The sequence below is a fragment of the Bidens hawaiensis genome, unplaced genomic scaffold (assembly GCF_021521415.1).
Source record: "Bidens hawaiensis isolate Kalapana, Puna unplaced genomic scaffold, B.hawaiensis_p1.1 tig00005003_1, whole genome shotgun sequence".
NCBI lineage: Eukaryota > Viridiplantae > Streptophyta > Magnoliopsida > Asterales > Asteraceae > Bidens > Bidens hawaiensis.
In genome coordinates this window covers 1,592,048-1,664,136 of record NW_027491315.1, presented here as the reverse complement: position 1 = coordinate 1,664,136, position 72,089 = coordinate 1,592,048, and the positions used below count along the sequence as shown (strand labels likewise).

Sequence of the window (72,089 nt, the reverse complement as noted above, 5' to 3'; positions counted from 1 at the left end):
CACTCAGCTCAGGCTGACTTTGTGTGTATGTTAGTGTGAGTTGTAGGTTAGGAGGAGGATGCTTACCGCTTGGACGTGCTCGAGACTACTTGGACGGTTGAAGGCATATCTAGTCGGGAATTTCAATAATAAACACTGTTTCTTTTTAATTATTACTAGGCACGTTTAAATTTGGTTTTGGGAAAAATTCCCGGGTTTTGGGAACTTGATTTAGTACTTATGATTTTCCGCTGATTTTATACTCTGAACTAGTTTTTGAAATGAAATGAACTGTCTTGGGTTTAATAATTTGTTAAGTTTTCGGTATGAATACCAACTATAGGATTCCCGGGATTCGGAGCCTTACATCATGATAAAATCAATCTAACAGCCTATGACCGGTGACCTCAAACGTAATTGTTAGTGGAGACAGGGAACTTGTGCATGGCTATGTACCTGGTTATCTATTAAGGATCGTAATCTGGGCTGCCTATGACCGGTCACTTTTGAACCGGGGCTGTGCACTTGGTTAAGGCATAGCTATCTAATAGGAGCCCCGTGCATCCATTTTATTTTATTGAATTATATTCTCATTTACGATTTATCATTATCTCAATATGAGCGTTACAAACTTACACCCTCCCCATAACGGCAAAAACTTCATCAGGAATATCACGACTAACAACCTTGCGTCATTGTTTCTCTAATTTTGTTAGTTACTTATGGTTATCATATGTTTACACAAATTTTTTAGCCTCTCATAACCCCCAATGTTTCATATATTCAACTTAACTATTGTGATGATTATTCTATTATAATAAGAGTTTTTATCTTTGGTTTTAATACCCGACAACTGGTTACGTCTTTCAAACGTTTTACCTCGATATTCATTAACTCTAAGAATTTTGATATTTATGCTTGTTCAATTGTTTTGGTGTTGCACTAGTCATCTTGATATTTGACTCAAGGGTTTTCTATATTTTTCAATGGTCGTGAACTTTTGTTTTGCCTTTATTCTAAATTTTATCGAGAATTTAAAAAAAAAACTTAAATGTGTATGTATGATTTTTAACCCACCCAACGGAACGAAACATGCGGACCATGCGATGAAATAAGTAATTATGAGTGCACGCATAATTACCGAAACCCTCGCATAGAAGTCATGGTTGGTACGTTGGTGTGTGAACAACTTAGAACCGAGGGACTATAGGACAACGGTACAAATTACATATAATATGACAAGGTCATGGTGGATACGCTGCTAGTACGTCCTATATATAAGTGGACTTGTCAGATTACCCATTTGTAGCGTTTTTCGGGGTCACTCGAAAATCTGTGTTGTTTCGTTTTACTACAAAAATGATTTAGTAATTTGGGTTTATTCTTATTTTATTTTATTTTATTTTATTTTCCTTGTATTCTAATTTCGGGACGAAATTTTCAAAATGTTGTGAATACTGTAACATTCGTCAATTTTTGGACCCGAAAACCCGACCCATTTAAAACTTTTATTATTATCCAGACTAATATTATATAATAAATTAATAATTTATTAATCCTTTCTATCATTGATTATTTATTTTTACTTCCCGACACTCAGTATCGGTATCGTTTATCTTATAAAAGCATATAACTATTTAAGAATACAAAACACCCCCTTAACTAACCTTAATCCCATTGTGCGCCCACCACCAAAGCTCAAGGATCCTATTGCAAATAATATCCAACTTTCCTTCCTCCTTCTCACCTATGCTCGGCCGACACCTTAAACTTGGAAAACGAGTAACAATTGACAGCTAATTTACCAAAAAATAAACCCGCGGCCATAGGAACTCTAAAACACTATAAATACATGATCATTTTACAATTGGACTTGCACCCACATTCCTCATAACATTGCGAAACTAAGCCCTAACACAATTTTAATCTACAAAGCTGTTCGGACCTGTTTTGATCTCCACTTGAGCTGCAAGCCCTACTTCACCAATCCATACCCATTCGTCACGTGATTTGGTAATTAATACATGTTGGTAGTTCGTTTTTGTCTATTAATCAGTAGCCCCAAATCAGTTTCATCAAACGATTAGTATTTAACCCGATTTAGGATCTAGGGTTTATGAATATGAAAATTGAACAACGAACCTGTTATTTATTTAATTAAGTTTGATGTTTTAAATGAGTTAGACACTTGCCCTGATGGCAGGTGCTTAGCTACGAACCAGCCTGGAGGCGCGGGTTCGAGTCCCTCCAGGCCCGGTTTTGCTAAATTTTAATTTCTTTTTTATTTTAAACCTTTTTTATAATCAATATAATATATATATATACACACACACACATGTTTTATATAATCAATAATAAATATATATTGTTTATAAATAATTAATATTTTTTATTTATTGATAATGACTATTTATTTATAAATACATATATAGATAGATAAATATTATACCCAATGTTCTTCATCATATATATATATATATATATATATATATATATATATATATATATAATACAATTTGTACTTATTCTATAATAATCATAGTAAAACCTTAAGAAGAAGAAGAAGAAGATCAACAACGATGGTAATAATAATATTAAATAATAAATATAATAATGAATTTAAACCCGAAAAAAAAACTTCAATTCATTTAAACCGATTAATAACCTTAATTCGTTAATCTCAACTTTGCTCAATACCCTATCAAACCTTAATTTACCTTATAAGTCTTGTTTTTATTGATTTATACTATATGTAACAAACTATGAACCTTTGTCGGCAAATCTCGAGGACCTCGACCGTTTCACTTTAATTGTTTATTGTCGTTTCATCTTCACTAATCCACTCGTTAAAGGTAAGTAATTCACATAACCCTTTTTACCATTTTATATTTTGGGGGCTTTATGCGTTCACATTTCAAACACTTTATTTCACACTACAATTCCATTATTTGCGTTATATGATCTTGCTCAATTAGTTATACGTGCAAATGTGATTATGTGTTTATTTTATGTTTTGGTGGTTGGTATCTCATCTTCATCCTCATTAGTATGATCATACGTCGTCGAAGTAGCTCGTTATCTATATGATTCAAGTGAAAAGACAATTTTTATATTTATTTTTATGCTAGTTGTAGTAGTTCATATTTATCGTAAGGAATGGTCATTTTCATTATTATATGTATTCAAAAACCGTGATTACTTGCTCAACTTTATGTTGATAAACTATCTATTTTCACGCATGATGAAGGTAGCTTTCTGGGATGAAGAACCAAGCTAAGGAATAGTTGCCCTTAGATTGCATGATGAATTAAAGACTTATTTATTTCTTTTTATTTAATTGTAATGTATATTTCCATGAGACAATGTTTGTGGTTTTGCGTACTTAAATAATATGAAATGAATAATTTAGATTTTGACACGTGTATTTACTTTAGTGTCTTTTGAGCTATGATACAATTATGTCGCGCCCCGGCATATTCCGCCGTAGGTTGGGGTGTGACACACAACACCTATCAAGTGGCCATACATGTGATCCATGTTTTGTCTTCCCTTTCTTTAGCAACTCGTTTATTTCATAGACAATTTTATCAAATTCTTATAACATTTTAACCATTTCTTGTAACACCCGTAAATTTCGTTAATCGGCTTGATCGTTTATAAATGCTTGTTTAAAAGCCGGGGTTTTATATTTCTAATTTAGAGGCTTGTAATACATTTTAAAAGTCCATTTATCCATCCCTTTGCTCAAAACATAGTCTCATATAACTTAAGTGTTAGATTAGTATGTAGCACCCGACATTTTAGTTTAACGGCATGCACGTTATAGAGTTTGCATATTTATCGGGTTTGATCCGGCATTCTTCGGGGATCTCCTTGTCATTCTTGTATATCGTGTTATTCAAATTTTGGCACAAGACATCTCATTTTACAAGTTTGAGGGCCTAAGTGTAACATCTTATAATAATTAACCCTAACCTTGCCTCTCTTCTCTCTTCTCCGATCGATGTAGTGTACCAGCCCCACACCTGTGTTTTTTTTCTTCTTCCAGCCATTCCCTAGGTGCCAAACTCCATTTCAAGGTTAGTATTATACCAATCCAAGTCTTTTTCACCATTAAACCCTTTTTTGAACATGTTAGGGTTGAGTTTGATTAAAACAGTTTCTGACAGATTCGTACTCGTTTATTTTTCAGTCTGTAACTTGATGAAAATTTATTTTTTTTTGATCGATTCTTATTTCCATGATTTTCTAATTTGAGTCTAGTTTCCAGAAAGTATAATATGTAATTTTTGGACGAGATTTGAATGGTTTTATGATTTTATAAGATCATGTGTCAAAGCTGATGCGAGGTTACAGATTCTGGTCTATCTTCCCGACATCATAAATCTTTTTTGACAAGTCAAAATTGGTTGATTCCACTTCTGAAAGTTCATATTTTAAGTTAATATTACAACCCGATTGGAATCGTTTAATTTGGTTTGGTAATGATTTTAAACAAATAAAACATTTTTGCCGCGCACTGAAATAGCTGCACGTACCTTTCTATGTTGGAGAAATTTTTTTGATTTTTGTGTGAGTTAGAAAAATATAATAAAAATATTTTAAGATATAAAAGGAATTTATAAAACTTTGGTAAAAAGTTCATAATTTATTCCTATGATTTTTCAATGTAATAAAATACATCTTCGCATGCTAAAATCTGCCTGTTATACTCGTTATTGATCGATACGTTCGTTTTAGGCTTAACCGGTGGATGTCCTTTCGTGCATCTTTAGGGGCTCTTTTGGTTAGGGTTCTTGCTCCGTCACCTTCTTAGGTATGTCTAGTGTAACATACTTTAATATCGTGAGCTATGGTTTTCGTTTGATTGGTCAATTAGTGATAGATTGAAAACTAGTATTTGGTTGTCTAGATTGTTAAATTGTTGCGTTTAGCGTTAGGTTTGAAGGAATTAACAAACAATTCAGTTGCGTTTAGTGTTAGGTTTGAAGGAATTAACAAACAATTCAGTTTGTGTAGCTTCGGTTTGATATATGGGCTGTGGAAAAAATTATTTTTTTAAGTATTGGGGCTGAATTGGTTTTTGGTTACTCAAACGGGTCGGTACAACGCAAATTCGCGTTTATTGGTAGTTTGTGCATTGTGCTTGCGAATTATTGACCCATCCAACTCGTGTAGTGTCGTGTGGACTTGTTGTCTGTGATTTTATTTAATTTGGTCCACACGGGGCTGATTTGGTAGCTCGGTGCGTAAACAACTCATAAACGCGCATAACTGATTCAACTAGCAACTTCCGAGGGTAAATTGGGAATCCTTTGTCCCCAGGATTATCTAAGGGTGGTTACGGTAAATACAAGGCCCCCGGGGCTGTGGTAATTAAAATTGATAAGGTTGAGGCATTAGGCCAATCAAACTATGTTAGAACGTCTCGTATGATAAGCGAGTTGGTACGGCCCGTTAGTAATTATTGTTTGTAATCCGACAGGCGTTTGAGTGGTGGGGATACTTAGGGATCTATAGCTCGTTGTGATTGTGTGCCTCGTAATAGGTGAGTTCATGATGCCTTTTTTACTCTTTTTATGTTTTGGGCTGGCATACACACCCTATTACGATTTCACCCCGATTTTACTCGTTTAAACTATTTGGATGGAAATGCATAGTCTTACTCGTGTTTGTATATTTATGAAAACATGTGCATTTTATATTCTATAACTTAGAATATTTTAGACCCATTTATGGGCATTCATATTCCCTAGGGTTATATGTATATTACTTAGGGTCTAGGCTCGAGAATGTTATTAGGCCTAGTATTATTCGAATACGAGTAGACTTACTTATGTTGGTTTTCTGGAATGACTTATACATATTACCTTATGAACTATACCTGTTGAATCATATTGTTTCATAGTGGTTAGCCTATATGTATGTGTGTGTGTGTATATATATATATATATGCCTATTGATGTGTGTACCTGATGAACTTACGTGGAAGCGTGCCTTTGATGTGTGTGTGCATGGTGATTATGGCCGGGTCCAATATATTACTAGGGTTTTTATAGCCCATGGTGAGAGGCCCGTGGGGTGTGATCATCATTTAAGCGGGTCCAATATATTACTCGGATCATTGACTTCGTGACTTCCGATTCGTGGTGAGAGGCTCGTCTTTTGCTAAACCCGCAATCGGGTCTACTCGAGTTATGAATCATGGTGAGAGGCCCGTATTGTGTGGATTTTCTGTATTAGGGTCCAATATATTACTCAAGTTACGACTCATGGTGAGAGGCCCGTATTGTGTGGATTTTCTGTATTAGGGTCCAATATATGACTCGATTTACAACTCGTGGGGAAAGGCCTGTATTACATACTGTTTTCTGCTACCGGGTCCAATATATTACTCGAGTTACGACTCGTGGTGCGAGGCCCGTGTTAGCATAAAATATTTTAAAGGAATAACATTTATTTATTTAATTATGATTTTCAAGTTTTTGTATTTTTGAAATTTAAACTGAATCATAAACATTGATTATATAAAATTTGAACTCACTCAGCTTAAGCTGACTTTCTGTGTTTGTTAGTGAACAAAGAAGTTATGTTATTTGGATAATTTTTATAGTTTACCCCATATAGTTAGAGGGTCGTTTAACTTGAAACTTTAAATCCTGAAGTTGTATTAATTGAATGAAAATAATAGAAGACGAATGAACGGACATTTAAATTATCGAGAATCTTTTATAAATGATAGATAATAAGTAAAACACATCAAAATGACCCAACGGGTCGGGTTAACGAATACAAATACGAACAAAAATATCGACGAATAAATACATGCAACGGAAATTAATTATAATATATATATATATATATATATAAACAAAACCGAAAATTCGAAATGGGTCGTGATTTCGGGTTTGAAAAGTAAAGAATGTTAGTGTTGAGCATCAATTTTTCAGTATATTAACGGAGCAATATGTTCAGGATACTTATAGGATATGGTATCCTCCGAGGTAACAAGTATCCTTAATATATTATATAATTAACAGATTATTTGTTGTTCTCTCTTGTTTACCAGGTCGTGAGACATTCCCACGATTCCCTAAAGACTCGAACTTCAACTGGACCATTTCATTTACCATGTGCTCAAGGAAGTCATGGAGAATCAAACGGCTAGTTGGAAGCGGTCCATTATCTCCGGAATTTTAGGAAGATTAATTAGCTTCTTTTATGTATAAATAGAGCTCACTTGGATCATTTAACACACTTTTTTTTACACTTTAGCACTCGATACTTAGCAGTAATCGCATATTGTATTCACGATCCACTGAGCTCCACCATTTGTAACCACTTTTTTTTATTAATAAACTGGTGGTGATAGTTTTCACCACCCAGGTTTTTTTCTTGTTATCCTCAGGATAACGGGTTTTTTCCTCGTAACAAATATCCGTGTTCTAGCATTTTTACGTTCATTTCAAGCAAGCACCAAGTCCCATTTACTAATTTGGTTACGAAATCACCTTTATTAATTTTTGACCAAAACAATATGGTGCCCACCGTGGGGCCATAGGGGCTTCAATCCTTTAAAACTATTTTCATTCTCAATCATTTTCATCCCTTCATCATGGCCCCACTGTTGGGTTTTAACAAGATTATCAAAGTCATAAAATCCCAATTTTATGAAAAACGCAGCAGAAATTAGTTTTAAATCTTGTTAATTTGATATGTATAAAACCAATTTTACACATGCAAAACCCAAGCCTGGATCCATATACGAAATACATATTATCAAACACATGCATGTCAAAGCTACCTTTCAAATACAAGGAAGAGGAAGGAGATGATGATGATGAAGAAGGCAAGAACTTGAATATGAAGCTCCTCAAGCTATCATACCCCAAACTTTCCAACAAACACCACTTGTAGCTAGGATTTGGTGACACTTGACAACTCCTCGTTGTTCTTGTTCTTGGCCGTCCAAGAGAGAAAAGAGAGGGAGAGTGTGCAAATGATTTTTCCTCTAGTCTTGTGTTCTTACTCTTGGCCCTCCAAGAGAGAAAGAAGAATAAAGAATAATAATCCTTTTGTGTTGTTATGTTACTTGTGTGTAATGTTATGATAGAATGAAAGAAAGAAACATAATAAATCTTTCAAAATTGGCACCTCACTTTGCACCAATGGGAACCATTGCATGTCTCCACTAAGGGAGAAATAATAGTATAATAATAGAAGAGAAAGAGAGTGATAGGGGGGGTGTGGCCGGCCACTTTCCTTTTCTCATTCTATTTATATTAATTTTTATACTTCTTTCTAAATATATATATCCTATATATATATATATATATATTTATGTATTATAACTTATGTTATGTTGTAACACATTATAAGTAACATTCTAGGTAATTAGGTTTACATATTGTTATTTAACCAACTTAAATAACACTATGTAATGTTCTCTCAAAATATAAATCATCCATATGATTTAATCATTTCACAAGTACAACGTATTTGGAAACCCTTTTCCAAATAACATAAGTGTCAAAATTTATTTACTTATGATCATATCATATATAAACAAATATTATTGGTGTTTGTCTAGCTTGTTATTGGGTATGACCCGACTTGGATCATGATATACTAGTCACATCAATTATAATATGTGTATTGGGCATACCGAGTCCAACAATCTCCCACTTGCACAAGATACATAGAAGATTGATGCAAGTAGCAAATACCGCCTAACTACGGTTTACTACCCCTAATACGCATGACGAAGTGCCATTCAATAGCATCATCCCCTTCAAGTCCCTTACTTGAAATGATTTCGGTACATCTATCATTTTTCCTTTTGCCACAGATGTCATGTCAAATCCAGAGACACAGGGTGATCATTCTCTGTAGATTTAACTTTCAGGCCTTAGACATCTCACTCTCAACGAATAAGAGGGAAAAATCCCCTCTTGACTACATACGTCTCTCACAATCACCTTATACCATACCTGATCTTAGCCTTATGTACTGTCATATTTCAGAGCAGCGAAGAACTAAGTCAAAGCACAATATTCGGTGAATATCAAGACCCAATATGTATCTCAGGTCGGAGGATACTATGATATTCGTCTTTACTCAAATTTACTTACGATCAATCACAAGGATTCCATGTAGTAACATTTGAGAGCGGGTCAGTCCAATATTTATAACCCATAAATTTCTATGAACCTTGGCAGCAACCCTAGCTCTATATTCATATCCCATGACTATCCACCAATCCAAGTTCATAATAATCTTATCTTCATATTTGTTCCAACAAATATGAGCGACTACGGACATTTAGAATAAGTAACTTATTCACGGATTTAAACATGCTAAAATGGAACATAACTCAAAATGTCATAATCATAAACCATAATCATATGAATGAGCCAAAATAACAATTGTTCCGATATCCAAATACAAAATTTGATCATATCCAATCACTAGAATATCAAAGTCCTAAGGCACAAGTATGACCCTCATGCTTTGGCCTTTCAAGGAGCTTCATGAGTGGATCCGCAATGTTTTGATCGGTGTGAACTTTGCGAATACATATCTTTCCATATTCAACTTCATCCCTTATGTAGTTGAACCTCCGCTCAATGTGCCTCGTCTTTTGATGTGCACGAGGTTCCTTGATTTGAGCAATCGCACCCTCGTTGTCAAAAAAGATCTCTAGAGGGTCCTGAATGGTACGGACTACCCCTAGGTCGGCAATGAATTTTCTAATCCACTCAGCTTCTTGAGCTGCCAAGGCGGCGATGTATTCCGATTCCGTGGTGGACAAAGCTACCACGTCTTGTTTTGAGCTCTTCCAAGAAACTGCCCCACCATTCATAACGAAAACATATCCTGATTCTGATCTAGAGTCATCTCGATCGATTTGGAAACTCGCATCCGTGTATCCCTTTACAACGAGTTCCTCCTCACCCGAACCGTATATTACAAACATATCCTTAGTCCTTCTAAGGTATTTCAATATACTCTTGACTGCCATCCAATGGCTACTTCCCTGATTATGTTAGAATCTACTTATCATGCTTAAAGCGCATGACACATCAGGTCTAGTGCATACCATTGCATACATGATGGATCCAATAGCCGATGCGTATGGGATTCCATTAATTTTCTCTTGCTCATCCTTTGAGGTTGGACATTGAGACCTACTCAATATCTTTCCTCTTTGAATAGGTACCAAACCTTTCTTAGAGTTCTCCATCTTGAACCTCTTCAAGATTTTGTCAATGTATACACTTTGATTTAAACCTATCAACCGCCTTGATCTATCCCTATAAATCTTTATTCCAAAAATATAGGAGGCTTCACCAAGATCCTTGATTGAAAAACAACTTCCAAGCCATGCTTTTACCCCTTCCATGGTTGGAATGTCATTCCCAAATAGTAGTATGTCATCAATATACAATACTAAGAAGGTAATGATGCTCCCACTAGCTTTCTTATACACACAAGCTTCATCACCATTCTTGATGAACCCAAATTTCTTAACTTCTTCATCAAATCGGTGATTCCAACTTCTAGATGCTTGTTTCAATCCATATATTGATTTCTTTAACTTGCATACCTTGTTAGGATGTTGTGGATCGACAAAACCTTTGGGTTGAACCATATAGACATCTTCCTCAAGATGCCCATTTAGGAAAGCAGTTTTGACATCCATTTGCCATATCTCATAGTCATAATATGCGGCTATGGCAAACAATATCCTAATAGACTTTAGCATTGCTACGGGAGAAAAAGTTTCATCATAGTTAACCCCTTGAGTTTGAGTGAAACCTTTTGCTACAAGTATTGCTTTATAAGTATCCAAGTTTCCATGCATATCGGTTTTCTTCTTGAAAACCCACTTACTTCCAACCGGTTTGGAACTAAGAGGTGGTACAACCAAATCCCATACTTGGTTGTCATGCATGGATTGCATCTCAACGTTCATGGCTTCAAGACATTTGTCACAATCGGATTGTGACATTGCATCACGGTATGTGGTGGGTTCATCCGAATCTACCACATAGCATCCATCCATGAAAAATCCATATCTTTTGGGTGGATGACTAATTCTACCGGATTTGCGAACGTTTTGGGTGTTTTGATCAACCACTTCATCATTTTCAACAACCTCTTGTTGATTGATAGTATCAACCAAACGTGTATCGGCTTGTGGTTCTCGATCCTCCTCGAGTTCCACCGTTCTACTAGTACCTTCCATAAGGAACTTAGTTTCCATGAACTCGGCCTTTCGAGCAACAAATACCTTTTGCTCGGTTGGGTTGTAGAAATAATATCCCATAGAGTCCTTGGGATATCCTACAAAGATGCACTTAGTGGATCGACTTTCAAGTTTGTTTTGGGTGTTGTTCTTGACAAAAGCCTCACAACCCCACACCTTTAAATATGATAACGATGGAGCCCTTCCATGCCATATTTCAAAAGGTGTTTTGTCCACTTTCTTGGTTGGGGCCATATTTAAAATACGGGCCGCGGAGAGCAAAGCGAAACCCCAAAATGATAGAGGTAAAGTGCTTCTAGCCATCATAGATCGAACCATATCCAATAGAGTTCGATTCCTCCTTTCGGACACAATCTTGGAAAGCATCACTTAGGTATTCACCTCCTCTATCCGAACGAAGTACTTTGATGGTTTTATCGAGTTGATTTGGTACTTCATTTTGGAAGACTTTGAACATTTCAAAGGCTTCATATTTGTGTCTTAACAAGTACACATACCCATAACGACTATAATCATCGATAAAAGTAATGAAGTATCTTTCACCATTCCTTATCATTGCCTTAAAGGGACCACATACATCCGAATGTATGATACCCAATAAGTCTTTTGCCCCTTCATTTGTTCCACTAAAGGGGTCCTCAGTCATTTTCCCTAGTAAACAAGACTCACACATATCAAATGAATCATCTTCACTTGATTCCAAAAGACCATTCTTTCGAAGTTTATGTATGCAATCTTTGTTTATATGACCAAGGCGACAATGCCAAAGATAAGTCTTACTCAAATCCATTTTGAGTCTCTTGGTGCTTGATTGGTACAACATGTTATCAAAGGATGTGTTATCATGAACTAATTCATAAATTCCATTAGATGACATTGCTTTAAAATAAAAGACATTATTCACGAAAACATAAATTCCATTGTCCACAAACATTAAATCAAAACCACATTGTCTTAACAAAGAAATGGAGATAATATTCCTAGTCAAACTAGGAGCATATAAAATGTCTTTCAAAATAACTTCTAAACCATTTGGAAGGTTCAATGTGTAGTCTCCTCGGGCTTCGACAACAACCTTTGCTCCGTTGCCTATGAAGAGACTTGTATCTCCTTTCTTAAATCGTTCACTTCCTTTGAACCCCTGCAACAAATTGCAAATATGGGTTCCACATCTGGTATCCAATACCCATGTGTTGGAAGAAACAATATTAAGATCAATGTGAATCATGAAAGTTGTACCCGAGGTTTGCCCCGCATCCCTCTTAGCTTTCAACTCTTTGAGATGGGTTGGAAAATTCCTCATCCAATGCCCAATCTCCCCACATCCAAAGCACGAATCCTCTGAGCTAACCTTTAGCTTCTTTGGTTTAGGTGGTTCTACTTTTCCTTTTCCCTTGAACTTTCCCATGTGTTGTCCTTTGCCTTTGGCAACCTTTTCCTTGGGTTTCGGGTGATGCCTTTTCTTATTGCCTCCCTCATTGATTGTGAGAACGGGTAAAACCTGTTTACCCATTCCCGTCTCGGCCGTTTTGAGCATTGCGTGAAGCTCACCAATGCTCTTGTCCCACCCATTCATGTTATAATTCATAAAAAAAATGTCACAAACCTCTTTGTTAGCCTATTTAGGATCAAATCTGTGGCTAACTCCTTTGAGACGGGACAATTAAGGCGCTCAAAATGATCAATGTGGCTTTTCATCTTAAGTGCATAAGATGAGACGGATTGGGTTTCTTCCATACGACATGCATGAAGTACTCGAACCGTTTCAAAGCGTTCCACCCTAGCTTGTGTAAGGAACATTTCCTTAAGTTGGGTGATCATGTCGTACGCCCCCATGAAGTTCAAAATCCTTTTGGATCTCGGGAATCATAGTTCCCAACATGAGGCAAGAAACTTGCACCGAATCCTCATTGTGCTTAACCCAATCGTTATGGTCTTGGACATCGTCAACACTAGGTTCATCGGGAATAGGATCCTCTAATACGTAGTATTTCTTTTCTTTCTTGAGAACGATTCTCAAGTTTTGATACCAATCCATAAAGTTGGTATAGTTTAGACGATCCTTATCGAGAATAGATCTTAGTGATAGGTTATTAACGGGTGGAATAAAACGTTAGGTGGATTGTTGATTGCGGCCATCTACAAACATAACAAAGCTCAATTTTAGTATTTTCGATATCAATTATTTTAATCTTTAATACCCTTTACGTCTCCAAGACAATTAATGATTAAAATCTAGAACCTAACATTACATTCAAATAGTAGTTAGGTGACCTTTATCCTACTATTTAAATTAACAAGGTAGTCAACGTTTTACGATTGCAACCCTTTGCAACTTCTAGTTTTATGAGATCGGTTAAACATCTTATGTTTAGTCGGCATGTTTAATCCCATCAACACCATTGTACGCCGTGCTTCGATGACCCTATTCACATGGTTTCCAATTTAAGTCATCCTACTTACACACACATGTGAGTTTACACATACAAGTGGTTAGGTGACCTTTATCCCACAAATATGGCAAACCCACCTCAAACTCACAAGTTTCCTCGAATGCGGTAAGGTGACCTTTATCCCACATCGAGTTCCCAAGTGATTCGAGTGTCGTATAAAAGGATGGTGTTCAACTTATTTTATAAAAGGGATTTTAGTTTTCAAAATTCTAGATTGGAAAACCTTTTATGTACCTTTCATTTGCATGCATTCAAATGTATGGTACTAAGTTGAAAAACCCATTTTCAAAGTTCCTATTAATAAAACCCATTTTATTATGAAATCATTAACCATTAATAAAACCAATTTTTATTACCTAATGATTTCTAAGGAACCAATTTTATGCTAGTTGTTGATTTTAAGTTGTTAGCAAACCACATTGCAATAACACAAACAAAAGTAAATCAACCACACAAGCATAAAACATACACAACCACAAGTTCATAACCATAGCCTCCTAATGTTGACCACACTTGTTGACCGAAGACAAGTGTGTCAAAAGGTCTCTCCTAAGGGACTCAAAAGGACATGTGCTTGTGTCGGTGAACTCCCACTTGATCCCGCATCAAAATGCTCCTAATCAGTGCATACCCCCGTGTTGTGGTCTCCATGATTTTGTTTGGGCCCTCATTTACAAAACATATCCTAATACATTTTTCTAGTAAAAGAAATGCTCCTAATCTACTTATTATTACAAACCAATTGAAAGAATAAATAGATTACAAACCCAAATAAATATTACAACCATATTGATGAACAAACAACCACTTTGAATGAACAAACAATCAACAGAAACATTCAACCAAACACAAGGCCATGGCTAGGTTATGAACATCTATTACATATCCATATATGCAATAATACAAGACCCAAAATGGTTCCCCTTTACCCCTTGAAACTTTTGGCCAAACTTGACAAAACCGAAGTTCTGGGTTTTGTCCAAACAACACAATTAATCATCCAAATGACTTAGTTTTTCAATATTATCACATGCATGTGAAGTATAACCTTGAAAAACCATGGGGTAACCAAAACCCCTAAAATTTCCGGCCATATGGTAAACCCCACCATAAACCCAAAAATTTTTGGGTCTAATGAAGCATGCATCCGTATAACCGGCTCTTGATGCCATTATTGGGTTTTAACAAGATTATCAAAGTCATAAAATCCCAATTTTATGAAAAACGCAGTGGAAATTAGTTTTAAATCTTGTTAATTTGATATGTACAAAACCAATTTTACACATGCAAAACCCAAGCCCGGATCCATATACGAAATACATACTATCAAACACATGCATGTCAAAGCTACCTTTCAAATCCAAGGAAGAGGAAGGAGATGATGATGAAGAAGGCAAGAACTTGAATATGAAGCTCCTCAAGCTAGCATACCCCAAGCTTTCCAACAAACACCACTTGTAGCTAGGATTTGGTGACACTTGACAACTCCTCCTTGTTCTTGTTCTTAGCCGTCCAAGAGAGAAAAGAGAGGGAGAGTGTGCAGAGGATTTTTCCTCTAGTCTTGTGTTCTTACTCTTGGCCCTCCAAGAGAGAAAGAAGAAGAGAGAATAATAATCCTTTTGTGTTGTTATGTTACTTGTGTGTAATGTTATGATAGAATAAAAGAAAGAAACATAATAAATCTTTCAAAATTGGCACCTCACTTTGCACCAATGGGAACCATTGCATGTCTCCACTAAGGGAGAAATAATAATATAATAATAGAAGAGAAAGAGAGTGAGAGGAGGGGTGTGGCCGGCCCCTTTCCTTTTCTCATTCTAATTATATTAATTTTTATACTTCTTTCTAAATATATATATCCATATATATATATATATTTATGTATTATAACTTATGTTATGTTATAACACATTATAAGTAACATGCTAGGTAATTAGGTTTACATATTGTTATTTAACCAACTTAAATAACACTATGTAATGTTCTCTCAAAATATAAATCATCCATATGATTTAATCATTTCACAAGTACAACGTATTTGGAAACCCTTTTCCAAATAACATAAGTGTCAATATTTATTTACTTATGATCATATCATATATAAATAAATATTATTGGTGTTTGTATAGCTTGTTATTAGGTATGACCTGACTTGGATCATGACATACTTTTTGACATCAATTATAATATGTGTCTTGGGCATACCAAGTCCAACACTCACAACCAAAAACCAGTTCTATGTTTGCTCCAGTGGTCACCACTACTTCATGTGTCAACCCTGGACCTCCACCAGTCCTGAAGAAGAACACTCAGCCCAAAAGAGAACTTCCGCCATACGCGGGATCCTCTACATGGGTAGATCCAGTAATCTCTAACAATGACATTTTTGCTTTGATGAAACAGGTCAGAACTCACTTGGAGTAGCAAGAAAAGACCAACTCGAGGCTGTTTAAGGAGATTGAAGGGATCAAGAAGAAACCATGGCAGGAGGCTACTCCAATCATACCCAGGGTCCTTGATTTTAATTCTCCAGGATCATCTATCCTTCCGAATCCCGGAACCTTGGGGACACAACCAACAAGGACTCCGTCTCAGCAGCAGTCAGGATACTGGGGAACATATCCTCCGGTATCCTCGGAGTTACCCAGACCAACGAGGCAAGACTCCATCAACATGCAACCTCACTCAACCATGCCAGCTAGCATATTCTCGTCAGGATTTCCCATGGTGTCCTCTGAAGTGCATGTCGGGGACGATATCCCTATGCAGATGTCACCTTATCCTGAAGATAGCCTCAATGGGGATGCCAGTCGTCAAGGCTCAGGATACCAGAGGCCTAATCACAATCTCGGTAATAATCTACTTAATGCTAATTTATACACTAACCGTGGATCTGTGCAGGATAAGGGGATATCCCCCGAGATAACCAGGAACTGCAAAAAATGAGGGATATGATTTCCAATATCCCGGGGATAATACGTCCCATAGCGGAAGTTCCAGCAGGCAGCCATAGGTATCCAAGTTCACTTGGCCTATATACGACGTGGAGATCCCCAAGAAGTTCCAGACGCCCAGCATGAAGCTATATGATGGAACTACGGATCCTGAGGAACACATAGCTCAGTATAGGGAAAGGATGGATATCAACCCCATCCCCATTGACGTCAAAGAAGCTTGCCTATGCAAGGGATTCGGTTCAACACTGACGGGACCGGCCCTCAAATAGTTATTAAGTATTCCTTCCAATAATATTACTTCATTTGCTCATTTGATTAACTTATTCAATAATCAATTTTCTTGTAGTAGATCTTTTGAAAAAATGACAGGTGATTTATATAGAATTGTTCAGCATAATAATGAATCCCTAAGGGATTACATAACTAGATTTAGCAGGGAAGCTTTGGATATCCCCAACCTTGACATGGCAGCTGATGTTGAAGCTTTCAAGATGGGATTAAAGAAAGATTCTCCTTTCTATGACAACCTTGTCATGACTCCATGCAGAAATCTTGATGAAGTCAATAACAGGGCATTAAGATACATTCGGCTAGAGGATGACAAGAAGGCTCTTGGAAACCTGGTTACCCCAAAGTATGAGTCTACCAACAGGAAGTCGGACTCTCCACAAAAGTTCTCTAAGCCGAAGCCTTATTCCAAACAAGATAATTCTAGGATAAGCGCCGTGGAAGAAGACGTAGATGATGAGGAGTATCCTAAAATCTCCGAATATTGTTTTAACATTGACATTGGTGGTGTAATATGTGCCATGCAGGATTTAGGTGACAAGGTTAGGTGGCCCAAGAAAAATGAAAAGTTCGGATCCAACAAAGACAAGTCTAAATGGTGTGCATTCCATGAAGACTTTGGCCATCTCACTGACGATTGTATAGCACTTCGGAAGGAAATAGGATACCTTCTCAGCAAAGGATATCTGAAGAAACAAGAACAAGAGTCAGGATCCTGTCAAAATACCTGAAAGAGCACCTTCTCCATCACCTGGGGCTAAGGTTGCGTCCTTTATCTCGGGAGGATCGGACATTTGTGGAACCTCATACTCAGCGGCCAAGAAGCGTTCCAAGGTATCAAAAATGAATAACGGAGAAAGACTTCTTTGCACATCCACTTTGACCACCCAAAGGATTATCTCCTTCGAAGAGGAGGATCGATGTGATCTTGTGGATCCTCATCATGACGGTTTGGTAATCACTTTATGTATAGCTATCTGTTTTGTGCGCAAGATACTCGTCGATGAGGGCAGCTCCGTGAACATCATCCAACTGGATGCCTTGAAGAAAATGGATATTTCTGATACTGAGATTATCCCGAGATCCTCGGTCCTCGTGGGTTTCAGTGGGGAAACCAGTAATACCCTGGGAGATATCAAACTTCCAGTATACATAAAGGGAGTAAACTCTTTACAAAAATTTTGTGTTATTGACTCATTGTCTTGTTGTAATATGATCTTAGGCAGGCCATGGATTCATGACATAAAGGCAGTACCCTCAACATACCATCAGTGTGTAAAACTTCCAAGTCTTTGGGGAGTTATCAAGATAGAAAGTGACCAACAAGACGCCAAAGATTGCTATGCATCGTCAATGAAGTCGGCTGCGAAGCCGACTCAAACATAGCAATTACAGAAGCAACCAAGGGAGGTCCTGCAAGCTAGAGAGCAGGATGTGAAGGAAGTATCTTTGGATCCTCAGGATACTTTGATCAAAGTATTGTTAGGATCAAGTATTCCTGAGGATATTGAGATGGAATTGATATCCTTCCTAAAGAAAAGAGCTTCTACCTACACCTGTAAACATGAGGATATGACAGGTATCTCTAAATCTATAATTACTCATAAACTTGGTGTAGATAAATCTTTCTGGCCGGTACATCAAAAGCGAAGGAAGTTTGCTCCTGAGAGAAACATTATCATACAAGAAGAAGTGCAGAAGCTACTCAAGACCAAAATGATAAGATAGGTTCACTATCCTAGATGGTTAGCCAATCTAGTTGTAGTCCAGAAGAAGAATGGAAAGTGGAGAGTGTGTATGAACTTCACAGACCCGAATAAGGCCTGTCCAAAAGACCCATTTCCACTCCCACACATTGATTCAATAATGGATGCAACTGTCGGCCACGAACTACTAACCTTCATGGACGCATCCTCGGGATTTCAACAAATTCAAATGGAGCCTTCATGACTCCTACAGGTATATACTGTTATATTGCAATGCCCTTTGGACTAAAAAATGCAAGTGCATCATACCAAAGGCTAGTCAACATGATGTTCAAAGACCAACTGGGGGACACGATGGAAGTCTACATAGACGACATGGTGGTAAAGTCAATAAGAGCTGAGGATCATCTCAAAGACTTAGCAACAGCGTTTGATATCCCGGATGAGTACAACATGAAGTTGAATCCAGCCAAGTGTCATTTCGGGGCCAAAGCAGGAAAATTCCTTGGATACTTGGTCACCAAAAGAGGAATTGAAGCAAGCCCTGAGCAGATCAAGGCTATCCTGGATATCAAATCGTTAAGAAACGTCAAATATTTCCAAAGGTTGACAGGAAGAATAGCAGCTCTCAACATATTCATCTCAAGATCTTCAGAGAAGTGTAAAGACTTCTATGATATCCTGGGGAAGAATCAAAAATTCGAATGGGGAGAGAAGCAAGAAAGAGCGTTAGTATCCCTGAAGGAATACTTATCCTCAGCACCACTCCTGATGAAGCTAGTTGATGGTGAACCCTTGTCTTTGTACTTAGCCATTTCGGGAAGTGCAATAAGTGCTGTCCTAGTCAAAGATCACGAAGGTCAACAACATCCAATATATTTTGTAAGTAAAAGCCTACTAGATGCTGAATCCAGCTATTCTTATCTTGAAAAATTAATTTTAGCACTTATAATGGCTTCTACTAAATTAAGACATTACTTTAAAACTCATGCTATTCATGTAAGAACTAACTATCCTATTCAAGCTGTTCTGAGAAAACCAGAAATGTCAGGTAGGATGGCAAAGTGGGCTGTGAAACTTAGTGCATACGATATTGAGTATGAACCAAGAACAGCCATCAAGTCTCAAGCACTTGTCGATTTTGTTTCTGATTTTAGCCAGGATATACTTGAAGAAGTAGACAAAGAAGTTCAACAATTGGACATCAAGGAGAGTTGGAACTTGCATACTAATGGTGCCTCTAACATAAGAGAGCAGGTCTAGGTATCCTGCTAAAATCGCCAAAGGGGGACATTATACCTCCATCTACATCTTGTGAATTTCAGGCTACTAATAATGAGGCAGAGTATGAAGCCTTGATAGCAGGATTACAATTAGCTATGGACATGAAGGTCAGATATCTTCAGGTTTATGTCGATTCATTATTATTAGCTAACCATTTTAATGGCTCTTATGCAGTAAACGCAGAAAACTTAGCAAAATATTTAGAAATAGTTAAGCAATTAGCTATGTATTTCAAAACATTTGATATAGTACAGGTACCAAGAGAAGAGAACGCTGAAGCAGATGCCTTGGCGAATTTAGCATCAGCTCTCAAGATACCTAATGACATCAAGATACCCATCATACATATCTTGACTCCAGCAACAAAGGAAAACCACGAAGTCATGGAAACTTCAAAACCCGAAGATGATTCAGTATCCTGGACCCGTCCCATAATACGGTATCTTCAGGATAACAAGATGCCAGATGGAGAAAATCCCAGAGCTTTCCGAATGAAGGTAGCCCAGTATACTATCCTAAATGATATTTTGTATAGAAAATCACTTGCAGGTCCATACTTGAGGTGCTTGCAACATCACGAAGCACAAGAAGTCCTCAAGGACATACATGAAGATGATTGTGGAAACCACACTGGGGACAGAGCCTTAGTATCCAAGATACTGAGGACAGGTTACTTCTGGCCAATAATGAAGAAAAATGCAATGAATTCTCCAGGAAATGCGATGCTTGTCAAAGACATAGCAACATCTTGCATCAACCAATTGAACCATTGTATCCTATCATATCCCCGTGGCCATTTATGAAATGGGGAATGGATATTGTGGGAAAGCTGCCCAAGGCTCTTGGTGGAAGAGTCTTTATGCTAGCCATGACGGATTACTTCTCCAAGTGGATCGAGGCCGAAGCATTTGTACAAGTTAAAGAGAAGGATGTGATCTCGTTTATCAAGTGCAATATCCTGACGAGATTCGGTATCTCGGCAGAGATCATTAGTGATAACGTTTCATAGTTCATTGGCAGCAGGACAACCAACTTTTGTGAAAGTTGGGGAATCAAGATGATGACTTCAAGACCAGTACACCCTCAAGCCAATGGTCAAGCGGAGTCAAGTAATAAAATCATCATCAACAATTTGAAGAAAAAGTTGGGGTCCAAGAAAGGAAAATGGGCTGAAGAGTTTCCATTTGTACTTTGGGCTGATAGAACCACTTCAAAAAATGCAATGAGTCAAACACCTTTCTCTTTGGTGTTTGGGGCCGAAGCTGTTATCCCTACAGAAATGGTGATCCCCACAGCAAGAACCAGCATCCAAGATACTGAGTCCAACAACCAAAGCCTTATTAAAGACCTTGACACTATTGATGAACTCAGAGACCTTGCCAAAATTAGAATGGCAGCCTATCAACAAAGAATAGCCAAGTCCTGCAACAAAAACATCCAAATTCAAATATTCCAAGTAGGAGATATGCTGTTAAGAAAGGCATTCTAAAATACCACTAACCTAGCAGATGGAAAGCTAGCTCCAAAGTGGGAAGTCCCTTACTTGATCGACGCAGAAGTAGGTAAAGGGGCCTACAAGTTGGTTACTATTGAGGGTGTTACTTTACCAAGAGCTTGGAAAGCAATTCATCTCAAGGCATATTTCTGTTAGTATCCTCAACCGGTATGCTCATATCCTTAACATTTTAGGATAGAGGTATGTTCCCTAACCTATCTTAAAAATTTTACATATTTGTACTTTATTATCTCTTTATCAAGTTTACTGACTTAAGAATCAGAGGGGTGTTAGCCCACCCCTCATCGAGAGTTTAGTGTTTTGCAGGTATCCTAGGGATACGTTATCTTGGCAACAGTTAGAGGCTGATCACCTCCCACACGAATAAGATATCCCTAATATCTTCTGAGGTTTAAAGGTCTTCACCTTTCTCACGAATTGGGTAACACCTCGCCTGGAGCGCACGATGTTCGACTATAGTTCGAGGAAGCCGGACCAGGCCAGCTGATAATCCGGTTGTTTTTGGCAATAGATCGGATCCTCAAGATAAGTGGCAGACATGTCACACATACGTACTAAGGTTTATAACATTTTCATGTTAACTAAGGTTTCGGCATTTTCATGTCGCTCACATTTGGGAATTTCCCCAGTTTTATCTAAGGTTCGGACATTTTCATGTCTCTAAAGTAGGCCTTGTCGCTAGAAAGTAGGCTTTATCGCCAGTAAACGAGCTCTATCGCCAGTTAATGGTCTTTATCGCCAGAACTGTCTGACTTTGTTTTGACAGATCGGCCAGATCGCTAAGTGTAGAAGTGTTACTAAGTAGTTCTTAACTTAGCAAATTCCAAAAGCATGATACAAAGAAATATCAACAGTTGGGGACATCATGTGTAAGCTTATTAAGTTTATAAGTGTTCTCTACAAAGGTACTTTTTACACTTAGTCTCATTTTACATTTTGTCTTTTAAGACATAATCTTTTGGTTTAACTGTGACAATTCACGTATACACAAGACTTAGGGAGATATTATCCTTAAAGATGTTTTATCTAACAGGATTTCAAAACATATTTTCTAGAGATATAATCCTCAAAATATTTTATCCTAAAGTAGGATGACTTTAAGAAATATATTTAGGATACATTATACTCAAGATGATTTATTTCAAAAAAAACTTAAGAATATTTCATAAACATGCTCTAATCAAACTATACCCCTACAAGTTATCTAAAAAGACATACAAATAAAACACAATGTTAAACCCAAAAGGTTATATCATTACTAACATTAAGAGCAGGAAAATAAAAAGGCAACAATCGGGTTTCGTCTTGTAAATCAAGATCCCTCCACCCAAGTATTGCTAGATGTTCAAAATCAAGGATAACACGGGTTTCGTCTTGTAAACCAAAATCCCTCCACCCGTGTATCCTATTATCCTAGCGATAATTGTTTAAAGATAGAAAAGTAAATTTTTCACAAGCCAACATCAAACCATCAACACCAACACAAATAAACAAGCCATAAAAACTGCGCTCAGACCTTGTCTTTTTCGCCCTCATCACCCAATTGTTCGCCACCTCCAGCCTCCTTCGCAGCATCACCAATCGCCACCTCGCCAACAACCACCTTCACAGCCTCGTCTTCTACCTTTTCCACTCCACTCGAACCCGGTTCCTCTAAGCTTTCCCCGGTCAATTCCGCCAGCACCTTCTTCCAAGCAGTTACATCCCAAAAGGGAGTATCAAGGCCAGCAACTTGGGCCTCCTTTGCCATACAAAGGCGAGATTGGAAAATGGAAAAGGCAGCTGACCTCTTTGCCCCCTCTGTAACCTCTTGGATCTCCAACAAACAATCCGCTTCTTGATGAACAAGTTCCTTCTTGGTCAGTGCGAGCTCCTGCTATAACATTCATTAATTTTCAAACCCGAAACCCGACCCGTTTAAAATGTTTGATGTAATTCAGATCTTCAGTTATTATTAAAGATGGTAAATATATTGAATATGATCATTATGTTGTTTATGATTTTCATGATGTTTATAAATATTATTATCTCAAGCATTAAATTTAAGTCAAGATCAATTCAATTCATTTATGTTTTGATTACATTTCAACTATTATTCTTTCATTAATTATGATTAATTGCATACTTTGAATACTCAACTATATTTATTTATTTTGTCCAATTCCATGACTTTTGCCCATAAGACTTGTCTTTTGACTAGGTTTAGAAGATCTTTAATTCACCTAAACTATATAATGTATGACATCTTTACCTTCATCAATTCTTGGTCAAACCATTTAATTTCATCATTAACTTTTGCTTAAGACTTGGCTAAAGACTAGCATAACCAATTAATATGGTCAAGTATTATTATTAATGACTCTTGCATTATAAATTCTTTTCCTACCTTTGCAAATCCTTCACCACAACCCAATTAACTCTCACTCATGCTCTAGCTCTCTTTTGGTGTTAAAGTCCAAGTTTGACCAAGAAAGTCAAACCGTTCAAGTTCTTCTTTTTCTTTGTTATTCCATCCTCGGGTAATTTATTATTTTATGTAAAACATATCATGTTGCCATCACCACGTTGTCATCTTATGTCGACAATCACGGTTGTGTTTCACTACCGCTTGTCGGCTCGTTTAATGTTCAGTCAAAAAAAAAATTTATGTTAAAAAAAACTAACCTTTGCAAAACTAATAAAACCAAACTAAACATTTTCAACATGTCATTTCATCTTATCATTTCAAATATGTTAGACATAAACCCGACTCAAAACCGAGCTCATGTTTGACCAAAAAATGAACCACTTGATTAACTTGTTTGCTTAAATAATAATCGGTTCAGCAACAAACCGAACTCATTAGAATTAACTAATAAATATTATAGCATATATTTTCCCAAAAAAAACTAAAATAAATTGACTAAAAGTTAAGTAACTAACTTGTTTTTCTCTTAACTTACAAAAATCGAATAAAACTTTATTTTTAACAAACTTTTTATTCATGAGTTTATAAACCGAACATGTCGGCCATCGTTTTTTCTTATATTTCCTCAAACTCATTTTGACCCTAGTTATTTTCTTATCTAAGGCCGCTCATTGAACCGAACTTTGTCGGTTCACTCGCTTAAGACATCTTCGCTTATTTTCTCGTTTCCCGCTAAGTAACACCTCGCTTAAGACATATTCGTTTTCATAACCCCTTTTTACTTTTACACGTTTTGGGGTACGGCACGTCCAAACTTGGTTTTCTTGTGTCAAACTAAAATTCACATGCGTGTCTTGTATGTAATTGTTTTGTATCATATTGCTTGTAAACTATGTGATTAGGTGCTAGTTGTTTACTGTTTTTGTTTGTGGAGAATCATACTCCTAGTGGGAGGGTCCGACAGGACGTACCTGCGCCATCCATTTGTTAATGGCGGTATCATACACATACTCATAGTGGGAGGGTCCGACGGGACGTACCTGCGCTGTCCATTATTAAATGGCGATATCATTATCATTATTCTATACTCCAAATAGCTCGGCGAACGGGGGTTCCCTGGTAGAGTTGACTTATGTCAAGCGAACGGGAATATCAAGTATTAAATTTTTTTTTTGCTTTATGATTGAGACGAAACATATTGACTTGTTAATTTTTACACTTTTCTTATTATATTTATACAAAACTTTATGAATTCTCACTAACATCATTTTTGACAAAATTTATTATTTTAAACGTGTTGCAGGTTGAAGTTTAAGGATTGAAAACTAGAGTAGTTGGACCATTAGGTAACCAGAAATTCAAAGTTTATTGTATTATTATTTGATTGTGTATTTGTGATGTATTGAAATGAAATAAATATAATTGGTGTCGCTTTAATAGCGTTTCGAGCTTATAAGTGATCTGTACGTCACACCCGGGTGTATTCCGCTTTTGCCGGAGTGTTACAGAGACTTGTCAGACTTTTAGGTCTATTTGATTTCGTATTTCGGGTTATGTGTTTTAACTAAAAGTCTGACAAGTGGTGGTGATACACGAATAACCAGCTTTTGGTTCGATTTGATTACATATTTTTACAAGATATGATAATTCATACTCAATTGTTTATATTGCAGTTTCGAAAAGTCATTGGGTTATGTGAATAGTCGAGTTTTAATTCGTTTTTCTGTGTTTATATATTCAAAGAAATTTCTAAAATTTGTGCTATTATTCGAATTGTTAAGTTTCAACATGTTTTCTTTATTTATAAATTCTATTATTATAATTTAAAAATTCGAAAGGTCATTGTGATACATGAATTTTCGAGTTTCAATTCGTTTTATTTATTTATATATTCAATTACTCTTTTGGGTTTTGAATTGAAAATACGAAAAGTCATGGTGATACATGAATAGTCGATTTTCAAATTGTTTTCGTTATATAATTCGTTTATTATCACGGTTTTAATTGAAAATTCGAAAACTTATGAACACTCGATTTTCAATTCGATTTCACTACATATATTAAGTTTACGTTAAATTCATATTTTATTTCAAAAGTTGACATATCTTTCATATGTTATTTTAAAAAAAAAAATTTACGAGATTATTATTGAAACGTGCAAACTCATGCTGGCTCATGAGCATTTCAATTTCGATTATGAATTTTGTTTCTTGTGACTATTTCTTTATTTATAATTTATACAGATGGATTTCGAATTTAGGAATCTTTCATGAAATATTTCTTTTGGTTATTAAACAAATTTCATATTTATGATTCATGTCATATGAAACCTTCAGGCTTCGCAACATGTCTTCTCGTTCTCTCGAAACTCAACCCACAAAACAACAACCCAAATCATCAAGAAAATGACCATCGCAATCCCGACCATGATTTCCACTAACCACAACAACAAGAGCAAACACCTAATCTATGCTCTAACCAATCCAGAACCCAACACAAACCCAAGATACCCAAGCACACCCGCTATGCTAAGGAAGGGCTAACTTGTTTCCCCCATGCATACCTTAAGCCACATTCTATAACCACTTGAAGCTTACACATAGCCTTGCACCAATACATAGTCCCATCATACTCGTCAAACATATCTATTTAAAAAAAACAATGCATAATTTTTCGCATTTATATATTTCTTATTATTATTATTATTATTATTATTATTATGAACACCTTATTCTGTAATTTCAAATCCTTGATTATTTTAGAATAGTTATAATCAAGTTGATTTTCTTCAAAAGAACTTTAAGTCAAACCAAATGGTTTATTATTATTATTATTATTATTATTATTATTATTATTAAGTATACATATATATTTTCAAGGTTAAATAAATCTTTAAAAAAATCCTTTTGTTTCAAATAAGTCCTAAGCCTTAGTTGGTTTTATACTACCACTATTATATTTCTACCTTCAAAAAAAATCATTTTATCTAGCGATCATCTTTAAAGTTTTCCTAGGATGCCACTCTAAAGAAAACCTTTTACATTAAAAGTTTTATAAATTTTCGCAAGCGTTAGTGCTAATTCAGGACTTTCATTCATCATAAAAAATTGAGTTATCAAAGCATCAGGTTTTTGCAACTGATTTTCACAAACAAAAACGAATACCAAAAATCATTTTTCTCCCACGTTTTTTCCAACGCCAATGACTTTCGGTTAAGAAATCATGTCACCACCCACCCTAGCCTTCATACCACAGACCCACCTACCTTCGAGAAGACAAGCATCGCAAACTCCGCTTTGTTTTCCTTCCTTTCATGAATTTTTATTTTTTTTATATATAATTCTATTTGGAGATAATCGAAATAATTCTATTCATCTAATTTCTTCAAAGATTGTTTTGAAATTTATATTTGAGTTTGGTTATTAATGATTGTTGACCTATTTTCATTCCTATTACTCTCAAGCACGAAACACACAAAATATTGCATCATCTATAATACATAATCGCATTGCTGAATTTGTTTATTTTTTTGTTATCTCAATTTCGCGGTCTATGACCGATTTCCCATAAACATAATCGTTTAGTGGAAATTAGGACTATGAACATGGTTGTGTACATAGTTATCTAATAGAAACCGTATTCTTACATTGACTATCTATGACCGGATACCTCTAAATGGATTCGTTTTCTTAAAACCGTGGCTATGATTATAGCTATCTAATAGAAGTCACGTGTATATGTTGAGTTAATTTTTTTTACATAAATTGCTTTGGTTATTTGTTTAGTTCTTTTCCTGCTCAATGTTTCATCGAATCATCTTGTTATTCTAGATCTCAAAGTATCATCAATTTAAGTCCAATGCTTTAATTTGTTATACTCATCTCAAAGTTTCAACTGTCTACTTTGTTATTTCGTCACCAAAGTATCGTTAATTTAACTTGTTGTTTTTAAACCCAAAACTTTATCAACTTACTTGGTTATTTTTGTTAGCTCAACTCACCCTGTTATTCTCGATCCCAATACTTCATTTATTTATTGCGATGTTCATGACCTTAACGTTTTCACGCATCATTCTCATTATTTTGTGTTACTTTGGAATTTCGTTTATATCATTTTAACCTAAATAACATCGTTTATTTCGTTTTTTGCTTCAATATTTTCGCTTATATCGTTTTACCAATAACATCGTTTATGTCGATTTAACTTCAAACGTTTTGTTTACTTCGTTTTTAACCTAAATAACATCTTTTATGTTGTTTAAACTTCAAAAGTTCATTTATTTATTTTTACCTAATATTTTCGTGTTATCCTTGACCTCAAGGGTTCACTTATATATTTTTTGTTTGTTTTGATCTTTATAGTTCATTGTTCTTGATTTCCAAACTTTCATATAAGATTTTAATTTACTTATTAAAACCCACACAATGGGACGGGTTATGTGGACCATCCAACGATAAAGGTAATTATGGGTCAACACGTAATTATCCAAGTCCTCGCATGGAAGACATAATAAGGTCATTGTGTGCAATAACTCAAAATCTAGAATGATATTGGAAAGACGGGACTAATGCAGTATGATAAAGGCATGGTGAATACGCCACTAGTACATCCTATATATAAGTGTCCTTGCCATATTCCCATTTGTGGCATCTTTCGGGTCATTCAAAGAACGACGTTATTATTTTTATATAATTATGTTTATAGAATCGTTAAACCTTTTAACAACACCATGTATTAGTTGTTTCCTTTTAAAATTTTATTTTAAATTTAATTTCGGGACAAAATTTCTAAAATTTGTGAATCCTGTAACATTCGTTAATTTTCAAACCCGAAAAATGTTTGATGTAATTCGGACCTTTAGTTATTATTAAAGATGGTAAATATATTGAATATGATCATTATGTTGTTTATGATTTTCATGATGTTTTATTAATATTATTATCTCAAGCATTAAATTTAAGTCAAAATCAATTCAATTCATTTATGTTTTGATTACATTTCAACTATTATTCTTTCATTAATTATGATTAATTGCATATTTTGAATATTCAACTATATTCATTTATTTTGACCAATTCCATGACTTTTATACACAAGACTTGTCTTTTGACTAGGTTTACAAGATCTTTAATTCACCTAAACTATATAATGTATGACATCTTTACCTTCACCAATTCTTGGTCAAACCATTTAATTTCATCATTAACTTTTGCTTAAGACTTGGCTAAAGACTAGCTTGACCAATTAATATGGTCAAGCATTGTTATTAACGACTCTTGCACTATAAATTCATGTCCTACCTTTGCAAATCCTTCACCACAACCCAATTAACTTTCACTCATGCTCTAGCTCTTTTGGTGTTAAAGTCCAAGTTTGACCAAGAAAATCAAACCGTTCAAGTTCTTCTTTTTCTTTGTTATTCCATCCTCGGGTAATTTATTATTTTATGTAAAACATATCATGTTGCCATCACCACGTTGTCATCTTATGTCTACAGTCATGGTTGTGTTTCACTACCGCTTGTCGGCTCGTATAATGTTCGGTCAAAAAAAAATTTTATGTTAAAAAAAACTAACCTTTGCAAAACTAATAAAACCAAACTAAACATTTTCAACATGTCACGTCATCTAATCATTTCAAATATGTTAGACATAAACCCGACTCAAAACCGAGTTCATGTTTGACCAAAAATGAACCACTCGATTAACTTGTTTGCTTAAATAATAATCGGTTCGGCAACAAACCGAACTCATTAGAATTAACTAATAAATATTATAACATATATTTTCCCAAAAAAAAACTAAAATAAATTGACTATAAGTTAAGTAACAAACTTGTTTTTCTCTTAACTTACAAAAATCGAATAAAACTTTATTTTTAACAAACTTTTTATTCATGAATTTATAAACCGAACATGTCGGCCATCTTTTTTTTCTTATCTTTCCCCAAACTCATTTTGACCCTAGTTATTTTCTTATCCAAGGCCGCTCATTGAACCGAACTTTGTCGGTTCACTCGCTTAAGACATCTTCGCTTATTTTCTCGTTTCCCGCTAAGTAACATCTCGCTTAAGACATCTTCGTTTTCATAACCCCTTTTTACTTTTACACGTTTTGGGGTGCAGCACGTCTAAAATTGGTTTTCTTGTGTCAAACTAAAATTCACATGCGTGTCTTGCATGTATTTGTTTTGTATCATTTTTCTTGTAAACTATGTGATTATGTGCTAGTTGTTTACTGTTTTTGTTGATGGAGAATCATACTCATAGTGGGAGGGTCCGACAGGACGTACCTGCGCCGTCCATTTGTTAATGGCAGTATCATACACATACTCATAGTGGGAGGGTCCGACGGGACGTACCTGCGCCGTCCATTTTTAAATTCCGGTCTCATTATCATTATTCTATACTCCAAATAGCTCGGCGAACGGGGTTCCCTAGTGGAGTTGACTTATGTCAAGCGAACGGGAATATCATGTATTTACTTTTTCTTTTGTTTTATGATTGAGACGATACATCTTGACTTGTGAATTTTTACACTTTTCGTATTATATATACAAAAATTTATGAATTCTCACCAACATTATTGTTGACAAAATATATTATTTTAAACGTGCTACATGTTGAAGTTTAAGGATTGAAAACTAGAGTAGTTGGACCATTAGGTTACTAGAAATTCAAAGTTTATTGTATTATTATTTGATTGTGTATTTGTGATGTATTGAAATGAAATAAATATAATTATTTTCGCTTTAGTAGTGTTACGAGCTTATGAGTGATCTGTACGTCACACTTGGGCGTATGCCGCTTTAGCCGTGGTGTTACACCTACTTCAGGTCATCATTCTCCTTGGTCTTCTTGTCAAGGAGATTGGTCTTAGTGGTCCCAATCTTCAGCATTTCGGCAATACAGGTATTGGCATCAAGGAGTTCATGTTGAAGATCGTTGAACTTAGCAGATAGCAGCCCTCGACCCTGCTCGAAATAAATTATCCTCAGCCTACATTATCTTCAAGATATGAGCATACGATAAGAAGACATACCTGATTGAACTCGAGGTCGCACATCGGAAAGGAGTCAGAGGTGTCCCGGGTCTTTCTCTTTTTGGATCCCTTGGCTCGAGTGCTATCGGGATTTGGCTTGGTAATGGAAATAGCTTACTTCTTATTGGTGCTGCGTGTGGAGACCATACTGTCAATGTCGTCAAGAACGAAAGCGGGAGCAGATTTGCCTACAAATAAAACACGGGTTAGTATCCCTAATCCTTAAACTTTTTAACAAATGTATCAATATTTCTTACCAGACATAGCAGAGCCCGCCAACTGGGATGGTTCTTGAATGACTGACTGGAAGTGAAAGGTCCTCCCTTCTTGGTTTATGAAATAGAAAGAGTTCAGCTTGCTCTCGGTCTCTCTGCTAGGGGGAGCAATTTCAAAGAACTTCAAGGCTGCAATAAAACAAGACAAACTGTATCAGTTACAAACATATCAGCATACGGCTTCAAGATAATGTATCCTACTTTTGGTAACCCAAAGATATGGAAGATTTTCAGGATGAGGAAGGGAATCTCTCCTGACAAAGAAGAATTGTTTCTTCCGTTGATCGTTATTTGGGGTATTTCTCAAAACGAGTGTGGTTTGATCAGACTTGGTCTTGAGGAGGTACCTTGAGGAACCGTGGCTGCGGAGGTCATAAATGAAAGCAAGCTCTGAAAGGGTGAGATATAAGGCATGGTCAGTAATTAGCCTCTCTAGCACAAATAGGGTTCTCCAAACCATGGGCATGGTTTGGGCAAAGCTAAGACCAATTCTATTGAAGAACTCGGTGGTGAAGGCCGGAATTGGGTAAGAAAAACCAATTTTGAATGGCAAATACGAGAAACAAATCCAGGTTTTTGAGACAAGGTCGGATAGAACGGCAGGATCGAAAGGTTTGAAGACAGTCCCTAGAGGGAAACAACCTCGAGACTGTAGATTCATGATGTCGTTGTTATTAAAAGTGCATATCTCACTTGCGGGGCTTACAAGAAGATTTTGTGACATGAAATTCTCAATGCCTGAAGCACGAAGTTTTGAACTCATGATCTCATAAAGATGAAAAAGAGGGGAAAGAGAGAATTACCTAGATAGATGAACCGGTGAAAGAAAGGTTTATTTATCCAAGTAGTTATAAGGATAATCTAGGGTTTAGTTGGTTACCTGGATTGGCGACATGTGCGGAAGATCTATCACATGCAGGGTTCGAATTTTAAAAATTTCACAGCTGTAAAGCACATTCACAGCAGTCAAATTTGGGGAAAATTGTTGAGCATCAATTTTTCAGTATATTAACCGAGCAATATGTTCAGGCTAATTCTAGGATATGGTATCCTCCGAGGTAATAGGTATCCTTAATATATTGTTTAATTAATGAATTATTTGTTGTTCTCTCTTGTTTACCAGGTCGTGAGGCATTCCCATGATTCCCGAAAGACCCGGACTTCAGCTAGACCATTTCATTTACCACGTGATCAAGTAAGTCGTGGAGAATCAAACGGCTAGTTCGAAGCAGTCCATTATCTCCGGAATTTTAGGAAGATTAGTTAGCTTCTTTTATGTATAAATAGAGCTCACTTGGATCATTTAACACACACTTTTTTTTACACTTTAGCACTCGATACTTAGCAGTAATCGCATATTGTATTCACGATCCACTGAGCTCCACCATTTGTAACCAATTTTTGTTATTAATAAACTGGTGGTGATAGTTTTCACCACCCGGGGTTTTTTTTCTTGTTATCCTCAGGATATCGGGTTTTTTCCTCGTAACAAATCTCCGTGTTCTAGCATTTTTACGGTCATTTCAAGCAAGCACCAAGTCCCATTTACTAATTTAGTTATGAAATCACCGTTGTTAATGTTTGACCAAAACCTTAGCAATTATCAACGGCTACGGTTTTTGCATCGGTGTTTGAGATTAGCGAATCGCTGTAGCAGCAAGACCCAAGTCTCCAAGCTTCTGTAATCAAAATACAACAAATTAATATGAATAATTTGTTCCTTACTTTTTTTTTACGATAGTTTCTTGGTTCAAAACTAATCTACTCCACACCATATTTTTCTTACCGGTTTAAAACTATAGTTGCAAACAAGCCGAGCCACTCATTATCTACTGCAAATTGGCTCATTGTAAACTTAAATCTAAACGACCTGTTTGTAAAATCAGTGTGCCAAGCCCATAATTGTATCTGTAATTTAGGAAATTCTTGGATCGGTCGAACCGGAAATTTTTTACCTGACTTAAAACCAGATAAAATGAAAAACTAATGTAAAATATATTAAATATGTTAGCTCTAAATTAGTTCACCTTAAACTAAGAGGGTGAACCAGCCCATTCGTCTATAAAAAAAATACGTTTGATTTGTAACGGGTTAAGTATGAAATGATTTTCAGGCACCGTTTGGGTCAGTATGTCCATTAGACCGACATGGCTGCAAAAGATGTTGCAAGTGGAGGGCATCGCTCTTGCCATCCTTCAATTTAGCCACACCAATTCGTACAATTACCTGACTTAACCTGTATACTTAGTTCATTGCATATCTTGTCATTGATTAAAGAAAACTCATTTTAGTCAACATAATTTGTATTTCGAAGAAGTTTTGAACATGACAATATAGAATACTGAATGGATACTCTAGTAATCTACCAAAATAATTTTCAGGTAGACTATAATTTGTCATTTGTTCATAACGTCACACACCGACTTAGGGCCTAGGTGTGTGACGCCCAGTTGGTATATGTTTTTTAAATATATCAGAGTTACGGGTTTGCTTTAGTGGAAGTCTTTAAAATAAAATATTCTTCTATAAAATGTCGGGTTATAATACCCGTTGGATATTGTATGATAAAATATAAGCGGAAGTCTTTTTGGATAACATATTATTATATTGAAAACTCGGGATTTGAATACTCGTTTAATATTTCAAGTACTTGTCTTTTTGAAAATATGATTCTTTATAATATTCTGAACAAAATATCTAATCCATTAGATAATGTCTAATGACTATATCTCCAATCTTCTAATCTGTCTTGCTTGTCTATTCTAACCCTTTTCTGTTTCCCTAAATTGTGGTGGAAAAATACGTCAGCACACAGCCGGTGAATGATGCTGACTATATTGTAAAATCTTTTCAATACCATTGTGAAAACAACAATAATACCTTTGTGACAACTCATTAGACACCCAACTCAGTTGGGATAAAATTACCCTAAGTACATGCACAATTAAAACATATACACAATATCATTTCTCTGAACAGCCCAACGAACTTCAAGAGGCTTATAGATGACATGCATGGTCCCAGGTAAATCCAAGACACCATGTATGAATGGATCCAGACACATGTATACTTTTAACCAGAGTATGTCCGTTTCTTATTATTGTAACACAAGGTTTTAAGGATTCGTAGATCCTATGCAAACAGTCTGACTCTAAAAGAGTTTGTAAAAGTTTAGGGCGTATTCACCTTTTATGATTTCAATCAGTTTCTGATACTGATTCCTGTTTCTGATCAGTTTTGGTTACTGACCCCTGTCAGTAATCAGTTTCTGTTACTGATTCCTGTTTCTGAATTCTGATACTATTTTCTAATTCTGATTGCTGGTTGATTGATTGTTATCTCGGACCTATAGTACGAGAATAGCCTTTGTATAAATATCTAGATCAATGATCTAGCTTCAAACCCGCAGACTGTTTTGTATAGCTTTAACCTTGACAAATCATTTGTTTGTATAAAACATTTGAAGATTTAATACTTTTGTTTGTTTATCAATTATGTGTTACGTTTCTTCTTCAGGAAGAAATATCTATACTAAGTTTCTTCAAAAAGAAACATTACTATAACCTTTGTATATGAATATTATATTTCTTAATAATAAAAAAATATTATTTTAACTATACACTTTGTGTGTGAATGCTTAAGTTTCTTGATCATTAAGAAACAATATTTTGAAAAGAGCCTTCACTTATGAAAATTTATATTATGCATATCTGTAATCAAGGTTTGGGCTATACCCCCGACTATGATCTAATCCATAATAATAATAATAAATTACTTAAGCAGAACCCCTACCTCACACGAGTATTTGTAGTTAAATGCCTATGACTGATTGAGCAGCTCTTCTATTCTCTATCGTGTTCTAGAGTTTAGACTGCCAGAGCTTCGGAGCTTGGTACATACTAAGATGCTTGGCATGCTTCCGGAGACAAAATGTGTGAAAATGGTGTGTGTCGGTGTGAGTTGGGAAGCATCGTGCACCCTCTTATTTATAGCTGATTTTATGTTCCTTCGCGTAGCGTGAAGGACAAAAGGTTCAGCCATTCGCGTGGCATGAACCGTCATAATATTTGCTGAGTCATCAGACGGCTTGCCACTTGACACCACCTGTCTGCACGTGTCATTCATGCAGAGGAGTTACTTCGCATAGCGCGAAGAAATCTTAACTTAGTATTTCGTGTAGCGCGAACCAACTCGATGTCGGTTTATGTATTTTGTCTTTTGCGTAGCATGAAGACTTGAAACCTAATCCGTTCGTGTAGCGCGAAGGAAGGAAATTCATATTTTTACTTTTAGTCCTTGTACTTTTCAAAAATACTAAAGCGGCCCTTATGCGGCGATGCGAGCGTGCGAAGTGCAAAGTACGCCATCAAAATGCCACATTACGCCCATTACCGGAGCCCGTGCCCATGAGTGTGTGCTTTGGGTGCTTCGCACCCTCCGCTAGGACTATGGAGAGTGGCTATCCACATAAGAATATTACTATGAAAACTCTCTTCCTTATAAAGAACTTCCATTTTCTTCCCTTCTTCCATGTGGGATGAAAGTATTCTTTCTTATTTATACCCATGTGGAATGCTGTAACATCTCAGATTTTTCGAACCCGTATTTGTTTACGTTTAACCCGACGAGGAATATTTTAGATCTTTATCATTAATCAAAATCAAGTGTTTATAATTAACTAAGAATTTTATTTTCATTTTGTACCCTTTAAAATTTGCAAATTGTTTGCAAATTGCTAATTCTTTGATTTAACTTTAACAATAAACAAGAAATAGCACTTTTAGGAAGTATAGGGACTTAAATTGTCAAGAAACCAAACTTTCACTCCTAAAACTCGGATCGCCGCGCAATGAGGCCCCCTTGAGGTGGTCGCGCAGCGTGGTGGGACATCTGATCAATTCGTTTCATCCTAGATCGTTTCCTAGTTTGTTTTTTGCCCGAAATCGCTTATTTTAGGACATAATCGAGTGTTTTAAGCCCCAATAAAACTAATACAACTTAGATACATGTCCATGTTCATTAATTGTTGCCCAAGAAGAATTTTACTGCTTGATATATCGATTTGATCATTAAAAACATATTTGGTTTCCTTAAACGAGTAAATTAGCTAAATATAGTTTGTTTTAGTGTTTCCTATATAAACAACACTTATAATATCTGCCACCATCTTCCCTAAACCCTAAATAATCATTCCCAAGCCGTCATATGACTCTGCTCATCATAAACTTCTTCATTTTTGCTTATTTGTTGAAGATTCACTCATAAAAGGTTAACTTTGCTTGCTTGTGGACCTTTGACTCATCTTCTTGATTGGTCCTTTCATCTTCTTGATTGGCCCTTTCGTTTTCTCAAACTTCTGGTCGGATTCAATATTTGGTACAGAAGACTTTTATTCTCATAATGAAATTTTAAGGCTACTGACCAAAACCTGGCTTTCGACTTGCTGTTCGGATTCTGGTCAGTACCGACTCGTTTAAATCTTAAATTTAACATAACCGGAGTTCTAAACATCCGTTTGAATCAATTCTAGCGGCATTAAGTTCTTTTTTACTTATATTATCATATCTCAAAGTTTTAGGTTCTGATTGTTATCTCGTTCGACACGTTAGTGGACGAATCGTTTCAATCGTAGTTCATTTATCATATTTATTAAATTATTTGCCTTCCATCTAAGGTGAGTTTTATCATTCTCCTATTTTACTAAGTTTTCTAAACGTTTTGGGGGCATACGCGATTATTCGTATTTCATAATATATCTATATCTCAAAAATAGTAAACGTGTAATTGTGTGTGATTGATCAAATATACTTGTTATGTGCTTACTTATTTATGTGCGCATTCATATTCGAAGAGGTCAAACATATTCCCTTGTATAGGGTTCTCACTAATATTTACCTGCGACCGATTCGCTTGGCAACGATCTTATTATTACTTACTCATGGTCGATTACCAATGCCCGATTCCCTTGGCAATGGTTAATTGACACTTTACTTGTTCATGGTTTGATTTCATTACCGCATTTATTATATTTTGCTTATTTCTTATATCATCATTAATATTATATCATTGCACAAAAACTGGTGATAAACTCACTCAATATGTGTTGTTGACAAACTCTATTTTCTACGTATACGCAGGTTGCCATTGAATTGAAGTATGAAGTATGGACACTTAGAAAGACCTTAGGGTTTTAATGAAGACAATTATTATTTAATCATGATTGGATTACTTGTATTACATTTTTTTATATTGTGTTTGAAATATTTGTGCACTGTATTTGGAAATAATTAACTTAATAGATATTGTCACATTTTATTTATGATAGTATCTTCGAGCTGTGAACAATCATGCTCACACCCCAGCATTTCCGCCTTAGGTTGGGGTGTGACAGATTGGTATCAGAGCTGAAGGTTATAAGATAGGTCGTTAGAAATTGTTCTAGTCATATGTTAGGACCCTATACGTGCTTATCTGAACTGCCTTATGTACTATTTATTTATTTACAGCTTATATAAGTTAATTATTTCATTTATATTTTATTATTATCAATTGTGCACACACACACGAATTCCGAGGCTATGCCTCACTTTCTAAATGTTTTTAAATCCTCTTATTTTAGTAGATTGCCTTTTATTTTGGGAAATTACTTAAGAATTCTCGTGTTTTGTTTTTGCTCCCTCTCCTTAGGGCATGGGAGTATGACAAATGTCATATGACCGTAACTCTAAGTGGTAAGCGTAACTGGCTAAACGGTTTCACTTCTTTTATAAAAACCGAATTCACTGTGGTTCGTGGCTAAATTCGGGAAAATTTCCAAAAAATGCATTTCTAATTATTTTAAAATACTTAGTTGGGTGAAAAATCCATATAAATCCATGGGCACTCCAACTATCCATTTCTCAACCCGTTTTCAATTTGGTTTTCTGTTGGAACGTATCATCCGGGGTGGTTCCCGAGATACACCAACTACTTATGTTTGATTCATTGATTCGATATTTAGTGGGTCGGTTAAATGCCATGTAACGCTCATGGTCCGACCAACTCCATTGATTTGATAAATCGTTAACTAGGTGGGTCAGTTAAATGCCATGTAACCGCTCATGGGCTTACCAACTCAATTGTTTGTTATTCGTTATTTTAATTGGGCCAATAAATTGCCATGGAACGCTCATGGGAGGCCCAATTCACAAGAATTTATGTTACTTTATTTAGTTGGGCCATTCAAATTGCCATAGAAAGCTTATGGGAGGCCAACTCATTGAATATGTTTTGTTATTTAAATTGGGTTCTTGAGCTACCATGGGAAGCTCATGGAAAGCCCAACCCAATAACATTTTACTTTTAAAATTTTTTTAAACATTATTTATTAAATGAAATATCTCAAAAAGTATTCACATTATTTTAAATCTTGACTCATCCTTGAGTCATCACTGGCGTGATTTTATCACATTTCCCCATCATCTCATATTGACTCATTTGCACTACTTACCCATCATCTCGTAAGGTTTCATCTTTGATATTCATAGAATGTCTTCACTAAGAATTCATCATCGTGATCAACGTTCATCTGCTTCTCACAATCGCCATCTGACTACTAGAATCGCCATGGAGTTTGCTGCTGCTATGCCATTGACTAAACAACCGCTAACCTCAAGGAAACCAAAATGTCCCGAACAAGAAATCTTATACTAACTCTTACCTGTTATAATTATCTTCTCTCATTTATTTTAATCCTTACCCTCAACTTTAAACTATAAATATTTTATTACCTCTTGTTTTTCCTAAATCTCATGTTACTTTTCACAACTTATCTTCCATCTTATAAGTCTTTAATGTTAAAACTTAAATATTGTAATTAACTAAAATTTTCATCCTCCAAATTTAATTTCCATGATTAAATTAAATCTTCCATTAATTAATTTAACTTTTATCATTAAATTGACCTTTTGATTTAATCTCCATGGAAATCAATGTATAACTCGATCACTCATTTTATTTATTGATTAAGTTTTGTTATTTAGTTGGAACTAAACGATGGTTTGTAAATATTTCAACTCCCTACTTTGATTTTTGATATATCTTGTAAATTTTGAACGTTTTAATGATAACTTCGTGGTTGATAGAATAGTTATGGTGGTTCATACATTTCTAACCCCGCGTTTATCTTATTTTATTATTTCACATCTTATTTTTTGTATCACAATTAATTTAATATTCGTTATTTACTTGAATTTCTATTATAAATCCTCGATAATTCAATTTACTTATTTCATAATATTTATAACGATTTTGAGAAAATAGGAAGAATCCACGAATTCCCAATTTAATCTAATTTAATATCTTCAATTGCCCACCTTATATTTTATCTAATTTTAAAAATTTAATTGAAATAGGACTATCTCGGTGATTCGGGAATATCCGCTTCCCAACTAAATCTATTAACAATTGGTCGAATAAGTATATTTTCGCCTTTTCATTTATATTTCAATTATTCTTTACTGATTATTATAATACTTTAGTTTTGTAAATCGAATTTATCTCATCTCAAATTCACAACTTGAAAAGTGATAATTTCATAATAATTTCTCTTTAACCTCATAAGATCTCAAACTAACCAAACTCGACTCATAAAATTTTCGTTAACTATGTTTAAACGTATACTCTCGGTCTTAAGAATTTTATTCCTAATAATTACGATATTTAAAAGATTTCACATGTCATTAGTCATTTTGAGATTTGTTGTTAAGTAAACTTTTGCGCATTTCATGAATCAAGTTCCTTTATCTGTTGAGGTTAACTTCTCATGATAACCTAATCTTAACTTATTCTTGTTCATCATATATCATTTCAAATGTCTGCTTCAAGAAATCCACTTCAATCTCTAAAATTCGTATCTTTGCTATAAGAGATGTTTTAGAAATTACATGGTTTTATTTATACAAATCGAACATTTATTAATTATCTTTTGAAATTATATATAAAATTATCAAAACGTTTGTTTCTTTCAAAATGATGGTTTTCAATATTTTATAACCCACATGATGAGGCGGATTATGCGGACCATCCGAAGACAAGAGTAATTATGGATACATACATAATTATCTGAGTCCTCGCATGAAATTCATAATACGTACAATTATGTGTCATAAACTAAAACCGAAAGTAGTTTGAGTGACGGTACGAATGTTGAAATGATAGGGACATGGTGGATACGCCGCCGGTACATCCTATATATAAGTGCCTTTATCGGATTGTCATTTGAAGTGTTACTTCGGTTATTAGAAGATCCATGTTATGATATTTTCCTTAAAAGTTTAATTATTTTCAAAAACGATTATGTTTTAGTTTTCCTTAATTTCGGGACGAAATTCCCTAAAGTGGAGGAGACTGTAACATCTCGGATTTTTCGAACCCGTATTTGTTTACGTTTAACCCGGCCAGGAATATTTTAGATCTTTATCATTAATCAAAATCAAGTGTTTATAAGTAACTAAGAATTTTATTTTCGTTTTGAAAGAGGATGAGTAGACTGATGTAGACACTGATTAGGATCGAAAATGGTTACTGCTTATGTCTCAAAGTTCAGAAAACAACAAGAGTGAACATCACAAGTAACATTAAGCTCATATTTCATTGATAATAACAAATAATTACAAGATATGACAGTTTGGACACTTTCTCTCTCTAGCTTCTCTCTCTACCAAATGACATAAATGATCAAAAAGATACTAATAACACATAAATCCACCTATTTATAGGTTTCACATTAAATCACATAGGGCATACATCTTATACGGCGCATATGTTATGCACCGCATAACATATGCGGTCCTATGGTGACTTATGCGCTAATTCATGCATACAAACAACATATGACATTTAAATCCTATACAAACAAAACTAAGACCCAAGCAATAGACATTAAGCTCTTACAAACTCCCCCCTTGGATGTTGCTAGATCTTGATCTTCAGTATTCACTCTTTCATACCAAATACTTTTTTCCCTGTACTCCCTCCTCATATCTTCCCATGAGTGTTTTGTCGAGGGCTTCTGGTTGGTGGGAATCGATACACCAACATCCTTGTATTTATACTTCTTCAGAGAAGCTATCCTGAAATTTTCTTTGATCTCGCATTCACGCTCTTTCTCTTTTAACACTTCAACCTCACCCATCTTAAACCACTTGCTCTTCCATACCTGACAAGAATGAATCTTGTATTTATGACAAATTTTCACAACTTTGTGATACCGCATAGCAGACGCATGATGCTTCTCACGTGAAACTTGTATCTTGCATTTGTATAATGTCTCTATATCCTTCTCTGAGCAATTAACCAACCACATTGGGTCCATAACATCAATCACGTCCCAAACTCCATCTCTGTTAAGCACAATCTGAGCCTCTCCTCGATTCTCATCATAGTACCACCATCTGAAGTAAACGTGAAAATCTTGTTCCATTGGGTACATAGGAATTATCTTCAGGGTTTGTGGCTGCTTATATCTCCATGTTTTGACAAAATCATCCGTCTTAGGATCATTTTTCACGCGAGACACATGAAGAAATGGTGTCTGTGGAGTCCAACTCTTGAATCTGCATTTGGCCTGCCTTTTTATAAAATCCCAGATTTCTTTTACCGGCCCTCGCTTCGGACAATTCAATAGTTCTTTCTCCACAATATCCACAACGTCCATCCACGGTAATGATTTCAACTCACATAGACTTTCAAAGTACTGAACTCCATAAGCTCTTCTAACTCAATCTTCCTTATCTTTGAAAGATAAGCAATGCTCACCACCTTCCCGAGCTTAACTTCTTTCTCCTTTTTATAATACTTGACAGGATTCAAGTATATACGTTTAGGCTCTCTCTTTCTCCTTTTTATAATACTTGACAGGATTCAGTAATACTTGACAGGATTCAGTAACCAAACTCTCAATCTTTCTACTCTGTTCTGTAACAATCCCTCTTAGTGCATCGTGCTCTCGAAAAGTGGGAAAATCACCAAAACAGCTAGCATCCAATGAAGGCAGACTGAAATCAGGAGCCTTTTCAATTATTTTTGGTGCAACATGTTCCTCTTGGACTTGTGGAGATGGTTCTACAACAGGTATTTTCAATACATTGTCGTATCTCCCCAAATCTACAACCGGTTCCTCTACCACAAACTCAGGATTTATTGGGGTAACAATAACCTCAGGTTGTTCAACATCTGGCTCATCTATAAGCTTCAACTTTGGAGATGTAGCCTCTTTGACTTTTTCTTGATACGCACATCCTTCTGCTTAACAGGTTTCTCAGCTACTACCTTAGGAACATATGATTCATCCTGTTCATCTGTAGTTTTCCTTTTCTTAGAACTCCCAGCCTTTTTCTCGAAATGGGCACGCGGGTTTACTAACGCCATGCGTCTACCCTTAGAATCAGAATCTGTCTCTTCAGGATCTTTATCTGATGTAGCAGAATAGACCTCTTCCTAAGTAACTGGTGTTACAACTTCCTTCTTGATAACTTCTCTCTTCTTTTTCTTTGGAGCCACAGATTCTCCTTCTGACTCAGATTCAATCTTTCTAAACCTTTTACCCACTGGCTTATAATCCATCATCAGTCTATTCTTTGTTTCCCTGTCTAAATCACTTCCATCGTTTCTCCACTTATTCTCTGTTGGTGCAACATAATCTGGATTCTTCAAATGTCCAAATAAACCTATGAACTTTGGTATATCTTCTTCTCTGGTATTCTTGTATGAAGCTAACTTGGCCAAATTGTTGCCAGTCATATGATCAAGAAATATCTTCGGTCCTTCTTTCTTGACCTGGGGAAATACATCTTCAACAAACATCTGAACGAACCATGGATACTGCCACCACTGTTCGTCTCCAAAATTCATCCTCATGTTGTCCAATATCATGCGAGAGAAATTATACTTCAGATTCAAACATAAAGCTGCCATCATGCTCATCTGGTAATCAAGAATAACATCATAACCTCCTTTTCGATGACCAAGGCAATGTACTACCACATGCACCAGATACTTGAATGGTTGTGATAATGCAGTCTTCTTCAAAGCTAATATGTTTAATGAGTCTCGATATCCCATTCGAAGCATACATCCCTTGACCTGTTGTTCATCAAGGTCAATTGGATCAGACGGTTAGTCTCCAAAATTTAACACCCTCCTGATCAAGGCCTCATTAATCACAATCTTCTGCCCTTGCACTGTAGTATGAATATCCTTCCCAATCACTTTAGCATTCTTCCAAAATTCAGAGACAACACTCTCATACGGATAAACTACATGAGTCATGGCTTTGAAGATTCTGAATCGTTTTAGAAATGGCATGATCACAGCAATTTCTTGGCCTTGGAATCATCTTCATTCAAGTATACACAGATGTTATGCTTACTATCTGTAACTTTCACCTTTTTCCACATATGAAACAAAACAGATAAACATGTTAGATTCAAATTCAAATTTCATCAACGGATATGTTATTTTTATAAAATCAGCGGATATGTTATTTTCAGTGGATATGTCATCATAACGGATATGTCCTATAACAACAGATATGTTCTTATCTCAATGTATATGTCAACATATAAGATATACGTACAGACATGTTTATTTGACTATAGTCAACGGATAACATATACTCTGCATATGTCTTGACATATGCGGCGTATATGTCATCACTTGTCCATAATCAATTAAGCAAGAACTAATCATTAGGTGATCAAAACAAGCACATCATCGTATTCGTTAAATGACGATTAGACCAAATCCACTATCAATTTCCAGATTATAAGCATTTTAAGTGGTCAATTTAACTGATATTCAAACGGATATGTTCACTTTGTAGATCTGACCATGTTAATGTCTGTTTATTTCAATTAACTATCATCAAACTAATCATTTATTCATAGTTAAACCCATTTTAAGATCAAATATGCTAACACCTATGTATTTTGAGCACAAAGATACATATACGTTCCAGGAACACTGTTCATCAAGAGATCTGTCAAACAAGATCACGGATCTCACCTCAAATCTCTTGATTGGTGTGTGAATCACCAATAAAAAACATAATGATCAAAATAACGCCAAAGATTTGTGAATATATGAATCAAGACAGAGATAACTCAACAGTCCAGGCGCATAAGTATATTACTTATGCGCCGGATAAGTCCATATATATAGTACCACATATGCGGTGCAAAAGTCAGAAACTTATGCGGCGCATAACTTATGCGCCGCATAAGTTATATGACTTATGCGTTGCATAAGTATCCATTTGCTTCTTGAAATTTCTTGCTTATTCACACCAATGCGATGTCCCAAGTACAACTTAATGTCCTTGTTCATCAATTTAATAACTTAAATAAGCTCATTTTGAAAATTCACTGTTTATCAAGTCCAAATTAATAACCTTGAGTATAACAGATAGACGTTTTGAATTTTTTTCAAAGCAATTGAATCTTTTAATTCTACACTTTTTAGACTGAAATAGAAGTTATCAAATCAACAAACCCTAGCTTATAGATAAACTTATTAAAACCTAACTGATCAAAAAAGTACCTTATGAGATTTTTAAAGGTAATCTGTGGGGCTTTAATGCCAACACTGATTAAGCGGCTTGCTGTAATGTAAATTCCTCAGAAAGCATAAGAATTAAGATCCCGTATCACTTTCATACAAAATTAACCAGTTCAATTTGAACATCAAAACCCTAACAATATTGAGCTTCAATCATCCTATGGTCCATCGATTTGCAAATTACACAGATTCAGCAAATAACAAACAGAAGCAAGGAGGAGGTGTTTTTGAAACCTGGTTGATCGATCGAAAGTTTCATCAAACCCTAGGGTTGAAAACTCTCATAGCCGCATAGAAGGAAGATGCTGATGATTAGAATCTGGATTCGAATTAGATATATGGATAGGATGAGAAGTTGAAACCGGTTACCTTTGATTGCTTATTCATTGAAAATTGTCGTTTGTGTTCCCAGATGATGTCTCGTTTTCTCATTCATTGCTCATTCATTGGAATTAAATGGCGAGTTAACGAAACCATTCAATTGTCCGGCAAAGTCTTTGTTTAATTGTTGGCTACAGAAACAAACAAGCATTCAATTTTACCGACGTCTCCTTTGGATGGGTTAAATTACCATTTTGTCCATTTAATATGCTTTATAGATATGCTTTACAGGTAATATTGATATATAGATATAGTAATACATCTTGTAAAAGAAAACCAAAAATAAATCCTTGATTTGGTCTAAATGATATGTTTGTCTCAAAATAACATTATTAGCAATAATAAATTGATAATATGGTCCTATATAAATAGGAATAGTGGCCGACTTCAGTCGTTCTTTTTGGTTGAAATCAATCATCTCACCGCACCTGTAAAAAGCAAACCTTTCTTTCAGAAAATCGAAACCAACCAAAAACACCCCCAAATCACTCTCATCCCCAATTCCAATTCCAATTCCAATTCCAATTCGACCTCAATTACACCCCATCAATCGATCATCTCGTAAACCCTAATTCTTAATCAATCATGGACGCCGACTCTTGGGCTGCTGCTCGTCTTTCTTCCATCTCCAAACGTTACCAATACGCTCTTCAATCCAGATCATCAGGTGGGTACCCTTCGATTCTGGGTTTTTAATGATACCCCCCCCCCCCCTAACTAAAAAAAATCTTGATTTTTGATGCAGAGATGTTTATGGGGTTCGAAGACGTTGAGGTGGATGATGATATGCATATGCGTGAGGAGTTTTCGTGCCCCTTTTGCACCGCCTATTTCGATATCGTCGGTTTGTGTTGTCATATTGATGATGAGCATCATTTGGAGTCCAAAAATGGGGTATTGCTCTAGGGTTTTTTGCTTAAAGTTTGATACTTTTTTCCTTTTGTAATTTCAAGATTTTCTTGCAGGTGTGTCCGGTTTGCGCGGTGAGGGTGGGGGTTGATATGGTGGCGCATATAACCTTACAACATGGGAACATATTTAAGATATCCTTTTTATATAATATATGATGATATAATTTACTTGTTTTCTAACATCCCAATATCGTTTTTATGTTTGCTTTTGTTGTTTAATTTGTTTTGTGATTTGCTATGTTATTTCAAAGTGTTGTGTTTATCGGAAATAACCCTGATTGAGGTCGCGTGTGAAAAGGATAAGTAAAGATAGGAGAAGAAAAGATACAAATAAAGAGACCGAGCTAAAGTTGGTTTGAGTTTGAATTTGAATTTTATTTCATTAGTTAGGATTATGGGGTTTGATTTATTTATTTGTTTTTAATAGAGTTTTGAGTTGGAGTATGATTAGGTTTTTATGGCAAGCAATAATATAGGTCTAGGGTATGTTAATCTTTTCTATACTATGTTTTATTGTTTCCTTTTCTTCTTGTTCTATTTGTATCAATATGTCATTGCTTTTATAGAATCTTTTTGTAAGGTTACCTTATTTGATGGATCCTGTCGAGTTGTATGCAAGTTTATAAATGAGTGTGTCAAAAGTCGTGTTAGGCGTCAACACGTGTTTTTTTAGTGTTTCGATCTTGAATATGGGGCTTTAGTGTTAGTGGGTAGGTTCGTTTGTCTATTAATCTACATAGACTAGCTTCATTCATGTAGGTTTTGTCGTTTATATGATTCTTTATATGGATGATAACTTACGAATTCCTTTACTGAAACTTACATGCAACAAAAGAGGAAAAGTCGCAAAAGTGGTTCTCTTTCAACACTTTCATTGTTGAGGAGGGAACTAAGAGAAGGAAATTTGCAGTCTCTATTTGGTGGCTCATCATACTTATCTCAGTCAACCAACGTAGCACCTGACCCTTTGTTGTCATCATTTATTTTGCCAATTGGTGATGAGTTGGGGGGCGCTCAATCCAACTCGTCGGTTGAAGCAGTTGCTGCAACCAAAAGTACAAGTGAAAAAGCATCTGAAAGGTATGATACTTGATCCTTTCTCATGATTGTTGTATAATGTAAGTTCTGGTTTTATATATTATGTGATTTTTTGTATTTCATGGTATGTTGACATTTTTGGACTAAAAATGATCCGGTTGATTATAAAACCAAAGGTTGTATGAAAAAGGTAACAGTTTTTGAATTTAAGAAACAAATATACGTTAAAGATAAGATTGTTTGTCAGATGTTCCTATTAGGGTTGCTTTTGCTTTCTATTTTTTATCCTACCATATCACAGGACATCGGATGAGTATGATCTATATTACATCAAATTAGCAATTTGTATCTTGTGACTTTTGATTTTTTGTTTTGTATACATGTTGCTTTGCAAACAGAGGCTTTGTCTCACGATACGAGTCATATAACATAATGTTCAATGGTAGAAGTCAAGATGGCAGGGCATATCGAATGTTTCTGTTAAGATTGCACTCATAATAGTAGTTTCTGTGTTTGTTTAACTTGGAACAAGCCCTGTTCATTTAAAATTCTTAAAACAGATCGTTATGAAAAAACATCTTCTATGTTTAAAAGATTTTTAGACTTTAATCCATGATCACTTCATTAGTGAACCTAGTTCTAGCGAAAGGGTTATTCTATTATGTTCACTCTTTAAAATCAAGTGCTTGGTAGTGAAAATAATCAAATCAGTGTGTTCAAAGTTTAGCTTTTAAACTTGTTTTGAAATTACAAATAGATCAAATCATTATGAACAAATTTGTTCTATGAGGCCACCACCGTGGTTTCGTCGATCAATGAATGCTGTTGTTCTGTGCACCCTTTCTGTCTCTTAAGTTTAGGCATTTTGGATAAGACCCTATGTGTGACAATCATACATTTTTTTGTAAAACCATTCCAAATGTTTGAAGCACAAGCATTTATATAGCTATGTATCCTACATATGCACAAACAAATACACACGCACACACACATTCACATATATGTGTGTATATGTATGTTTGTATAAATATACACGTGTGTTGGTGTATATGTATATTTATGTAATTGTAATTAAATGTGTATTTGTGTGTATGGTATATGCACACATGCACATCTTGGTGTCTATGTGTGGTGCATGCATGATATAATTATGAATATCTTTTTTGGTGGCGTGCCTCACTTAAACTGACTTGTGAGTGGACCTTTGTGCTTTAAACTACTTTCTATATAAATTAGTATTGCATTTTAGATATAATTACTTTGATACTTTTGTGCTTTAAATAGCAAGGGTTCTTTAATAACTACTACTTTATTAGTTCATTTAGAGACAATTGATGTCGTGTTTTGTGCATTAATTACCGCCAGTTCTATATAATTGAATTGGTATCGATTTCGAAGTTGATTTTTCCTTCTCATTGGTGTCATATAAATATTACAAGGGATCTATTCTATTTACAAATCACAATATATATCTCAATATATAGGAGATAATACACTTTTAAATTAATGTAAATATGTTCCTTATCTATCACTATAGAAATTAGTGCTTCGTTTAGAGGCAAATTTACTTTGCATGGCTAGAAAGTTAACGACTTAGAGAAATTAAGCAATAAAGGGAACACTCTTTGTAGTTCTATCAAGGATGAAACTTTAAACTGTTTTGTGTTTTATATATGTTAGATTTAGTTATTCATATAGTTATTTCAGTTTATTGTTTAGGAAATGTGATGAATCTATGCAGTCAATATCAGTGCCATATAGGTCCCCATGTGAAGTATCGGTCAAAATATATGTACCGATAATATCGGCGATATTGACTGATATTTCACCGATTTTCCGGATATCAGTACCTTTCTTCTTAGTTCTCCTATTCGTCTTTCTTCTTATTGCTTCTATTAGAGTCTTAATTGTCAATTAATGTTAGTGTTTTAAGTCTTAAATCAGTTCCTACATGCTACAATTGTTGTGTTTTGCAGGTTGCGAAAGGTTAATTTGTAAATGGTAGGAGAGTATACTGAATTGCTAGTGTTATATTGCTATATATATAAATTTTGTATGATATTAAAATCACCGATATCCCACCGTGATAACCTATATCTCAAATATCGGTTCTTGACCGATATCCCTTGAGCGATATCCGGTTTTTTACCGCATTAACTGCATAGTGATGAATAATGATGCAATGCATGGTATTTGAAATAATCTATGATTTTATTTTGCTTACTGATAAATGTCCGAGCTCATCCTCTTTCATGTAAAACTTTATAAGTTGATCTTAAGAAACTATTTTTTAAAATTGTAGATAGGTTTGTATTTATATATTGTTAGAATAATATGTGAAGCTTGTCATACGTACTTGGGGCCTATCGATACCTTACTTGGCTCCTTGGCAAGTGTTAAGAGAATTAGCAAAGGTATACACACACACACACACACATATATATAAGGCTTGTATTACTTTGTAAATTGGCTAGTATATACATTTTCTCCTTTCCATAATATTTGTTTTATACTGCTTGATGCCTTATACGGATGTAATATATTTTGATATGATATAAACATGAGTTATGTGTTGCAGAAAACCTGAATCACCACCGATGTCGATGGAAGACAAGGAGGAAAAGAGTAGAAGATCTGAATTTGTGCAAGGGATGTTGCTGTCGATGATTCTTGGTGATGACTATTTGTAAAAGGATGCTGGTGGAGGGGGGAGTTGTATTCAGGATCGCGAGAGTAAAATGTAGTAATAAATATGTAATTTATTATGTTTGACGGTTGTAGTCGTATCAATTCCCATTTATGCTTTTATTTAAAAAAGGAAGAAAGAAATAAGGTAGGCTTGATGTTTGTTTGTTAAAGTGGATGGATATATGGTTTAGGTGTTTTCTTTTATAAATGCGAACCAGGTTATGTTCTGATTATTTTATCTTGATGTTTTGTGGTTGGCATTTGATTCTTAGGATTAGCAGAAGAATGGGTGGTGTTTTTATCATCAACTTAGGTCACAAATTGGTGGCAAAATGCTTGCTTCATGTTTCAGAGAACACACTAACATAGTGAAAACCCCTTTAAATCCCCATTGAAATTGAATTTAAAGATTGTTTCTCGTGAAAGCTTGAAGATTTTTGAATTCCAAGACATCATCATCATCGTACTCGGTAAATCTCACTAATAGCAAGCTATGGTAGGGTCTGAGAAGAGTAAGATGTTGACAGACTTGCCTCTTCCCTGTAGGAATAGAGAGGCTGCTTCCGGTGAGACACCCGGCTCGATAGTAGTTTTGCTATCAAGCCTTGGACATAATGCACATAACACTCAACCACCGGGACACCGGCCGATTGGTGCGTGTACCCTTGTCTTTTGGCTATCAACGCCACCACATGATGCTGATTAACCTTCCATCACTTTTAACGTTATTTTCACGAGATTAGTAAAATAACGTAAAAATTAGTGCAATTTCACTTTTGCCCACCCAAGGTTCACGCATATATAAATTAGTGAATTCCAAGACATTATTTTTATATGACTATGTTTTGGTTACTATATTAAGTGCCAAGTTTTTTTTTTTTTTGGATATCATGTGTTGTAATTCCGGATTTGTGGGTGAGCTTTGTGGATTTATGATTCTTTGTTTTCAATTAGTACGTAATCGTTTATGTTTGTTTGCTGATTAGAGTCATTTATGTATGTTTGTCCATTAATTTTCATTAGCATTCGTTTTTAAACTAGTGTCTGTGTGTTCGTTTGTCCATTAGTGTTTGTTAGCATCCGTTTACAATATTAACGAACGGACACAAACGAACAGGGACAAACTCAATTTCTTAACAGACGGACACAGACACGAATTTTCATTCTGTAGTGTTCGTGAACCATCCGTCTGTCCGACAAAAGCTTAACGGACGAACACAGATAAGGGCTCGTCCGGTTCGGTTAGGTCCGTTTATAGGCCTACTTATTTCGCAGTTCATCGCTTCGTAACATATAAATTCACAGCATGCAAAGTTAAAGAAAAAAAAAATTTATTGAAGGTTTTTTTTAGTATTTTTTTGAATGTTGAATTTCTTTTAAATTAGTAGAGGTGATTTTTTCGAATTGGAGTCAGACTAAACTGAAGTTCAATTCTTGTTGTGTGTGTGACATGAACCCAAGAACTCTTAAACAATCTCAACCAAAGGTGTTTAAAAGCTTTGTTTTTACCAATAAACCACCAATCCATTGATATTTAACGTTTCTTTTATTCAACTCATGTAATATAATGGTTCTTTAACCATGTGTACGAGAAACTCTCACTTTTAGGCTTAATGGGCCTAAACATGTTTTATTTTGGTACTTTAGGTTACAATAAGCAACATCTGTAACAAGTCCATCTCGATTAACTTTACATGTCGACTAATTTACACTCTTGGGCATTATTTGGACTTTGATATGTTTTAATGGATTACTTTAGGACTTTAGGTTAAGCTCGCATAATCCTGCAACAAATCATTCTGGCCAACTTTACACTTTGGGCCTTAATGAGTTTGACATTTTCTTTAATGACAAAATTTTAGACTTTAAGGCCCATGGGTACACATTAACGGAATAGCGGTCATGGTGTTAAAGCTGAGTTGGCAAAGGTTAACGAGTAGGATACCACTGTTTTCATGGGTTAAGGGGCGTTAAATGTAAGATGGGTTAAAATGTTAATGGTCTTTAAAATCCTACACACACACACAATAATTTAAGAATCAATTTTACATTAAATTAAAAGTAGTAAAGGGGGGTTAAACGATTTTCTTAGAGTAGAGCATTTCCAACCCATCCCCTAATTTTTGTGAGTGGTTTTTATAAATTATAGTTTAGGGTTAAGAGTGGTTGTGAGTAGATGTGCACAAATCGGGTTTTTCTAATACCCGGTTCCTGAAACCGGGTTTAGGTATACCGGGTATTGAAATCGGGTATTAACAAATCCGGGTCGGGTTCGGGCCGGATATTGTCTCTGAAATCCATACCCTATGCATTGGGTACCGGTTGGGTATATAATCGGGTATTCAAAAACTGGGTATTTGAATACTCTCTTTTCTTGTATTGAAAAAACCCTATTTTTGGGTTTTTTCAGACCTTTTTTCCGGGGATTTTTCGGTTATAGATTGGGTTTTTTAAGAGTTTCACTATTCAGGGATATTTTTTCGAGTCTTTTTAAGGTAGTTTTCGGGTAATTCAGGAATAAATCAGGTGTTTGAAAAGCTAGATTTCGGGGATTGGAAAAGCCCGATTCTGAGTATGGAAGCGGTTCTGGTTTTGGGTATTACCAGTTACAAATTGGGTCCGGTTCCGGGTACGGGTTTTGGTATTGGAATGTATACCCTACCCGTACCCTACGGGTAGGATCGGGTAAGGGTTCTGGTATTAAAAACCCGGGTATAAAGAAAACTGATTCCGGTGTTTTTTTCCGGGTCCAGTTCCAGGTTCAGGTTTTGTGTGCACCTCTAGTTGTGAGTGAAGGAGAGAGTAAAGTTAGTAATTTTTTTTTATAAATTTGTTAAAAACTTGTTTGCCCCCATTTATTTTTTAATACTAGGTTAGGTACCCGTGTAGAACACGGGTTAGAATAAATAAATTTTAAATAATAACTGATGTGCTAAAAGTAGTTATATAAAAACACGCTAATCTAGACACTAAGTAATAAATTCTAGACTCTTAAACTTAACTAAACTATTAACCGAAAAGTGAACCGGTCAACTCTAGTACAGCTAAGTAAGTCCGGATATCGAACCCACGAGACTCTTTAAATTACGTTTACTAGCTAATTAGACTCGACTACAAAACACGACTTATTATTTATATTTGTTTAAGGGGGTTTTAATTTAAAATACTAAATTAATACTATAATTAAAACTAATTAAGAAAACAAGTAAATTAAACGAAAACAAAGTTTGTTATGAAAATAAGATGATGATGAGAAAACTACCTAGGCTAGACTCCCCTAAATTTCGGTAATGAATTGACTCGAGAAAAAAATATTTAGTTATGGACTGGGATCGTAAAATAGACACTTAAAAGAAAAACCAAATAAGACCCCTGACCCTTCTCAAAAGAAAACCTATGGCTTTCTAACAAGTTTGAACGCACACCAGTATTAAAAATCAAGTTCGCTTACAGCCACCCAATTGTTTACAATTTAGTTCCTTTATATGAAATCCTACCTTACAGCGCGGAAATCAAAGGCAGTTTAATATATCGAATTGATTCAATAGACAATAATTAAATAATCAAACCTAGACGGACTCCTTACGAAGAACTAAATCTAGCAAGATCAAATAATAAAGATCTATCGATAACCTAGCACCTTACAGCTATTTAGGTTAGCAGCACACTTAAGTTTATTTGATTAAATAATATTATTTCTATGATCTTATTCGAAATCAATTACAAAATAATCAAAAACACAAAATAATTGACCTAATAGCAACCTATCAAAATGACAAACAATAATCAAGGCAACTATGGAATAATAACAATTAATCAAACAATCCAAAATATCCATACGCATCAATTTAATATAAGTAAACCTTTTACTAAACCATAAAAACCATAACGCAAATAAATCCCAAATCAAAACAAACGTCAACAAAGGTTCATCATAAGCCTAGACAATCTATAATGTTTAGCCTAGCATCTTAAAATCAAACAAAACAATAATAGACGAAATCATGACGAAAATAAATAAGAACGGAAGATTAAAGGCGATAAAACCCGTGGTCTTCGTTCTTGAATGATAAGCACTTTGCCGGCTGATTCCTAGCCTTCAAACCCACCAAATATTTCAATCCTAAGCTCCAGGAAACTCCAAATTCGGCTTTGTTTTGCAGGGTATGCTCAGGATTAAGTTTAGGGGTGTTTAAATAGGTTTCATGGGCCCAAAACTGATAAAAAACGAAGAAAATACGCGAAACGGGGTGCCCGGCGCGCCGCGCGACGGGATTTGGCCTCCTGGTCGCGCGACGCTCCGGATGAGGGGTGCTGACTGGTCCGGTTCGATTCCTGATGCGGTCCAGTTCAATTCTGATGCGGTCCGGTTCAATTCTGATGCTCCGGTTCACCGGTTTGGCTTGTTTTAGCTCTTTTTTCGCCCTTTTTAACCATGAACAAGTCTCGAAACCTATATTATTCAAATATGCTAGTAATATACAAATTATAATAAAAAAAAACAAACGGAAACTAATAAAATATTACATTAAATATACAAGGGAATTATATATATTTAGGGTTATATCAATAACACAATGTGAAATATAAAAAATATGTTCAGTATATAAAAAATATAATATATGTTAGATTAAATTACACAATGCATAATATGAAAATAAAAAGTTAAAAATTCATAAATCTCTAAATATTTCTTTGTATACAATATATGTAATTTAATTTATAACTTTATCCTTCATATTAAAATTAGTAGTTTCATTTTATTTTTGGTTTCAACTCTAAATAATGAAACACATAGCTGACCATGTGTTAAAATAGGTTGTCTAAAAAAAACCATATAAAACGATTGGCCTTTGATTTTATTAATCTTTCATTACAAAACAAACAGTAAGTAGAAATTTCTTTCTTTAAAATTTGAAATTAATTATTTTATCTAAATCAACGTGATAATTCATTACTTATAAAAGCTTAATATCAATAACCAATACAATATATTTATATAAAAAAATAATTTGTTTTTGTTGGTATTAAATTTTTAAACCAGGAATTAATTATTAAAAAGAGAAAATAACATATCAAATAGAAAGAAAGAATAAAATACGAAAATATTAATAAGAAAAGAAATATATATTTAATATGAGAGAGAGGTGGAAAAAATTTGTACGAGTCACTCATGTGTTATGCCGTTAAGACCCTTGTAGAACACAAATTATAATAAATAAATTTATTTAAACAATACTACAATGTGAAATACAAAATATATGTTCAAAAGATATAAAGATATAATATATGGTAGAATAAATTACACATTACACAATATGGAAATAAAAGGTTGTGGAAATTCATAAATCTCTAAATATTTTTTTTTGTACACAATATTTGTAATTTTAACCTCCATATCATAATTATTAGTTTTGTTTTGTTTTTGCTTTCAACTTTTAGATAATAAAACAAATAACTTACCATGCGTTAAAACAAGTTATCAAAAACAAATCAACTATCAATAGTGATTGACCTTAGTTTTTATTAATCTTTATTGCAAAGCAAACATAAAATAAAAATTTCTTTCTTTGAAATTTGTAATTAATTATTTTATCTAAATCAACATTAAAAATAGTTACTTATAAAAGCTTATATTAATAACTTATATAATATATTTATGCCAGGACCGGACCTGGTGCAAAACCTGCGTAGGTTGACAAGAACACACCAGATCTGTGAGCTCAAGGCCACTTGAATATCCCGGCAGAATCAGTATATTCAAGGGTTGGGAAAGAAGATTTAAATAATAATAGATAATCAGTAACAAATATGATAGACAAAGATTCACTATATTAAATGATCATTAATGGAACAGTGATTTGATGAACGGAATGTCTAGAGTTTCGTGACGGCGACGGCTGTACGAGGATACACAAAAGGAATATTCGCTTAGGTATGTGTGCCCTCGTTTTCAGCAAAAACCGTCCATTTACATTGTAAACTTAGGACTCTATTTATAGACCCTGACATTCTTTTTAGAAGCCCTAATGATTACATAATGAATGACAAAATAAATACAAGTGTAAACAAGTCTTCGAGTATGATATATCCTGGTCTAGCAGACTTGATATGCACAGCATACTCGATGCAAGTCTTCGAGCAGACTTTACTTAGAATATTTTCAGATAGAAAATATTCTCCTCCAGCAGACTTCAATCTTCATGACATACCCTTGCTTTGCTCGAATAAGTCCTACGAGCAAGCATGCTCTTCTAGATATCTTCAATCCTGCCTTAGAGACTTATTGAGAACAATCTTCAGCATACTCGGATGTAAAGCTTGCTCGGGATTGAACCATGCTTGAAGTCTATACTTAGAACATTTGATATCTTTCTTTATTGTATCCATGCTCGACCCACCAATGTGCTTTGAACACTTGGTTTAAGCTGGATAGATCAAGTTGTTTGCTTGATTGGCAATCCATACTCGATAAAGAACATTCTTGCTTGATAAAGTGTAGCTTGCTCGAAGCCTTCAACACTTAGAAGAAATTCCAGAAGATAGTCATAAGACATCGTGTTCGAGGTAGTCAAACCATGCTCAAACCTCCAAGCTTGCTCGTAGTCCATACTTAGCCATTTCCAGAGGAGGTTGATAAGATTCCAATCTTCCTTTGCAAATATCCGACTCAACAATTTATATAAAACTAAATAATATATTTATGTTGGTATTAAATTTTTTAAAATCAAAAAATAATTATTAAAAAGAAAAAATAATAGATTAAAAAGATAAAAAAGTTAAATACAAACTATTAATAAGAAAGAGAATTGTATTTAATAAAAGAGAGAGGAGAGAAAATTTTGTAATATCTTGTGTGATGCCATGTGCCATTGAGAAACCTTTATTTATTATATAGTATAGATTTGTTGAAATTGGTTGTGAGTAAAAGAGAGAGAAACTGTAATAATAAAGATATACAAATTATTATTTAATTGAACATGAGAGAGAAAATATAGTGTTTTTAACGTAATTATAGAAATGGAGATGGAGGACGGGCTGAAAATGCTCTGAGTTGGAGTGAAATAGGGTAAAGTAGATGATGTGGCACCTACGTGAAATTAAAGAGTGTGAATGCATACCCCATGGCCTAAGGGATTGCACCATTGACCTTATATTTTACACCTTAACCACCTTATCACCACATTAAAATAGAAATGGCAACATTACATGTGTTAATCGGTTATTTAAATATTTAGATTACATGAAACAACATTATCCGGTAACAAGTTATTTTGAACCGCTATGGGTTATTTTGCCACATGACACTTAGATGCCTTCATTTGTCCACTGGGCATTCTTTTGCCCAATTAGCAAATTGGGTTAAGAGAAACCCACGGGGAATTTGATGGTATGCTATAACTTGACCCAGACATTTAGACATGCATCTTCCTTAATCGTTTATTAAAAAAAAAAAAACAAAACAAAACAAAATATTCGGTTATCTTTCCACGATTTTATGCATTTAATTCTTTTTTTAACAAGTAATTTACAAAAACTAAGTAATTTACACTTTATATGAATTGAACTTTGAACTTCAATTTTACACCCTAGCTATCTTATCACCACGACATGAAGTGGAAATGACGACATGCATAATACATATTAGGAGTGATCAACTTAACTGCCATAACTGTTAAACCGAACCATAACCGACGTAACTAGTAGGTCGGTTTAATGATTTTTTAAAAACCGCCGAATACGGGTGGTTTTGGTTAATGATAATTCCAAAACCGCTATACTCGAACCAACCCATATATTTAACCAACAATATGCTTGGGATTAACTTCCACCAAACATGTTAAATTATATCATTTTGATGTTTTTAGTTCAACTTTTGTTATCAAATTAAGTTGAATTTCATTGTTAGATTATATAATATCATTCTTTTGAATATTTGGTATTAATATTATAGATTATATACTTTGTTAGATTATGTCATGTATTTTTTCATAATAATTTGTAACAAACTTTGTTTTGGTTACGTTTTTCATAATACTTTGGCCCAATTACATTGTTTTGGTTACGGTTAACCGACTCACTATAACATATAAAACCAATTAACCAAAACCGCCATAATGGGTCGGTTATAGTTATGGTTATCCATTAATCGATATATCGGTTATGGTTATAGGTTTGGCTCAAAACCGCCCTAAACCGACCCATACACACCCTTAATATATATATATATATATATATATATATATATATATATATATACTAGTAGGTGTGCCCGCGCGTTGTGGCGGAGACGGGGATGCAATCGGTATGAGTTAACTTTGTGCAATGATTAATAATATTGTTTGTCAAAAGCTAATACCTTTTCTTCACCCAAGTTTCTCTACATCAAGGTCCACAAATACATTGGTTACCATACATATGTTAAGACTGTGGACATAGACCGCAAGTTCGCAACAATACGACATCTGTCACATTAACATCACAATGGAAAAATTGCCAACAAGACTTTGGATCTCTGTAATAATATTTTAAAACTAATCATCGTTGTTCATGCGTCAAATGACCATTACACCCCTCTATTTCGAAGAATTATTCAGTACAAAACGACATCAGTGTTTTGCGAAGATACCTACAAGACATCTACGGCATAGGAAGGCTGATCAAAATTCTTCTGCTAAGTTAATTACTTAGCTAACATTACAAATTTACAAACACTACAACCCTAAAATTAAAAAACTTTATGTAGCCATACAACATACAATACCTACCAATACTTTAATAATAATAATAATAATAATAATAATAATAATAATAATTAAGTCCAAATAAACCGTAGATTGTTCTTATAACTAAATAACACACCCACACCCACACCCACACCCACACCCACACCCACACCCACACCCACACCCACCGGCTACCACTCACATGATCCGCATGCCAAGTTACTTCATTGCTTGGTTGTTTCCTGCAGGCCGTCTCCGAAAATAATAAAAAGAATGTAGGCCTCGTGCGAGACAAATTTTGGGCTTCATTTTAATATAAAGTCGTCAATTATATATCAAAAAACTACAATACGAATACAACTGCCGTAAATAATCAATACAAAAGTAGTGTATTAAAATGATCGAACTTAAGCAAATTTTGAGGCTCTCCTAGCGTTTTAGGAAGCAAAGCTCTCGATCAGGACTTTATAGTCTATATCTTCTAACTTCTTTTGGAAAGCCAACATTCCTTTAGGTTCTTTTTTTTTTTCTTTTTTTCTAATTTTTTTTACGTTTTTGGGCAGCAAAGAGGTATTTGAAATGGGAGACATGATTTCTAGTAAAAAAAAATATTAAGTATTACCAGCAAATCAATTAAACAAAAAACTACTCTAGACAAACCCAAAAACTCATGAGATTCATGGAAATTCATCATGGAATTAAAAAAGACTTACATGTTTAAAAAAATATGTTGTTATAGAAAAACTCCTAATAGACAAACACAAAACACTTTCTCCCAAAAAAGTTTATAATAAGAAAAATAAAAATCTCCAAACAATAGGTCAGTCTAAATTTGAAAGAAAAATATATGAAACATCAAAACCCCATTTAATTTCTATAATTAAGAAAAATCATACATTTTAGAATTCACATACTAAAAATAGGCCATTTGCATAGTTTTCACGTTTTTTTTTTTCTTGTTTGGGCCTTGCGTATGCAACAAAGAAAAGTAAAACCTGTTGGGCCTGCATATCTATAACAAAAAGTTAAAACCTTTGGGCCCCTTTAGAGTTTTGGGTCTCGTACCATTGCACGGGCTGCACGTCCTAAAAACTGGCCCTGGTTTCCTGCAACTGTTCATTGGGTTAGAAAAAGGTGTGGGTCCCATCATGGGCCTCGAAAGTGGTGGTCTTTGAGGGGTCATGGTCATTGTATTCGGATTTGGAGTTGCATTTGGATTTGGAGGTTTTTGTAATGGATGTCCCGCCATGGACCTAGAACCAGCAGTACCCGACATCCAAAACGGGTTGCGATTTTCTGGGCCCGTTCGTGGTAAAGTCTCTATTTTGACCTTTCTAGTTGTTCTCGGGCCCGTGATACTACACCATCCATCTCGGTAAAAAAAGCCAGCTTTGTCTCCGACTTGTGTAACTGTAGTATAAATTTATTATATTACATAATCTATATGATGTGGCAAATTTAGCCAATAGTTTATTGACACCTCACCTGTTTTTTCTACCAATGATGTTGCCAGCTGGCGAATATGGTCTTCTTCCTGATCCGCTAAAAACTTGGCGTTAACTGCAGCAACTGAGATGGCGGTAGCAGCTGCACGTGTCAGTTTAACCATAACCGGATCATCTTCAATGTCCGAAGTCTTTTTGTCCTCGTTTTTAGAGTCTTTCGGTTCTGTGGGCACTATATCAATAAGCATAAACCAACAAATTAAATTAAATTAAATACAATAAGATTTTACTTGTAAGTTGTAAACGTAACAACTAACCTGAATTAGTGTGTTTTCAGCCAGTGTAGATGAGGGCAATTCCGTCTTTTCTGTCATCTCCTCGTATTTTGGAGCTTCGGTTGACTCAGAGACGTTGCATCCCCACCGCAACGCGCGGGCTTCAAATGACTGTATTGACTTAAACTATAGGCATCCATTTGGTCATATTTAAACACCTTAAAAGTGGATGAAAGTGTTGTTGACTTAATTTTCAACCTGACCCGGTCAATTTGGTTTAAGATTAAAAACATATATATGGGGCATATATTTAACTTAACTAAACACAGTAATCAAAGGGATTTTGGCCTAAGGATATCCATGTGCGTAATCCACAACAAAAGATTTTTAGTTTCAATTTTGATTTTTGAAATTTGTTACCAGTTTATTCGGTTGTTGTTTTGGATCTTGGGAAAGTGAACCGGTTTTATATTATGTTATTTTGTTGTGTGTATGGGGACATGACATGAGTGTCAAATATTTGTTCATCTTTAAGTTTATTAAGCTTATTAAGCATCACAGTTTTAGCAAGTTTTTAGATTCAAATAATAAACTGATTACGATAAAGTAAACAAAAGTTTATAAAGGTAACTAAAGTAACGAAGTGAAAACCATAAAAATGTAACTAAAGTTTAGCAAGTTTTACATTTTCACATAAAAATGTAACGAAGTGAAAACCATAAAAGGGGTAAAACATATATGTAATCCATTCAAGGTAACTAAACCTACATATAGCCATTTTCACATAAAAAGTGACTATTTAATATGACCACAAGTCATGCACCCGTAACAAAAATGTGACTACTTAATATTCCTCGGTTGCACATTTTTTAAAAATGCTTGAAGCTAGGAGATATCTCACTATTTCAGCCACTGGTCATCCGGTTGCATTGCTAAGCTAACACCATTTGGTAGTTAAACTGAGTACTTTTGATCAACCAGTTATACTTGAAAAGTCAAACCCACATGAACAACAAATTGTTTAGAACAAATAGTTTTGCTTTTAACTTTTAAGTAGTTACTGTACCAAGATTTATAAGTATAACAGTTTGATTTGGAACATAAAAGACAGATTTTGACTTTTAAGTCAAAGATCACTTTGATTGTTATAACAAGATCATCCTATTATATAGGTATTTTAGAGATTTGATTTAACTTTTATAATAGAAAAATGAATCCCCCCAACATCATTTGCTCAGCCCCAAATGAAATCTTATTAGATTAACATAATTCAACTAATTATTAAGAACAAAGTGCACTTAAAATCAACCAAATAACCTTTTGAGCATATCTGAACCAATAGGCAGGCAAGTACACAAACAGAATAAAAGTAGAGGACAAAATATCATAATACAAAAACATATAACCAAGCATTTCTAGGGATGCAAATCGAACGAAAAGGAGGCGATTATCAAAGAATAAACAGTTAACAAGGATTAAGGGTTTCGTATAAATGAAATAGTGCACTGTACACATGTCTGCAGGTTTAATAATAAATAAAATTTAACCAAAGTAAATGGTGAACCTAATAGGCGTCCACGATTTAAAAAAAATTATTAAAAAAAAATGCCATACCGGATCAGCAGCGGATTCGAACCAATATCATTCGTGTTACAGCACGACGCTCCAATCATCGGGGCTGCATACATGTGCTGTGATATCAATGCAAATAATACTTAAAAATACAAAACCATCTTGTAGATGAAATGAATTTTGTGACCACTATATGAATCACAAACACCAAAAGATCTGACACTGTCACTTGTAGACATCTGCAACAAAATAAAAGGTCACATTTAAGAAGCCCATTGTTTAAGAGAACATTAAAGTGAAAATGATTTTTTTAGAATTACCCAAAATACCCTTGATGCAAATTAAACTCAATATTTGACTCTTACAATTTGAAAGTCCAAATTACTGAATCTCCCCCCAATGCAAACTAAAAAAATTTCATTAAAAGCAGTATTGAGAATATACTCTACGACAATAACCAAAATTTGTAGCACCGACAACACAAAAGGAAATGGACAGCGTTGAGGCAAACAAAAACCTAATATTTTGTGGGTTATGTGAATTCCTCTACGTGGATTTTGCATTTGACCATAGGCCACTAACTCAAAAGTCTTCCTTATAACATGGTTAAAAATCATGAAAAATTATTAGATTTTTATTTATTGAGTATGACCTGAAACCAAACCCGTTGTAGCTCATTCCATTCCACCCAAAAATCGAACAACCCATGTGTATATGGATCGCTGTTTGGTTAATTTCTGTTATGCCCCGACACAAACAACCGCAAACCCGAAAAAAAAACAAAGATGATGATCAGTGCATAAAAACTTTTGACTAAGTCATTTAATCATTAAAAGAAAGTCAACTAAAAGTCAGATCTATTTCTTGATGGAAGTTTCAGGCTTTCAGTTCCAAGAAACATGCACCATCTTTTTTGGATGGAATAGGTTAAAAATGATACAAAAAAACTATATGTTGTTAAGAAACTATTGAAAAGATATACAGAAACATTACACAGATAAAGTATTTGATCTCTACAAAACGTTACCACCTCCTTTCCTTTTGCCAATTAGCCACCTGTACAACCATATCAAAATGACGCTAATGACTTTTATAAAGTAAAAACTTCACTTAAATAATTTTGAACACTATGCACACATGTAATTAATCATGAGAAATATAATCAAGAAAAACAACATACCTCATTTTCTCGCTTCTTGTTTGGATCTGCATATCCCGTCCTAACAATTTCAAAATAAACATCACTCGCTATGAATTTTATTATGAAAAAACACTAAGAACAATATTTATGTTCTGGTGACATGTTTTGACGAGCTACAATCAAACTATTAACCAACTGACCAGCAAAGCGAGCCTCCTTACCAGCACAACAAATTCTCCCAATTATAGGAATATCAAAATTAACCACTGACTTAATTAGTTACAACAAGAACGTGATAAGTTCCGGTTTAAAACAGAATTAACATATCAATAAAATGAAACAATCTCAAATCACAATATAGATTATATGCTTGATTAGGGGGTGTTTGGGATTGCAGTTGGGATTCGTGTTCGAACATGAATGAACTGAAGAATCTGGTGACTGAGAGAGAGAGAACAGATGATTGAAAGGATGATTTGGGGGTTCAATTGAAACCGTTTGAAGGAGCCAGCCGAGCAGATAAAGGATGTTAAGCAACGATTGGAGGAGCAATTAAAGCAATTGAAGGAGCAATTAAAGTCGCCGGAGGATAATCTGTAACTGAAGGTCGCCGGAGGATAATCTGCAACTGAAGGATTGAACATATGAAGTCTCCGGCCGGTGAGTGAACAATTAATGTTACGGCGTCTTATGGAGAGGGAAAGTATATATATATATACACACAACTATTCTAACAAAGTAAAATAATTGTGTAGACTTGTCGTCTTTTGATTAACTCTCACAGTATTTTCCCTCTAAAACTATATATGTAATAGATCACTAATTATTCACTTTCCTTTTATAATCTATTTATATTATATCTATATACTAGCTTTTGAACCCGTGTATTCCACGGGATTTGTCAAACAATAAAAATAAATAAGGCCTGTTATTTTAATTATGATTCTCAAAATACTTATGAATGTACTAAAGTTGTGTAGTTGATCAAAACTCATGTATAAAAATGGTATTTAACTGAATATTGAATAAAATTCACAATATGTTATAACCCAATTGATAAAATGATTTTGACCCATGACCCATGGATAGCTAGAATGAATAAGATGAGAGATTAGGAATTAAGAGAAATGTAGGCGTGAGTGCTTGACACCTAAGCTTCATCATTTTATTTTATTAGTGCAGTAAGATAAGATTTTTATAAATATAAATATTAACATATTATTTTACTATACATATCAAAATACTTGGTAAATTTCAAAAATCAACAACAAATCATGTTTCCTAAAGATTGAAAAGAATATAATTTCAAATGTTATCATTCACATATTGTAATATGTATATTGTAGAAGATTGTAAAGAAAAACAAAAACTCAAATATGCTTTCATTTTACAAAGTAATTTTTTAATCATTAAATTATAAATATATGCTTAAAAGTTGATCAGTTTTTTTTTTAAATCAATCCGTTAATCTATTATTATCATTATCATTATTATTATTATTATTATTATTATTATTGTAAATTGTCATATAAATTTATAAATTATAAATAGATGCTTTAAATCTATCCATTTATTTTTTCGGTTAATTTAGTAAACTATATGTATGTTAAAATGTAAGGATACTATATACGAATCATTTTCAGACATAACAAAGTTTATCATACTTAATTTCTTAGTTTTTTTATCAACGATTGTTTTAGGTTTTTTGTGGAACTTTAATTTGAATTTATGGGTCAAAAGTTGTAAATAGATTGTTTGGTACAAGTTAACTATATTTATGTCAAAATTTGTTATGGGTCAAAAATGGAAAATTTGAGTATTTTTAAAAGTTTGAGAATGCAAATAGATTTATCGTCAAATTTGTTATGGGTTCAAAGTGTTGACTTGAAAATGTCAAAAGGATGAAAGTTAGAATTTCAAACATGATTCAGGTTTCAAATTTATTTTTAAGGGCATTTTTTAAAATAATTAAAAGGTTCGAGATTTGGCAAATTGACTATTTTTCCCTCGAATATTAAAATTTAAGAAAAGATGACGGACACTTTCGACATGCCACCCCCATGCCTATCAATGCTTCTAACTTTTATCAAATTTGAAATATTTATGTCAGCGTTAACTTTTCCTTCATGGTGATCAAAACATTATATGGGAAGCATGTCATGCAAAACTATGTTTAAATGAAACAAAATATTCACAAAATTGAATGGGTTAACATGTTATTTTTTATGTTGTCATTATGACAAAGTAAAGAAGCCATCTGAAACTTATCAAAATCTTTTTATGGTGTAACTCGGAAAAACATAGTTCTTGAAGAGCATCCGTCGTTACAATTTAATGTTCTCATTTCCTGTTATGGGTGGTAAATTGATAAATATATCAATAAAGGTAACGCTCCTTTTGTATTTAGGCTGAGTGGTTAGAACTACTATCGCATGAGAAGTCTTATTTCCGAAATTGGTTCATAACCAAAATTCTTTCAATTTTACATATATGACATTAAGAATGAAATTTTCAACAGAAAGAAGCATTCTCGGGTATGTTTTTGCACGAGCATTTTTTTATTAAGTTTATTTAAAAAATCGTTTTATGATATAAATAAAATCAATTTATGTACACATAGTATAGATACAAACATAGATGTAATACATTTTTTCATTTATACTATGTAATTATTTGCTTTACTTGTAATTTTATAATTTGAATTATCCCGTATGTGACACGGGCTCTAAAACTAGTATATATATATATATATAGGGGTGAGTTATAGTAAAAATAGATAGTTTTCTAGGAATAGTAAGAATAAATCTAGGCAATTGGATCTAAGATCTAGTGGTCAAGATTAGTAGTTTCAAAAATACCAAATAGTTTCCTAGGATCTAGGATTTAGCCTACATAGTTTCCTAAATAGGTTCACATAGTTTCCTAACTCTAAATTTTATATCCTTCCTACTTTTCCTACAAAACTATGTGATAACCAAATCACCATTTCCACCGCCATCCTTTATGACACCAATGTCAGCTACCCCAAAATTTACTATGATAATCGATTTCTCTTAGGTACATTTCATGTTTTATATTTTGTTTTTGATTTCCACATAATAGGGAAGAAATTAGGGCACAATCATTTTGGTTAAACAGAAATCAAGAAGCAACCCGCAAATCCATAACTAAACGACAGAAGCTCAACGAAAGTCTAATTGAATTTGTTTAGGGTGTTTGTTTTAAATTACCAAACTTTAAGGTTGTTAGTTTAATTCTAATCCATGACTAAAAATTTAATTTTAATTCATGAATAAAAATTGAAATATGGAGTGAACGACGTAATCGATAAAATTTTTATACATTTTAATAAAAATTTTCAATTTTTACTTGTTTTGTTTTTACTTTAAAGTTCCTATCTAACTCTACAAATATTATCAAAATCAAAGTTATGTTTGAATAATAGAAATGAAAAAATAGTGCTGTGAGTGATTAAAAATTTAAGTTAACATAATTAATAACTGTTAACTATCTAACTCTACAAATATTATCAAAATCAAAGTTATGTTTGAATAATAGAAATCAAAGTTATGTCTTTTGCTTCATACACATGTTCTTAGAGCCGAGGGTCTCTCTGGAAGCCACCTCTTTATTCCTTTGGATAGAGGTACGGTGTGCCTACATCCCACCCTCCCCAGACCCTACCTATAGCTCTGCTGTCGGTGGGATTTTACTGGGTATGATTGATTGATTGATTGATAATTAATAACTGTGATGACAAAATTCATTCTTTAAAGACATGTTTTGACGTCTATATGTGTTAATAGATTAAATCATATGATATTCTGTTCGTATAATACATAGGTTTATTCAACCTTGCAATACAAGGATTCTTAACAACATAAACTTTTTTATTATTACATATATAACGTTAAATTTATTTAATCCATGTAATACATAGGATTAAGCTAGGTGTTAAGTTTTTCTACAAAAGCCAACAAAAGTAAGAAGTGTGAGAAACCGTATTTAATAGGCATGTGTCAATTGGAGACTAAAGAGAAAATGATATAAAAGTAATTGTATATATTTTCACTCTTCACATGCAAATTACAAGTCAGTTCTTCCATCATTTTAGAACTTTTATAACTTTTTTATACGATATATTTTTTTTTACAAAAAATACTATAATAATAAGCATTTTTTATCATTAATACGGGTATGAATTTGTTATATAAAAATTAAAACAAAAATTACGTTATTGTTTCTTTATGTTTGTCATTGGGCCTTTTTTCGTCATTATGTTATTTTTCTTTTCTTTTTTCTTTTTCATTGTATCTTTCAAATCATCATTGTGGTTTTTTTTAAATATTAACAACATTGTTATGTAATAATATGCAAATATAATGATAACATACAAAAAAATTATCCAATATATGAAACATAATGATAAATACATATTACAGAATAACCTAAAACATAAAACACAATGGTAATACATATAACACAATAACCTGAAACGTAAAACATAATGGTGAATACATATAACACAATTACTTGAAACATAAAACACAATGGAAACTACATATTACACAATGACATGAACGTAGTACTCTTTTTTTTTAAAATTAAGTGAATGCCACATATCAATCCCGAACAAAAAACAATGAACGTATTACATAATTAATAAAACAAAATGATAAATAGAAAGACAAATGATGAGCACAAATACACATTGGTGAACAAAAAACACAACGACTAATCTATAACACACTGCATAAAAAAACCAATTCAAAACACAATGAACAACCAATAACAACCCACTAGTTTATATATATATATATATATATATATATATATATATATATATATATATATATATATATATATATATAGGAGAAGTCTAGGTTTGAAAATCCTCTTGAGTTAAGAAAACCCGTAAAAACCCTATGTAACATTGTTTTTTTTTGTTACATGTAATATATGTTGTTACATTTAATACAAAACATCGAAAACATAAAAAAAATGTTTTGCTATTTTTTTTTTTTACATTTTTAGTAATTTATATATATGTTTTCAGAAGAGATAAAATGTAAATAAACTTTTACATTTTTTATTAACTTTAATTGTGGACCACAAAATTTAATCTTTAATTAAAAACATGTGCTTGATAATGAGTTTCTAGAGTTTTCACAACTCAAGTGAATTTTTATTCTAACCTAACCCTATATATATATATATATATATATATATATATATATATATGATACTAATATTAAAGATAAAAATACCCTTGTTAGAGCATTATCATCCAGTTCTCTATCCCTATATCCATATATATAATATAATTACACTAAAAAACACTACATTTCTCTCTCCTGTTCAATTAAATAATATTTTTTATACCTTTTTAATTACAGTTTTCTCTCTCCACCCTATAATTTACAAAAAATCACTACCTTTTCCCCAAATTTAAAAAAAATCACTACATTTTCTCTCTACATCCTATAATTTACACTCACAACCACTCACAACCCAACCCTATAATTTACAAACCCTCCTCACATAATTTTAGGAGATGGGTTGGGAATGCTCTTATGGTGGTTATTTTTTTCTAAATGTTGTATGGAAAAGTTATGGACGCTTTATAATGATGGGGAATTGGCATGTGTCTTACATGCGGAGAGAGAAAGTCAACAAAAATGGGTTATTATCTTTATGCCCTTTCCGTCAAATTTTTCATCTTAAATTCAAATTTAAGATCAATAGATTAAATTCCTTCTCACCCTTCTCATTTTGGTTGTCCTTTGTATTTTAACCTTATCCATATGCTAGTCTCTAATATATATATTTATTTATATATTCTTTAACATAGCTTATAAAAGTAAGGGTGGGGATGCTAAAAGAATTTTTTAAAATTGAGAACTTTGAGAACGATTTTGGGCCACAAAAAACCCATAAAATATTTTAAAATATTATAAAACGAAAATTTTAAAAAAGTAAAAAATCAAAAATTTTATTTTTCATCCCGGTTTAATTAAAAAAAAGGGAAAGAAAAAAAGTAATTATACACATGTGTATTTTTTTATTTAATCTTCATTTACATAATGTATACGTATGTATATTATCATTTAGCTTCATTATACATATGTGCATAAAAAAATACCATGTATAAAATTAAAAAAAAAGTATTATACATATATGCATAATTTTGCTAATTTTTTTTATTTTTTTATGAAACTGGGATCAAATATAAAAATTTTGGTCTTTTACTTTTCTTATTTTCGTGCTTTTTATGTTTTATAATTTTTTATATTCTTTTAAATGAGTTTTTTATGCTTTAAAATGTTTCTAAAAATTCTCACTTTCAAAACGGTTCTCACATCCATAAAATAGTATGAATGTTGACAATTTAAATCTTATTAGTTTGATTCTTCATAAAGTTTCATCCTTATCCTTTCTTTTTTATTTCATGAAAGGATAGTTTATTTTTTTTGAACGACCAACAAAAATTTTATTATAACTAGCAAGATGCTAGAACCGCCAAATACAACCAATAAGACCGGAGGCGTAGAAAGAAAATACAAACAAGACTCACCACCAAAAGCAAAAACATGCAACACAAACAAAGAATTACAACCGAAACTTACACCAATCCTCCCAAGTTAACTCTCGTTTTTTGGATCTATGCTTGATCCAAAGATAACTTAGCAATTTAATCTCTTCGTATAGGCCTTGAACATGAACCGGGGCCCCGTTGTGGACCAGATCATTCCGTTTCTTCCAAATGCACCACATTGTAATTAGGCATATCGCATGAAAAGCTTTTGCTTTATCCTTTGGAACCGACATGTACCTATGAAGCTCCACCAAATCTTGAACACTAAAAGCATAAATCGGAGGTACCTTGCACCATTGGGAAATCAAACACCACACCACTTGAGCTTCTTCACATAAAAAGAGAATATGATCAGCCGATTCTTTCTCCCTACCACAAACCGGGCACTCGGTAGAGCTTACCGGAATACTTCTCCTAGCCAAAGCTTGAAAAATCGGCAGCCTATTAAGTACGGCTCGCCAAGCCACAAAACCTACCTTTTTCAGAATCCAATTATTCCATTAAAAAACAGAAACAGGCTTGACTAGATCTTTCTCCACCAATATATTTTTAAGATTGCGAACCGAAAACTCACCTGAGGGGTCACCGCACCAGAATACTTTGTCGTTGCCGGGCTCGAGTAACACCTGCTGACACATAGTCATCAACTCCCTAAACTCTTCCAAGAGAACCGGACCCGCTAGGTTTCTACTCCAATCCCATCTACCACAAGTCATCCCATCCACCATGAATAGACGGTCAGCCACCGCACACCTTTTATACTTTTCATATGAAAATAGGTTTGGAAATTGGTCTTTCAGTGGCCAAGCATTTAACCAACAATCCAACCAAAACCATGTGTTCTCCCCATTTTCACTTCGTAATGAAACATTTGATCTAACTGTACTCCGGCCTGTTGAAAATCCAGCGAAAGTTTACCGATCTGCCTCCAAGGACCTGCCCAAGAGAGTCTAGCTGGGATATAAGACCACGACCTAGACGAGTGGTGAAAGGACCATATGATCTTCCACCAAAGTTTACCTCTTTCGTTTTTAAACCTCCACCACCATTTTGTTAGCAAGGAACCATTTATGTCTCGAAAAAAGCCAAAACCGAGCCCTTCATACTCAACCAGAGCTGACACCTTATCCCAAGCCACCCAATTGAGATTTGATTTTTCTACCGTACCCCCCCCCCCCCAAAAAATATCCTCAGCAGACGATCTAACTTTTCTAAAACCCCCATTGGCGCTTTAAATAGCGAAAAGTAATACGTAGAGAGAGAGTTTAGAACCGACTTAAGCAAAGTGACCCGACCCCCATATGATAAGTTTTTAGCTTTCCATCGAGAAAGTTTCTTCTTAAACAAGTCTACCACCGGATCCCACGAGTTAATTAAATTCATGTTAACGCTAATTTGTAAACCCAAGTGCTGAAAAGGAAATGAACCCACCTTGCAACGTAATAACATAGCCATCTTTGCTAATTTAGCCCCGTCCACCTTTATTCCAAAGATTCTACATTTGAATAAATTCATTTTTAATCCCGACACCAAGTAAAAACATCTTAGAATTCTGCGTAGATTCAACACGTTACAATCATTCCAATCAGCAACAAAGACCACGTCGTCCGCGTATAGGAAATGAGATAAAACCGGCCCCGCCTCCCCACACTTCAGCCCTGAAAACACCCCATTTTCAACAGCGGACTTCATCATCCCCGACAAACCTTCCATAGCAATGATGAACAGAAAAGGAAATAATGGATCACCTTGTCTAAGGCCCCGAAAACATTGAAATTCTCGGGTAGGTGACCCATTGACCAACACTAAGGCCCGACTAGCTTTTAAAATAGACAAAACCCAAGAGCGCCATCTGATCGGAAACACCATTTGTTCCATAATCGAAACTAGATAATTCCAATTTAGTGTGTCAAAAGCTTTCTCCAAGTCTACTTTAAAAAACATGCCACGCCTTTTATTTCTTTTTAACCACACAAACACCTCATTCAATATCAAAGGGCCATCCAAAATACTGCGGTTTGCAAGAAAAGCCGACTGCTCTTCCGAGATTAACCCTCCTATTAGAGCCTTTAGTCTCCCCACCAACACTTTAGAAATCACCTTATTAATGCAGCCTATTAAACTAATAGGGCGAAAATCAACCAACGAAATCGGGTCATTTACCTCGGCTATTAATGTATGAAGGAAGAAAAACTCCCAAAGCTGAAGGAATCTGACACGAAAAACTCATCTAATATCTTTACAAAATTTCCTTGGAAGCAACTCCAGAACCGTTTCAAAAATTTGAAGTTATACCCATCGGGACCAGGTGAACGGTCCCCTGCACACTCCCAAACGGCATCTTTAATCTCCTCAACCTTGAAAGGAACAATCAACCCATTAGCCTCCACCTCGCTTAATTTCTTCAAATTATTTGAAACCAAACTCGGAGGATTTCTCATCGGTTCCTCGAATTTTTTCGCAAAAAAATCAAACACCATATCCTTCATAATAATCGGATTAGACATCCAAAGCCCATTAACCAAAAAGCCATGCAGACGGTTATTG

At 34.4% G+C, this 72,089-nt stretch overlaps 1 protein-coding gene across 1 annotated transcript; it reads left to right on the top strand.

The window, feature by feature from the left end:
* The first annotated feature begins 45,698 nt into the window (after nt 1-45,698).
* On the top strand, nt 45,699-49,813 carry LOC143628482 (protein DEHYDRATION-INDUCED 19 homolog 3-like). The gene is made up of 5 exons (XM_077098069.1): nt 45,699-45,818; nt 45,897-46,045; nt 46,117-46,196; nt 46,888-47,142; nt 49,679-49,813. Exons 1-5 carry the CDS (start codon nt 45,737-45,739, stop codon nt 49,788-49,790), a joined length of 678 nt encoding a protein of 225 aa, XP_076954184.1. The 5' UTR covers nt 45,699-45,736; the 3' UTR covers nt 49,791-49,813.
* Nucleotides 49,814-72,089: the final 22,276 nt, after the last annotated feature.

Coding starts and splice junctions, on each gene's coding strand:
- LOC143628482 (XM_077098069.1), top strand. CDS start 45,737: ATGGACGCCGACTCTTGGGCTGCTGCTCGTCTTTCTTCCATCTCCAAA. Junction 45,819..45,896: donor TCTTCAATCCAGATCATCAG/GTGGGTACCCTT, acceptor TTTTTGATGCAG/AGATGTTTATGGGGTTCGAA. Junction 46,046..46,116: donor ATTTGGAGTCCAAAAATGGG/GTATTGCTCTAG, acceptor ATTTTCTTGCAG/GTGTGTCCGGTTTGCGCGGT.